The sequence below is a fragment of the Panthera leo genome, chromosome A1 (genome assembly GCF_018350215.1).
Source record: "Panthera leo isolate Ple1 chromosome A1, P.leo_Ple1_pat1.1, whole genome shotgun sequence".
NCBI lineage: Eukaryota > Metazoa > Chordata > Mammalia > Carnivora > Felidae > Panthera > Panthera leo.
Genome location: NC_056679.1, coordinates 110780493 through 110851370, shown reverse-complemented (window position 1 = coordinate 110851370; position 70878 = coordinate 110780493). Strand labels below are relative to the sequence as shown.

Below are 70878 nucleotides of genomic sequence, written 5' to 3'. Positions count from 1 at the left end.
ATAATAATAAACTATGCCTAAAGGTTGTGGCTTAAAACAACCTTTATGATGTTGCATACTTTCTATTGGTCAGGGTTCAGGAGTGATTCAGCTGTGTTATTGAGCTCAGAGTCTCTCATGAAGTAGCAGTACAGTGTTGGCTAGGGCAGGGGTGCCTGGGTGGCTCAGTTGGTTGTATTGGACTCTTGATTTCATCTCAGGTCTTGATCCCAGGGTCATGGGATCAAGCCCCACGTCGGGCTCTGTGCTGAGCATGAAGCCTGCTGCAGATTTTCTCTCCCTCTGCCCCTCTGCTTCTCTCTCCCATTTGCATGCATGCTCTCTCTCTCTAAAATAAAATAAAATAAAATAAAATAAAATAAAATAAAATAAAATAAAATGTTGGCTAGGGCTGTAGTCATCTGAAGGCATGGCTGGGCTGGAGGAGCACCCCCTCCAAGGTGGTTCCTCACGTGGCTGGCAAATGAGTGCTGGCTGTTAGGGTTACCAGTTGTCTCCATTTACGCAGGACTAGACTAAGAGGTTGCCTGAATTGTGGGACTTGGCTGTGAAAAGTGGGGCTCTCTGAGACAAATGGGAACAGTTGTTGATGGGAGGACTCCCAACGTGGGCCTCTTACAGGGCTGTTCTAGTGGCCTGTCCTGTGACATGGCCGTCAGCTTCTCTCAGAGCCAGTAATCTTAGAGAGAACAAGGTAGAAGCTCCAGTGTCTTTTCAGATCTGCCTTGGAGGCCACACAGCATCACTTCTGCTGCGTTTTGTCATTAGAAGCAAGTCCCTGAAAACTCTGGTCCACATTGGAGGAGAGGGGGATTAGGATCCACCTTTTTAAAGGCAGGATTGTGAAGGGATAGGTGGACATATTGGAAACCCTCCACAATGGCCTACACCTGAGATCCTGGTGGGGCAAAGGGAGCAGCGCCTGGGAATCCGTACTTTATCAAGATTTCCTGATGACCCCTGGTGTGCCTATCACTGGCTTGCCTGGCCTCAAAGTCCCTTCCCACCATGAGATGGTGGTCACCTCATCTATTTCCGTAGACACTCACAGGAGGCAAGAGGAGGGAGGGTGACTCCAGGCCAGCAGAACCGGTGAACTGAGCATGATTCCTGAAGCTTTATTAGATTGTATGGATATCCCATACTGTGGTGTAAATGAACAACAACCGGGAACCATTTAGAAAATCCTCACTGCACTGCATCATTGAACCCTGTTACAAACGATCATTCCCAAACCATATAGCAAAATGGGGGAAGATATGCTACTACACACACACACACACACACACACACACACACACGCACACACTTGAGGAATGGCTGAAATGCTGTAGCAATACATGGACAAAGTCTGGAGATGCATTTATTATACAAAAAAGAACACAACTACAGTTATGGCAGGTCGGTCGGGACTGGACAGTGAATAATTTAAAGAAATGCATATTACTGTCTATTCTGTTGTCTTTTCAATAAAAGAGGGTCATTCCTTCCTCAGACCTTAGCTCACCTGTCACCTTTTTTGAGACCTTTCCAAATTTCTTGGCTAAAGCTGGTCTTCTCTGTACTGTTTTTTAAATTTATTTATTTTGAGAGAGAGAGAGAGAGAGAGACAGAGACAGAGAGAGGGAGAAGGCTTGAAAGTGGGGAAGGGGCAAAGAGAGAGGAGAGAGAGAATCCCAAGCAGGTTCCTCTGTCAGTACAGAGCCAACTTGGGGCTCGATCTGATGAACCATGAGATCATGACCTGAGCTGAAATCAAGAGTGGAACACAACCGACTGAGCCACGACTGAGCCACTCAGGCACTCCTGGTCTCCTCTGAATTATTTGGTAGTTTAGTGCCTTGTTTGTGCCCATATAGCCCTTGTCACATTTGCAAATCTGTTTCTCCCTGCAGCTTGAGAGCTCCTTGAAGAGAGGAAGGGACTGTCTGCTTTTGTCCCCCATGGTCTCTCTAAGGCCAGCACAGTGCCTTGGACATGCTTGCTGCCCAGGAATTGTTAATTGAGGCCTGAGTGAGGTGAGATATGAAGGAAGGAGGAGGGAGATGCTGCAGGTGAAGGAGGCAAGGGGACATCTTGCAGCTCGTTGGGGGTGGGGAGGCTGGGATCAGCCTAGTTCAGTGGGCTCTGATCCAGGGATGTCTAAGTCTTCATGGGCCAGCACTTGAACATGTGATTACATCAGTGTTTCTCAACCTTGGCACTGTTGATGTTTTGGGCTAGATAATTCTTTGTTGTGGGGGGTTGTCTTGTGTAAGATGTGTAGCACCATCCCAGGCCTCTGTCCAGTAGAGGCCAATACCACATCCTCCCCTGTTGTGACAATTAAAAATATCTCCAAAGGCTGCCAAATGCGCCCTGGGGATTGCCCATGGAGTTGTGTCAGAAAACCTGTCCAGCATCTTAGTGGGCCTGAAATCTTTGCATGAAGATGAGCTGGGGATGTAAAAGAGGGACGCTAATGCCTGTCTTACGTGGGAACTGCACTCTGGAGAATTTGATTCAGAACCGGCTGGGTGACAGGCACAGCCTGTGCTGCCACCTATTGGTGGATTGTTGGGAGTACACCCACGACAACACAAACTTGCCTGGCAGGTGGGGGCAGTGGGGCTGGCCATTAAGGGCCTCTCCTTAAGAATGGGCCAGGGAAGCCCCCAATAAGGCCAGCCAGGGTGTGCAGCAACCAGAATAGCCAGGTGGGAACAGGACATTTTCCTATCATTTTGGTCAAATGTTTCATGATGTACTTGTTAAAAAAAAAATCAAGCCAACGTATTCTTTCTTTCTTCCTTTTTCCTTGAAGACACTATGATCCCTCCTCCTTTGAAATTCTCTGATTTGGGCCTGGCCCTCAAGGGTTTCAGTCAGGGCAGGGACACTTTGAGATGGAGTCATGCCCAGCTTCTTGCTCCTCAATCACTTCCCTTGGCCAGACTGCTAGTCATCCCAGAGATAGCCCATTCCCACAGGCTGCCCTTGTGGGGGTAGAAGGGACTGGGGGGGGGGATTAGGGGGTAGGGGTTGGTTGGGGGGAAGGCAGGAGTTTGGCATCTCCAATGGCCAAATCCAAACTTACCATCTTCTGCTACACCTGCCCCTTTCCTGTGCTCCCAGCTCAATAGGGACAGTACTAGCCCTAGTTACACAGTGAGAAACACCCCCTCCATCACTGACTCCTACAGGTTCCACTATCAGTCTACTTCACCCACTCTCCTGCCTCCCCACTGTTGTTCTTGTCATTGTCTGAGCCCCGCTCATCCCAGTGCAGTGGCTCAGCTGGACTGTTGTGATGCATCTAGTGTTGTCTGAGGTCACGCTTGTGGCTGCATTTAGCTGGAAGCTTGGCCACGGCTGGGATGTTCTAAATGGCTACACTCACATATCTGGCACCTGGGCCTGAGGGTGGGTGTGGGAAAGCAGGCCAGTCTCCCTCTCCTGCAGGGTAGTTGAACTTCTTATTTGGGGGACTGGGACTACAAAAGACAGAGAAGGGAAGCTGTTTGACCTCTGAAGTCTGGGCCTGGAACTCGCATAGTGTTCCTTCTACCACATCTTGTTGGTCAGAGCAGAGCCTGAAGGCCATCCAAGTTTTAATTTTTTTTTTAAGTTTACTTATTTATTTTGAGAGAGACAGAGACAGAGTGAGCTGGGGAGGGGCAGAGAGAGAGAAGGAGAATGCTAAGCAGGCTCCACACTGTCAGTGCAGAGCCCCATGCCGGGCTTGAACCCACGAAATTGTGAGATCATGACCTAAGCTGAAACCAAGAGTTGGGTGTTTAACCGACTGAGCCACTTAGGTGCCACCAAGTTTTAATTTTTAAATTATTATTATTTTTTTATGAGAGAGAGAGAGAAAGAGGGAAAGGGTACAAGCAGGGAGAGGGGCAGAGGGAGGGAGAGAGAGAGAGAGAGAGAGAGAGAGAGAGAATCTTAAGCAGGCTCCATGCTCAGCATAGAGCCAGTTGTGGGGCTTGATCCCATGATCCTGGGATTGTGATCTGAGCCAAAATCAAGAGTTGGATGCTCAACGAACTGAGTCACCCAGGTGCCCCCAGCCAAGTTTAAAAAGATGGAGAAGACTCTAGCTTTTGATGAGAGAAGTGGTTGGGAGGAATTGGCCACCATCTTTGCAGACAACCTACCAAGCCCACCTCCCTCAGGTCAGGTCAGCCTCTCCATTGAAGATTCACTTTCTCACTTCATTCATTTCTGTTTAAAAGTCATCTCCTTGGAGAGGCCTTCCCGGACTGTCCTGTGTGGACACTCTCCCCATTGGTTTCTGTCACTACACTGCCTTAATTTTCTACAGGACTTTCCAGCACTTGACATTATAGTTCATCTTTATTGACTAACTTTTAGTCTTGCCCACTCGACAATGAGCCCCAAGAGGGGAGGGATTGTGTCTGTTGAGTTCAGTGCTGAGCCCTCAACATCTAGAAGAATACCTGGCTCATTGTAGGAACTCAATACATGTTTGTCAGATGAATGAATGTTTCTTTTTATCTTTTTTTTAATTTTTAAAACATTTTTTTAATATTTATTTCTGAGAGAGAGAGACAGAGAGACAGAGAGACGGAGTACGAGTGGGGGAGGAGCAGAGAGAGAGGGAGACACAGAATCTGAAACAGGCTCCAGGCTCTGAGCTGTCAGCACAGAGCCTGATATGAGGCTGAAACTCACCTACAGCAAGATCATGACCTGAGCTGAAGTCAGACCCTTAATTGACTAAGCTGCCCACATGCCTCACGAATGAATGTTTCTAAGAAACTTTCTTCCATAGGAGTTACCAAAGTTCATCGTTGTGTGTTTATTTGTATAGAGATTTGAGCAAAGTCTGTCTTTTCCACAAAGAAAGGAACAGTGTATGTTTATATCCACCATTAGGTTAAATTGCCAGTTCTGGGGGCAGTGTCTGGAAACTAGCATCCTGCCATGAGCTTTGGCTGAATGAATGAACACTGAGTGGAGGGGTAGGATTCAGGGCAAAAAGTGAAGTGTCTTCCCATGGAGTCATTTTACAGCACATGGACCCTGGATCTTGAAGAAGAAAATAAAAATGTTCTGACTTGGGGCGCCTGGGTGGCTTGGTGGTTAAGCATCTGACTTCAGCTCAGGTCATGATCTCGCGGTTCATGGGTTCAAGTCCTGCGACGAGCTCTGTACAGACAGATTCTGTGTCTCCCTCTCTCTCTGCCCCCCCCCCCCCATTCTCTGTCTCTCTCTGTCTCTCAAAAACAAACATTAAAAAATGTTCCGACTTGAGGGGCTCCTGGGTGGCTCAGTCCGTTAAGGGTCTGACTTCAGCTTGGGTCATGATCTCACGGCTTGTGGGTTTGAGCACTGTGTCAGGCTCGGTGCTAACAGCTCAAAGCCTGGAGCCTGCTTCAGATTCTGTGTCTCCCTCTTTCTCTGCACCTCCCCTGCTCATGCTCTGTCTCTCTCTCTCAAAAATAAATAAACATTAAAAAAAAAACATTAAAAAAAATGTTCTGACTTGATATTCTTTAACCCCCTCAGGGTGTTGATGTTCAGAGCAGCCACACCTTGAATTTCTTTCTTTGAGGTTATGGAAGGTCACAGCATCTCTCTGATCCTGCTGTTCCAGGACAACTAGCGGTGCTTGGGAAAAATGCAGATGCTGGCCGTACCACAAAAATATTAATGGAGAGCCCTGAGTGGGGGAGGCCCCACCACCTGCATGTACCAGCAGCCCTCCAGGTGATTCTCATGTGTACCGTGTTTTCAGAAATACTGCTTTCCATTTCTGTTTTCGATGTTTGGGCTTTTTGGGGGCTGAGTTTTCTTGTAGACCACTTGTGTCTCTTGAGTCCTTGGTAGCTTTATTTATTTATTTCCCTCAGAAGGCTTTGTGAACAAGCAGTCTGTTCCCTAATCCCTGGAAAATGAGGCATGTTTGCTTACTTTTTGAGGAGGCTGATGCTTAGGGTCATGGAGAGGTCATATGGTCCAATTCCCTGTGGTTGGGCAGGATCATGCTTAAACTATAAGAAGCAGAAAGGAAGCTGAAAACTGGGTCTCTCCTTCTGTAGATTTACTCTATGTGAAATTATGAGGTTTGTGCCTGGTGCTTAGAGAGAGAAGGGGTGGGGTCCTTGATGTGGGGAGGTCCTTGGCACAGTTAATGGGAAGCCAGCATTTCCCCAGGGGTGAGGAGGAACTGGGGAGAGAAAGGGAGGGATAAAGGGCCTAATCTTCTTATGTAAGAGTCATGGAAGAACTTGTTTTGTAATCCCAGGGCAGCAGGGCTGCTAAGTTTAGATTTGAACCTGAAACTTCTAAACTTCGAGAGGCATCTGGGCTGCTGCTCCCTTGGGCTGTGTTGGCCCTGGCCAGAAGGGCTGTCTCTGGCCCCATGGTCTCCACCTGGGCAGCTGGGGGAGATGGTGGGCATTAGAAGAAGGAGACACCTAACTAGTTTTAGGAAAGCTGTGGCATTTCCAGAGAATACCCTGATGGTCAGCCCAACCCCCACAATGTCTCCTCCAGCAAAGACTACAGTAGGCGGTGGGGTGGAGGTGGGGCATGAAAGGCTGGGGTGGGGACAATGGCAGGGGCACTTGGGGTCAGTAGCCCACCTGGTTTGTTGCCTGCCTACCTACCGGTCACTGCCCACATCATCAGGGAAGTCCCCCCCAGCAGCTCGGACACAGGGGGAAGCGCTGCTGGTGGGGCTAGGGAGGAAACAACTATTGTCCTGGAGCATCTGGAGGACGCCTTTGGGAATAAGAGCAGTAGGCAGCGTGGTCTCAGTTGGGACAGATGCCTAGTCTGAGAGCAGACCTAAGTCAGCCAGGAGAAACCAGGAGAAGCCAGTCCTCCTCCTTTAGAGTATATCTGTTTGTACATGTGTTTGTGAGTGGGGTGGGGGGTGGTTTAAGGGACAAGCAACATGAGAGGGAGCACAGTCCCCCAAACCATCCCCACTGACACTAGTTGCAAGTTTCAGGGTTTCCAAGGTCACCTTTACATGTAACGATTTACTAGAAAGACTCATAGAACTCACCGAGGACCATTGTACTCACAACTACGGTTATGGAATATTGCCAAGCCGGAAAGCTCACTCGAGCTTTGGTGACCAGAAATTTATTGGGGGCTCCGTGGTCAACTGTCCACGGAGCTGACATCAGTTTCCAGTCCCTCTGGAGGTCCAGCTGATACGGTGTGACTCAAAGCACCCACCCTAAATCACATTGTTACTTTATCTAGTAGCTGGTCCACACCCTAAATCACATTGTTACTTTATCCTGTGTGGCCAGCCCTCACCCTATCTGGCATGACTTTGCAAGGGCTCAGAGATTATTTTCCAGAAGCTAAGGACAAGTTCCAGATCTCTCTTTGGATGAGGTGTGGTTCAATTATTTTTCCTTTTTTCTTTTTTTTTTTTTACGTTTATTTAGTTATTTATTTTGAGAAAGAGAGATAAAGCACAAGTAGGGGAGGGGCAGGGAGAAAGGGAGAGAGAGAATCCCAAGCAGAGATCCAGGGCTCTAACCCATGAACTGTGAGATCATAACCTGCTTAACTGCCTGAGCCACCCAGGCACCCCTGGTTAAATTCTTTATTACAAAGGCAGACTAAACAGCCCCCAGCTCACAACAAGGCTGTCATCCCATTCTTCCTGGATGATTGACATCTCACAGGGACGATTCCTAGCTGTCTGGACAGTAGGACTGAGAATAGCTGTCCCCGAAGTGTGCCCCCTGCATAGAGGTGAGAGTAAGCCACTTCAAGTCAGTTACCTCCTTTACGCTGTGTGCCACTCACCATCTATTTAGAAATTTGTTTACTCCCCATTTACTGAACGCCTGCTACGTGAACAGCATTCTAAGGAGGGAGACACAGAATAAAGAGCAAACCCATGGTTAAATAATTTTAAAGTGTGCTCATGCTATAAAATAAACAAAGGACTGATCTCAGAATACGGACAGAGAGGAGAAAAGAATCTGCTTTTTAACTGCAAAGCAGGAAAAGGCAGCTTTGAGAAGGTCCCATGTTAGCTGAGAATGAGAAAGGAACCAGCTGTGGGAAAAGCCAGCAGAAGGAGCATGTCTGGTGCAGGGCACGTGGGCCTCAGTTGCCAGCTGATGCCCCCACACAGATTGTGAAAGGCACCTGGAAGCAGAAACATAGTTGCTTCCTTGTGGCTGACAAGAGTGTTGTCAGGACCCCGGGCTTCATGAGCTGTGTGGAGACAGGACCTCAGTCCCACACATCCCCTTGGCCTGTGCTGGTGCAGTGTGTAGGCCACATGACTCAACATGGCAGCCTTGGACAGACAACATCTGGAAGCAACACCCCTGGGCAGTCCTACCAGGTTGGTACCAGGTACAGGCCATTTTAATTCCATCTGACTTCATCCACGTTTCAAATAATATTTTGCCTGTTAGCAGAGGCCATGGTGCAGAAATTGGGAAATTCTTCATCAGGTCCCAGATCCTTGAGCAGTGTGTGCGAGTTAAGGGCAAGAGGCATTTCTATTTCTGTCTTCAGGGCAAACTGCATGCATCCATTTACTGGTGGGCTCCAGAAAAGGGGTTCCCTGTTCCTTGCAATAAAAGGGGATCCTACATGATTTTTCTCCTGGCTTTCTTCATCTTTTGCAGGACCCAGTATACGCTGAGCACTGGGGAAACTCTTGCCTTCTTTTAGCTTAGCAGTCTCTGGTAGGATTCCAGCCCAAGTCAATTGTACTTAGCACAGTGAAACCCACCTACCCATACCCACACCCATGTGCACATGAGCACACACTGATGTCCCTTTCAGGGGTCTTTATAAGTACCAGAGTTGGACCTGGATTGAGGCCCAGGTTTGCCATACAATAATAGTAGATTCGGATTCCAAATCACAGGTAGTTTTGTACGGCAGGCAGGGTTCCCTGCCTCTTTTCATGATTGAGTTCAATTTGTTTACCACAGTGCTTAAAAGTCGGAATTTAGTGGGTGCCTGGATGGCTCAGTCAGTTGAGCATCTGACTTCAGCTCAGGTCATGGTCTCGCAGTTGCTGAATTTGAGCCCCATGTGGGGCTCGCTGCTGTCCGCCTGTCAGTCTGTCAGCACGGAGCCTGCTGCGGCTCTTCTGTCCCCATCTCTCTGCCCCTTCCCCCATATGTGCTCTTTCAAAATTATAAACATTTAAAAAGAAAGCTATTTAAAAAAGATGGAACTTAGAGAAAACTAAAAAACAACAACAACAAAAAACAAACACCCACCACTTAGAAACTTGCCATTTATTGTGGACTGCATGCTTGTGTCTTCCCCCAAATTCAAATGCTGAAATCGTACCCCCGCCCCCCCTCCAACAGGATGGTGTTGGGGGCAGGGCCTTTGGGAGGTCATTAGGGTTAGATGGGGCCTCCATGTTGTGAATAATGCCCTTATAAAAGGAGGTGGGGTCTCCCTGCCTCTCCCTCTCTCTCTTTCCTCCTACAAAGGAAGGCCACGTGAGGACATAGCCCCGAGGCAGGGCTCTCACCAAGAGCCCGACCACGCTGGCACCCTGGTCTCAGACTTGTAGCCTCCAGACGGTGAGAAACTAATGCCTGTTGTTTAAGCCCCCCAGTCTGTGGTTTTCTGTTACAGCATTCTGAGCTAAGACACCGTTCTAACAAATCATTTATAGTATCGTCTCCTGCAGGTTTGTTCACTAGTTTCCTCAGGTATTATAAAAACCATAGACTTAGTGGCTTAAAACCATTTAGATTTATTATTTTACAGTTCGGGAGGTCAGAAGTCCAAAATTAGTCTCACTGGGCAAAAGTTCAGGCGTCAGCAAGGGCTGGTTCCTTCGAGAAGTTTTTGAGGGGAGAGTCTGTTTCCTTGTCTTTTTCAGCTTCTGGAGGCTTCCTGTATCACGTAGCTCATGGCCCATTCTGCCGCCTTCAAAGTCAGGAGTGAAGCATCTTCCAATCTTTCTCTCCAGTCTCTGCTTCTGTTGTTATATCACCTTCTCTTGCTCTGAGTCTCTTGCCTTCCTTCATAACACCCTTGTGATTACATTGGGCCCACCTGGACAGTCTAGGTTAATGTCTCCATTTCAAGACCCTTGACATAATCACATCTGTTAAGTTCCTTCTGACAAGCAAGGTAACATATTTATAGGTTCAGGTGATTAGGATGTGGACATCTTGGGGGGGGGTCATTATTCTGATAATGAAATTCTGATAATGAAAAACAGTCTACCACTGTTTATCTCTACGTTTTTTTTTTTTTTTTTCTTAATGTTTACTAATTTTTGAGAGAGAAAGAGGAAGAACGAGCTGGGGAGGGGTAGAGAGAGAGGGAGACACAAAATCTGAAGCAGGCTCTGGGCTCCGAGCTGTCAGCACAGAGCCCAATGCAGGGCTCAAACCCACAAACTGTGAGATCATGACCTGAGCTGAAGTTGGATGCTTAACTGACTGAGCCACCCAGGTGCCCCTCTACATTTTTTAAAAAATGTTTATTTATTTCTGAGAGAGTGCATTTGGGGGAGAGGCAGAGGGATCTGAAATGGGCTCTGTGCTGACAGCAGCAAGCAGTCCGACGTGGGGCTCAAACCCATGAACCTCGAGATCACGACCTGAATTACCCAGGCTCCCCTGTTTCTACAGTTTTTAATGTTGTGGTTGCAGTAATAGTAATACATGATTGCCTTCAATTAGCATTGTAACAGAAATATTTCCCCACAGGAAGTCTTTGTAACCTTCTTTCCTCAAGGCTATGAATGATCCGTAGAGGGTATAAGCTTCAATTTGCTCAAGCTAGAAACCAGGCTGTATTCCATTCTGGGCTGCAACACATCTTCCTGAAGCTAGTATTCCCATTACTTGGGATTGCTTTAACATAGGTTCCTGGGAACAGATCAAAGGAGTGGGTTTATGATTCTTATTTCATATTGTCTAATTGCTTTCCAGGATTGTATCAGTTTATTCTACCTCTCCTAATCAACCTCATTTGGCCTATTTTTTTTTTAATTTTTAATTTTATTTATTTTGAGAGAGAGAGAGAGAGAGAGAGAGAGAGAGAGAGAGAAAGAGCCAGGAGGGGCATAGGGAGACAGGGAGAGAGAGAGAATCCCAAGCAGGCTCTGCACTGTCAGTACTGAGTCTGATGCAGGGCTTGAACTCACGAACTGGGAGATCATGACCTGAGCTGAAATCAAGAGTTGGACACTTAACCAACTGAGCCACAAGGGACCCTGTTTTTTTTGTTTGTTTGTTTATTTATTTTGAGAGGAAGTGTGCAAGTGGGGGAGGAGCAGAGAGAGAAGGAGAGAATCCCAAGCAGGCCCCTCGCTGACAGTGCAGAGTCTCATGAGGGTCTTGAACCCACGAGCCATGAGATCATGACCTGAGCCAAAACCAAGAGTTGGACGTTCAACCAATTAAGCCACCCAGGTGTCCTCTCATTTGGCTTTCTTATTTATTTATGAATTTACTTATTTATTTTTTTAATGCTTATTTTTGAGAAAGAGAGAGAGCAAGCGTGAGCGAGCAGAGGAGGGTCAGAGAAAGAAGGAGACACGGAATTCGAAGCAGGTTCCAGGCTCTGAGCTGTCAACACAGAGCCTGATGTGGGGCTCGAACCCACAAACTGTGAGATCATGACTTGAGCCGAAGTCCACTTAACTGACTGAGCCAACCAGGCGTCCTCCCTTCATTTGACTTTCTTAAGAAAAAGTTATCTCATTTTATAGTAAAGGTGTTATATCTCATTACAGAATATGTGGGAAATACAGAAAGGGGCAAAGGAAAAAAAAACACTCATAGTTCCATAAAATGACTTTTTTAAGTTTATTTATTTATTGTTAGTAATCTGTATACCCGACACAGGGCTTGAACTCACAACCCTGAGATCAAGAGTCACATAGTCCCATAAATTGAAACATAACTTTCACTAATGCTTAATAAATTTCTTTCCAATATTTCTCTCTCTGTGTACGTACATATAATTTTTAAAAACCATGGATGTTATGTTGGAACATCTTGGAACTGTTTTAGATCTAGGTCACCTTATGTTTCTGGATATGCAGGAGAAAAAAATTTTTATTGGGATGTTCTCAGAATCTAGTCTATGTCTGTCTTTTGTGGGCTGGCTTCATTCTTAGGGCAGGTCTGCCTTTCAAAAGGCCCAGGAAGTCTGACCAGGGTCTTTGGTCCATCCCTATGAGTGCAGTGCTTTGACTGATCCAAGAAACGCCCTGGAGTGGAGTCAGCTCCATCAAAGCTTATGGACTGACAGGAGGAGGGGAAAGTGGTTATTACCCCCAAAGAAAAACTGTTGGACCTGACCTGGGTGTATTTGTTCATAATTGCAAGAGAGGACCTGATTAGCCAATCAGTCTTGGGTCAGGTGCCCACCCCCAGCCCAAAGCCTTGGAAGACAGAGTGGAGGTGGGGCTGGAGGTGGGGGTGCTAAGCCTGGCATAACAGGCTGCCTTGTACAGCTCTTCTGTTGGGGCTATGGTGGGGAGGGTCAACAGTAGGGCCTGATTCCATGTCCCACCAGATTCCTTCACTGTTTCCTGAGTGCTTACTCCTTTTGCCTCCCATTTTAGACTTGCCACAACTCTCTGAAGTTGCAGCTGAGTGGTTAGGTCTGTTGCCCAGAGTCACACAGCCAGTGACTCAAATGGCACTCAGGTGATTAATCTGAAAGCAGCCGGGAGGAGAGCCCCAGAAGAGCCCCAGAGCAGGTGGGGGATGGGGGTTGAGGGTCCTGAAAGGGGGTTTGGCAAGGAGGTGCTGGAGGGGAGGGAGCACCTTGAACATTTGGGCCAAGCATCACATCTGGACTTCACTGACCCAGGGCAAGACTCCTAGCTCATGTGCGGTTTCTGGAGCCCCATCTTCCCGCAGAGCCATCTGGTTCTGCCCTGCCTCCCTGAGGATCTGCCCTCCCAAACTCTGCTTTACCGCACTCATGGATGACTCACTGGCTTTCCTTGCCCCACCCTCTCCTGGAGTGTGCTGAGGCCTTTGTGTGCAGAGTGGGAATGACCAGGTTGGAAAGCTCCGAGTTCCCAGTTGGCCATGGAGTAGCTCAGGGGGCCGGGGAGAGTTCTAGCATCCGTCCTCCACGCTAAATGAGCTCAAGGGGTTTAGCTGTGCCTGCTCACGTGGCCAGTTAGACTAGGGACCTCTACAGAGCCCAGTGCGCCTTGTCTGCAACCCCCCCCCCCCACCAAGCTCCCCTCTTCCTCAACATCCCGCCCCCACTGGAACAGGTGCCCTTTCCTATTTAAGCTGCCATCTCTTTCCAGCAGCCTGTCCTGACTGCCTCTGCCCACGCCCCAGTTGCCTACTCCTTGAATTTGTGCTACGTCTGATTGGGAGCGAGTGTCCCGATTTTGTAGCCCTGCGCCTCCTCCACGGGGCCCCTAGACGCCTCACGTCTGTTGGCTGAGGCTAAAGAGGTGCAGAAGCTTCATCCAGCCACGAATTGTTTAATACTTGGGGACACTCAGTGGTAATTCTTGGTGAAGGAAACCACCCACTTAAGGCCTAACGCGGAGACGACACACGCTTTCACCGAGCTCCGCGGGGAGGCAGGCCCGGGTTCCCCCAGGGGCCCTCCACTGGCCGGAACCTGCGTCACGTCTGCGCGCTGTCAGACCCAGCAGGGGACATTCTGGCAAAACGCAATTTACTTTTTTCACTTCTCAAATGCTCCGAAAATGGCTACTAGCAGCTTCGCTGCAGGGGAAAACTGCTAATGTGGAGCGCAAACTCCGCGCACAGGGGAGTTTTCCCAGCGCTTCGCCCACGGCGGCCGCAGGGTTCCGGCGAGCCTGGAGAGGCGCGAGGAAGTGTCGGGGGCGCGGGAAACACTGGGTTGGGAGCCCAGGGCCGGGAGCGGGAGCGGGGGCGGGGGGGGGGGTGGCGACAGTCGTGGCTGCTCCTCCGTATCCGCGGCGCCTCCAGCGCCCAGTCCCTCCCACCTTCCGCTCCAGGGACCGCCCCCGGGGGCTCGGAGCCCGATTTAACAACCCGTGCGGGCTTTGCCGAGGTGGGGGTTCCGGGGATCAACTAGTCGAACCGGGCTAGGTCCTGGTCCGGCACCGCACGCCACATCATCTCTTGGGGGTGGGCCGTTGTCTCCCAGCCCCGAGAACCGGTTGGGGGCCCAGGATCCCGTGCGTCTTCCATTAGCGCAGGAGGCCCCGGGCCACGGCTAAGAGAACCGGAAGCCCCCACCCCCCCCAACGCGGGCTTCAACCTGGCGCGTTTCCAGCCAAAACTGGCTCCCGTGGGCGGCTGGCACGCGTGTCCCCGCGCACGCACACATCTTGTACACGTCAGCCCCACGCCTCCCCGGTCCCGTGTCCGGGCGCACGCAGCACCCACGCGTGCCCGCACACGCCCGCGGGCACACGCGTCCGCGGCGGGCACTGAGGGCGCAGGAAGGTAAGGGTTCTGGCCAGGAGCTGGTTGGGGACCCGGGCCCAGGCCTGGGCGGTGTCCGGGGCGGGCCCAGGGGCGGAGCTCGCCAGGCCCGGCGCGCAGGGTCGGGGCGGGTCCGCGCCGCCGCCGTCCGCGCTGTCCCGCCCTCGGCCCCGCCGCTGCTCTCCGTTCCTCGCGCTGCAGCCCCCGCGGTAGCAGCCGCCGAGCCCGCCGCCACCGCCCCCGAGGTAGGCGCTGCGGACATGGGCCCGCGATCTGCCGGCCTCTGGGGTCGCGGGCCCTGCCCTGGGGAGCTGAGCAGGAGGTGGGGGGGGGGGGGGGGAGGAGCGGGCGTGGGCGAGGGGCTGAGGACCGGGCCCCAGGGGCCGAGCGGGAGCTCCCGGCGCAGAGCAGGCCGCACAGGCGGGCGGCAAGCGGGCCGGGGCGCGGGAGCGGGAGGCCGGACATCCGGGGGCGCCTGCGGCTGGGACTCGATCCTTCGGGGACCTGCGGGCGGAAGGGCACGGGCCGCCGCGTGAAGGCCAGGCCGGCTGCAGGTCTAGGTGACCTTTCCCGGCGGCGCCCTCTGGCCCTCGATCCCGCCAGCGCGGGTCGGGCGGGGAACCGCCTGCCCCCACACTCACCGGGCTGGGCGCACGGATCTGTGCGGGCCACGCTGTCGCCACCGGCATGAGTTCCTGTGACGACCGCGGCCCCTAGCTCCCAGCCCCACACGCCCTGTCCGGCCTGTCTGGTCCACGCCCGGAGAAGCTGGCGCCCGGCGCTGTTCCGCGCGTGCCAGCTCCCTACCGGGCGGAACGAGAGGCTGAGAGTCGACTTAGGCCGCAGGAGCCTGTGCAGTAGGCTCGGCCTTGGGAAAGGACGCCCTGCGGGGAGCGGATGTGGCCTCCTTGGCCTTAGGAGAGATCCTGGTTCGGTTGCTCATTCATTCACCGAGTGCGTCTGTGCCTTCACGAAACTGGCTGGAGCCCTTGGATTTCAGGGCTGCAATCCTAGTGACTTGCCCAAGGTCACACAGCCGGGGCGATACGAAGCCTAAGTTTTCTCATCTGTACAATAGGAGCAATTGTAGCTCTCCTTGTAGCGGCCATTCATCTTTGGGAAGAATGATATGAGTTGATTAACGGCAAACCTTCAGTAGAAACCTTGACACTTGAGGCTTTTGGGGAGGATTTAGCCCATCCTCTGTAGACCATTCTACTCTACTTGGTGTTCTGGAAAACGTTTAATAAATATAGCCCCTGTTATTTTAAACGTTATTGCTAAACACTTGTGTGCCAGGCATTGAGTAACTTCCATGATCATTAATGAAAAATTCTTTTAAGTTTATGGACAAGGTCAGGTTGAAGCAGGAAGTGCGTGCAGACCTGAGGGAAGGTTTCACCTGAGGTCTCCATCACCCTGACCAGCCTTACCTCCGCAGAGGAGGTAGAGAATGGGCCCCTACTTTGCCTAATGTGCTGTTGGCAAGGCCAGGGCAGGCTGCCCAGGGCTTGCCTTGTTTCTCCACCCCAGCTCTGGAATGAGTTCTCCAGGGTTAGGCTTAAGCCCTTTGCAGCTTTGTTTTCATTGCCTGGGGTGGTGCCATTTGGCACACAGTAGGTACTTGAGAAGGGTCTGTGGGGGTAAATGTGCTCTTCCTTTTTATCCAAGAGTCACCTTACCCTTACTGATAGGAGGATAGTTGTGGTTTTTGTTTTTTTGTTTTTTGTTTTTTGTTTTTTTACCATTGCAGCATATGTCTTGTAGTAGTTGTTCATTAAGTATTTGTGAAGTTATTGAATGGGCATATGTAGTGGCTGCAGCCCCGGACCATATTCTCTTGATCTTGGACATCCTTTCTGAGGGACACACACATCTATCTCACTCACTTCCAGAAAATAGTCTTGCTTAGCCGAGGGTCACGCCTGTTTAAAGAGCTCCTGCGGAAAGTACAGCCCTAGAGCACTGAGACGCAAAACTGTTTCCCAATTTGACATAACTGCTTTAAACGTGCTATCTTCATTCTGTGACTTACCAGGTCCTGTGGGAAAGTTGTAGAACTGGTGTTTCTGGGCCTGCAGGGGAGGGCGACCAGGGTGAATGGGATTCTCCTAAGTGCTTTTCCCTTCTCTGATGGTGGGTGGTGGGTGGGTCGATAACTTCTGCTGGAGTTGTTCTGAATAAAATGCTTGACCTTGGGGAGGGGGGTACTGCTCTCAGTTGATTGCTTAGTTTTATTTCTGTATTTTTATTCTATTGGGTAGAGGCAAGGGCTGTCTGTAGACACAAACACAGGGGCTCCGGGAGACCATATAGTGAGGAGTTGCCTGTGGGCTGCCGATCCTGCTGGACCCTGGGCAGATGTGGACAGTAACCTTCAAGCTGGTGGTAATGAGGGACATTGACACCCCCCCCCCCCATCTTTACTGATGGGATGCTCCCAAGGCACTGAAGTTCACTTTGCCCTTGATGGAATTTTAATGGCCTGACATCGTTGGTGGTGGTGACTGGGGAAGATGTGTGTGTGTGTGTGTGTGTGTGTGTGTGTGTGTGTGTGTGTGAGAGAGAGAGAGAGAGAGCCAGCCCAAACCTGCAGGCAGCCCCCTCAGGGAACTCAGAGAGTCTGTGGCCTTGGGCTCCCCACAGACTCTTCTGGTATCCACTGAGGAAAAGTGAGCAATGGGGTCCTCTGCTGGGCCTGGGCACAATCCTCCATTTTACTGCTTGCTCTCAGGGAGGTGAGGGTGAGTGGGCTTCTAAGCCCTTTTTCCAGAACTGTCCTGGAAAGAGTCCTGGGGAGCAGATTGAGCTCACAACACAGCTCTGACAAGAGCCCCAGGATTGAGTACAGGTCAACTCACTGTCTTGTTCCTCAGTGTCTCCTTTATAAAAGTGTGACCATCATCATCATCGTCACAGTCATTCTTTATTGAGGGCTTGCTCAGCACCCTTCTGCGGGGGCTTAACATATGTGTGACGTTGAATGTACCATCCTGCAAACCCTGGGAGAGAGGCACTCTTTTTCATGGGTCAGGAGGCTTGAGCCCAGAGTTGGGATTTGGGACCTGGTCTGGCTAGTTCTAGTGCTGGTAATTCCACACTGAAGTTGCTACGGCAAGGGGCCATTGCCACCAGCTAATAGATGTGGATGCATCTGAGAGGTCGAATTTGCTGTTCAGAGGGGAACTGTTCTCCTTTCACGCTGAGCAGAGTGAACTTGTGTATGGCTGTGTGTAGGCTGCCTGGCAGTGGATTGTAATCAGTGGAGTCACTCCTCTTTGTTGCAAGGACAGTGACACTGGGTGTCTATCAGGAGAAAGGTCAGTTTTTACTGGGATGAGGTAGGAGACATTCTTCCAGGACTTACCTGGACAATATTCAGCTCAAGAGTACCTCATGTGGTCAGGGAGGACTCTGGACCTTGTGGTTGAGGGTGGCCTTTTGATAACCTGCACAGCAGCGGTAATTATACTAAGAAATCTATAAAATGTAAACCTGTAATAAAATCCTCTCTCTGGTCGTTGTGTACTTACCACGTACCAGTCACTGTATTAAGTATTTCATATTAGCAGTCCTCACGGTGATGCTGAGACAGATACTCTTTCCCCATATTCGAGCTGAAGAAACGTGAAATGCATATACATTGTGACTTGCCCTGGGTCCCATATCTGGAGAGTCGTGGAGTGGTATTGGAACTCAGGGCTGCTTGACTCTCAAATCTACTTGCCCAAGCACTGTCTATTTAAACCCCACTGGGTCAAGCCAGGCAGCGAGGTTCCAGGAAATGTGAGGTGTCTGAGGTCAGACAGGAGCCCTGGGTGCACCTGGGACCCAGACCTTGCCATGCTGCCTGCCAGCCCAGGCTTTTCTTCCCTTGATGGGTGGGTGGGCCTGCAGGCTGCCCCCAAGTCAGTTACATTCCCTTGCGGCTTCTTATGGAAGGCTGTGCTGGTGGTGGCCTATCTCCCAGAGTGTTTTAAAATAGAAGCAATGCCTAGGAAGCCGGGCTCCCCGGTGTGTGAGCCTCTCGTGGAGTAGGAGGGGAGGGCAGCTGTACTGGGAGCACAGACTTGCTTCAGAGCACAGGTCACCGGCTTTGCCAGCATCCGGTAGACATAACCAGGGGCTGCCTTTTCCGTGAGATAGGGATAGGGGTGTGAGGAGGCTTCTGATGGTGTTGGCTTGATATATTGGCTTTCAGAGCTGGGCTAACCTCCTGCTGGGGAAGTTGCTTTTCCTGGTCCCCAGAGTTAGGGGGAGGTGCTTTTGTTCTAATCCCTGGCTGGTCTGGTGCTTCTCCTATGTGCTGGCCCAGTTCTGCTCAGACAAACCACCTTAAATGATGTTAGAGAAACAGCAGAACCAAAGGCTTTCCTACAATTTTCCCTTTCTAAGGGAAATCCAGGATGGTCATGGTGATGGTGGTGGAGGTGACTACCCTCTTGGTCAGGGGCCTTGCACGAATCAGTTGCACACTTACATGGGGTGATAAAAGAAAGCATAATGAAGGGGCCATTTGCAAAGGTGTGAGTAGAGTGTGGAGCTCCTTGGCAGGAGCTGTGGCCTTGGAAAGTAGTCACTGCCCACCTGAGGCCCAGCAGGGAGGGAGCTTGGGAAATGAGTACTCCAGCCTCTCTCTCCCATCTCCTGCTGGTGCCTCCTGTTGGCCAAAACCAACGATACATAGCCTTTGATAGCAATCCATAGTGATCAGCTCTTGGGTCACAGAGCAGGATGGAGGAGAAAAATGGATCTGAAGGGACAGAGAATATCCAGAATAATGGACTGTGATTAGTACTGCCATTTATGGAGCCCTCACCGTGTGCCAGATACTCCTACGTGCTCTGCCTACCTAACTTACTTAATCTTTGCAGTAGCTCTGGTAGAAAGGCACTAGTGTTAGCCCCATTTTATAGGTGAGCAAAATGAGACCCTGGGAGTGTAAGTTATCAGTGGCTTGTCCAAAGTTACACAGCTAGTAAAGGCTGGTGCTGGTAAATCCTCTGCCAGGCTCATAGCTCCTTCTCATAGTCACTGTGCCTTGCTGCCTGGGCACCCAGTTGTGCTGTGACAATCCGTGGCAGGGTGGCTCCTGGTGTTTGGGTCCTAGTGCTGTTGTACCCTTGCTCTTGAAGATGGTGTCTCTTAATCCATTAGGTGTTACCTTGCTCACAAGACTGAGTCTTGGGAACTTAAGGCCACTCTGCTCCCTGTGTCCCCCACCGCAGTGGTTGTTAGCTCTTTGAGGGTACCACGGCTCCTGTGCCAGGATTCTACCTCTGTCGACAGAAGTGCTGTCCTGCCTGTTTCTTAGGCTGCGAAAGGCTAAGAGGGAGGGAAGGAGGCTTTTGAACAAGTGCTTCAGGCCGTTCTCATGCACATTAAAGTTAGGGAGCCCTGCCCTACTCCTGCCTCCTGGGCAGGGTGGCCAGAGCCACAGGTGGTCATCTGGGGGTAGAATGTTCCCCCTGCAGGCCTTGCCTGTTAACCCTGCCATCTCAGTGTAGTTGGAATCTGTTCTTGGAACCCAGATAGATACTTCCCACGTGGCCTTTTCCTTCTGGCACCTCTACTGCAGCAGTCTTTTAGAATGTGGCTTATTGTGGCATCGTGAAGGCAGCGTAGCTCAGTTTCAGACACGTTGGTTGGGTTTTTAAATTTTATGTCCTTAAAAAAGTTATCAGTATGTACAAACAACTTTAATAAAGTGGAATAAGAAATGAAAATCCTATTTTAACTCTCCTCCTTTCCTAAACCCCCTTCGTTTCCAGAAGCAGCTCCCAGTCAGCCACAATGTACAGATGGGCCTGTAGCCTTCCTACATGCTTTCCCATCATTCACAAATGTGTGAGCGCATAAACGTGTGTGTGAAAGGGTTTTCCTCTAATAATGCAGAATTATACATTTTCTGTGACTTGCTTTGTGCAATGAACTACAGTTGGCCCTTGAACACTGTGGGGGTTAGGGGTGCATACTCCTCATGCAGTTGAAAATCCTTCTCTAATTTTTGACTCCCTCCCAATTTAACTACTACTGTTCACCTCAAGTTTTATTGATATTATACAGTCAATTAACACATATTTTGTATGTTATGTATGCATATATATTATATATTGTATTACAATAGAGTAAGCTGGATAAAAATATTACTACTTTTGAAAAGAACTCTTAAAAAAATTTTTTTTAATGTTTATTTATTTTTGAGAGACAGAGAGAGAGCATGAGCAGGGGAGGGGCAGAAAGGAGAGAGACACAGAATCCGAAGCAGGCTCCAGGCTGCGAGCTGTCAGCACAGAGCTTGATGCGGGACTTGAACTCACAAACTGCGAGATATGACCTGAGCTGAACTTGGACGCTTAACTGACTGAGTCACCCAGGCGCCCCTAGAGAAAAAATACTATTAACGAAATCATAAGGAAGAGAAAATACATTTACAGTATTGTATTTATTGAAAAAGATCCAACATATAAGTAGACTTGCGAAGTTCAAATCTGTGTTTTTCAAGGGTCAGCCATGTGTCAAAGATAGCTTTCTATGGCACCTTGCATAAATCCACCTCGTTCTTTTTGATTACCACATGGTGCTCTTTAGTTTTTGTAAGTACCTTAATTTTCATTCATTTCCCCATTGGTGGACATTTAGATTTCTTCTGGCTTGTGTTACAGAACTAATGCTGCAGTGAGCATCCTCGTGTGCACCTCTCTGGGGACCTTGGCTGGGTTCCTAGCAGTCGAATTGTCTCTAGGTTAATGCATGCCCACTTACGCATTGGCCAGTAGTTGTCTCCAAAGGGGCTGTCCTATACTGGCGTGAACAGGGGTGACCATTTTCCACACCAATAGTGGATGTTTTCATTTGCATTTTTGCTGATTTGTTTGTTGAGTGAGCCTTTCAAACACAGGTGTGTCACTCACTCTACAGTGGCTCCCTGAGGCCCTTAGAGTAAAGTCCACACCTTGTTCTGAGGTAGTAAGTGGCCCTGCTCCCTTCTGAAGCCTGGTGGTCTCATCAGCCTGAGTTGAGTTCTCCTTAGGCCAAGGCGGGTGGAGAGGGTACTAGTTGTGGCTGTCTCCACCCCCCATTCCTGGCGGTGCTACAGCCTCCCTGTAGAGGGCGCTCCTGCTGCTTGGTGACATCACCGTTTACTTAGACTCTTGTCAGATACTAAGTTTCTATTTTTTTCCTTCTACTATAAAAGTACTTTCATGCTCCTTGCACATTTTCTCATTAAACAGACCTTTGTATTGAATACCTGCTACTTGCCAGGGCTTGTCATCTTTGACACATAGCTTTTTACATATTTTGGATAGATTTATGCATGACAGGCTCTGGGCTGCTTTGAGTTCAAGGGTGTGAGTTGGGGGTAGGTGTGTACGTGTGGGTGTGGTGGGGGCGCTGGAAGCAGAGCAGCTGTCACTGACAGGCAACTGATGAGTCAAGGAAGATATGTCCCCCCAAGGTGGAGGTTATGTAAGTGTTATGCAGACTGTGCTGGGCGATATACTATCTCTCCCCTCTGAGTTTCCAGTATGGGCTGGATTTTCATTCCTCGGCTGGAGTGGAGCTTGCATAATCTGTTCAAGGTCAGCCAGCGAATGGTTGGGTAGGTAGGCGAACAGGCAGTGGAGGGAAACAAGGGACTCCTGTCTCCCACTGTGACTTACTGGTCCTTCTCAAAGTCATCAGTGACTGTGGGAAGGTCTGCTCAGTCCAGTCCTGTCTGTCCCTCATGTTCCACTTATCCTTGGGAACCATGCTCGCAGGCTCTGCATTGAAGCCTTCACTCAGGCCGGCTTCTGATTCCCATCTGTCCAGGGCTGGCTGCTTTCCTGTGTCAAAGTGCCCCGCCTCACGCTCGGACTCTAGAGGCTGGGCTTCTGAAGGCACATGGGGTGGATGCCACCAAGACAGATGGTGAGCGATTTGGAGCGATTTGGAGCTGATCTAGGCGGAGGTAGGGGCCAGGGGGTCAGGGTTCAGCCTTAGAATCAGCACAGGCAGCGTGTTAAATGAGAAAGCAGGATGCTGAGGTCTCTTTCACACCCCCCCGGTCCCGGCCTGAGAAAACATGAATGGAAATCATTTCTACAAGATGATTTTTGCAGCGGGTGCTGAGAACTGTGTAAAAATGGGCATTTTCTAGGCGCTGTTGGCAGTTGTAAGAAAGCGGAGCTTTTCAGAGGCACACTGCCTCAGGCCTTGCCTCAGTCCTGTCAGATAAATGCAGGAGGCGACTGGGTGGGGAAAGTTGAAGACTGCAGCAAAAGCCTAGGGGAAGCTACAGTTGCACAGCAGGTGTGGGCCTGTGGTGAAGGGGAGCGTCTTGGCTTCTGGGTGCGTCTTTCCTCAGGTCCAGGAGTGGGTTTGGCTCCGCTCAGCTGGGGGTTCCTGTGCATCTTCCCTGCCAGGTGCCGAGCTGGAGCCGCAAGGAGAACCTGGCCTCATCCAAGCTCCCTCTGACCTCCCAGCTCCCTTGTGTTTGGATGGTAATCTCCTTAGTGGCCATGTACTTTAGGGTGATGTTTGTCGGTGGTGGAGTGTTTTTTGACAGGTGGTTTTGCTGGTTCTTTTTTTGGGGGATTAGTGATGAGTGAGAGCATTTGGGGAACATTAAATGATGAGTGATCTGCTTTTCTCTGATGCGAAAGCTGTTCGTGCCTGGTGAGGTGGGTCCTAGAGCCACAGCAGAGGGTACTTTTTGGAACGCCCTGGCCCCTGAGGTACAGGGAGGTCTTGGCTGAGCCAGAGAGGTTGCCACTGTACTGCTCTTTCCTCACCCTGGGGCTGAGTTTGCAGTCCAGCTGGGGAAGGGCAGCGCTGAAGAGGGGTGCTCAGTCCACTGATACCTGTTGGCACTAGTGGCCGTAGAGAATGTTCTGGATCTTTTGCTGAGATGTTCTGCAAGTTTCCTTGGGGCTCCATCACCTCAGCCTTTGATGCAGGTTTGTTTCCTTGCTTCTGGGAGGGGCCAGGGCCATCTGTGGCTGAGACATATCCACGCCTTAGGCTGGGGGTATTCTGCATGACCTGGTGGATGGTTTCTTTGGCTGTCCCTGGGGTGGATGTGCCTGTGAGGTTCGCTTGGGGTGGAAGGGGGACAGGTCGAGAGGGGGGGTCCCCAGACTTGAAACAGCCAATGGGGACAGCCTGAAATGGATCTTCCCCCATGCTCTTTGTGCCCTGATCCTAATGTGGACTGAGCTGTCCATGGTTCCAGCCTGATCACGTGCAAGAGATAACAAGAGCAACAAAGAGGATCGTAAACAGCTCACTGGGCTGCTCCACTCTGCTCTGACAAAAAAGTGAATGGAGGCGGAATTAGCAGAACCTCTGAAAAAAGTACCATAGGACCTGGACCACAATTTTATTACTTCAAGTGGTGTAAGTTTGTCGTTGTTTGTTTTATAGCATACTCATTGCTTCTGTGGGCTCCTTGCAGCATCTAGGATGTTAAAGCTTATGTCAGGAATGCAGCTTCCTGTGGTGATGCTGCTCCCCCTGGGACCGATTGAACTATTTTTCTTAACCGACGGAGCCATCCAGGCGTCCCGATTGAGACATTTTTCGTTGGGTTCCCACTTACCAGGAACATGCCGTGCAGGTGTTTGCTTGTGTGAGTGCATACGTCGGTGACTTCAGGTGGGATATATGCAGGCTCAGTTTGGAAATTTAGGTATACTATATTTTAAAAATTAATGGAACCATCCTTGGGTTAATTGGATTCCTGCTAATTAGGGCTGATGATTTGGGAAATGGAGAAGGTGCAGATCATGGTGCTTTCTCATGACTCCTTTCCTCCTGGATGGAGCACACTGTGTGTGTGTGTGTGTGTGTGTGTGTGTGTGTGTGCGTGTGCGTGTGTGCTCGCGCTGTCCTGGATTAGGATTTTAATTCTGTGTATGTAATGCGTCAGAATACAGCCTCTCAGGGACACAGTGTGGCCTTAGGGAAAGGACTCTGAATTACTTGCCTTCCTTGAACCCTGAGGTGTTTAATAAATGCTTGTTGACTTAGTGATATGCAACAATTTCAAGTAGTACTTTAAAAAATAAAGTCACATTGTAGCTCAATAGATGTTTGTTTGAATTGATTTTTTTTGGCGGGGCGAGGCGATGTGGTTATATCTCCTTCCATGTGAAGAGTTGCCTAATTGTTAGGTTTTACTGTATTCTCTGTGAGGAATCTGATACTCAAAAAAATGGGGTCCCCTGAAATACAAAGTTTTTTGAAAAGTTGCGTTTATTCTGGCACATAGTAGGTACTCTGTAAGTATTTTGTTGGAATGGATGAAATCAGAACCATATGGAAAATAGGATGGCCTGAAAAGCTCTGATTTCTATTCAGTACACTGAATGCCATAGCAGCCGACATTTTGTAAGAAGATATGTTTTATTGGCAAGAGTCCTGCGATTCAGTAAAGTAGCTGGCTCGTGGGAATTTGTCTTTGACAGTTAATTCATTCAGCAAATGTTTACCGACTGCTGCTATATTCTGCACTTGTGCTCAGTCTGGGGGTGCCAAGGAAGAAGAGGTCTAAAGGCAGGCTGGTCTGCTGTCGACAGAACTTACCTGGGTGTCTCCACCTCTCGACATGAGGAGGCACGAGAGAGCAAGGCTTCTCTGTGCACACCTGGGAGAATAAAGTGCCTGGGACTCTGTGCTGATGATTTTTATTGGTGGTTAATTATAGCTAATAATTTTTATTGATGGAAAACTAATTTCCCTAATTACTGATGTGTGTCTTCTGGTGATTCTTTTATTGTAGCAGAAGATGGCTGTACCTCCCACGTATGCTGATCTTGGCAAATGTGCCAGGGATGTCTTCACCAAGGGTTATGGTGAGTGTTTCGGAGCTAATGGGCTGGGTTGGCATGTTTGGGATTTTACCCCTCACAGTTCGGGAGGCCTGGGTGGGTCAACTCTCAGAACTTTGATGTCGGGGGAAAAAAAAGACAAGCCTACTATGCCTAATAAAGCAGTGTTGGTTTGTATACCTGGTAAGGGCAGGCTTACGAATCACTGCAGACAAGTGGACGCCCTGGTTTCCTCTCCCACAGGCGGGAGCAGCTCTGTGTGTGCCGTGGTCATGGAGTGCAATTTCTAAGTGTTGCCCATCCTTAGGCCTGTGCTCACACTGTCCCGTACCTTTCCCTGTCATTCTGCTGGGAGCGCACAGCCACTGTTCGGTAGCCAAAGTTCCACACGTAGGCAGGCAGCAGTGGAGACAGGCACCCTGCACACTCACGGCATCTTGAAACAGGAGAAGGGAGGCAGAGATGCTGCTCTTGAGCTGGTTATTTAGCCTATTAACAGTTCCCATGTTCTTTCTTTAGGATTTGGCTTAATCAAACTCGATTTGAAGACAAAATCTGAGAATGGACTGGTAAGTTGTCTGACCGACATGGAGCATGGGGGTTTATCGTAGATCAGTGGAGAGGATAACTACCGTGTCCTGGGTGGCAGAGTCCAATGAAAGGACCTTTTTTTAAATTAAAAAATTTTTTTTTATTTTTTTGAGAGAGAGAGAGAGTGTGCACATAAGTCGGGAAGGGGCAGAGGGAGAGAGAAGGAGAGAATGTTAAACAGGCTCTGTGCTCAGCAAGGAGCCTGACATGGGGCTCAATGTCACAGCCGTGAGATCATGACCTGAGCTCAAATCAAGAGTTGGACGCTTAACTAACTGAGCCCCTCAGGTGCCCTGAAAGGACCTTTTTGATTGTGGCAGTTTGTGGTTGTCACATTCATCGCATCCTGTATGGGATGGGTGGTCCAGGGGCATGCTGCTGATAGGTCCCTAGTTTAGCAGCTGTTAATACTCACTGAGTTAATAAACTCTGTTTCATTTTTCCTTGTTTCTTTTTAAAATTGAGCTGTTTTCAATGCCACCTGATTATCAAAAAAAAAAAAAAAAATTAGTAATCCCTTTTAGACTGTGTGTGTGAGGATTGTTGGAAGGAGGACGTTTAGGGGTTGATGTACTCCAGTGTCATCTTGAGCTCAGGGGTTTTGGTCTGTATTTGGCTGTAAGTATTGTGGAAGCGGGATTGTCTTCCTGTCGAGACTAATGTATTACCAGGGTGGAAGGAAGCTGTCTCCTGACAGAGAATTCCCCGTAAGAGTCTTTTAACTAACAGGGCTCTTTAATCCCATCTGTATTTAAATATTGAATTGAATTGTAGAAGTAGCCTTTGCCTCCACACATTCAGGTCTCACCTCTTGCATAAAGGAAAGTCCGTTCCATTTAGGATGCTTCAGTGGAGCCCTGGGGAACAGGCCGTGACTCTCTCTCTGCTTTACAGGAATTTACGAGCTCAGGTTCTGCCAACACTGAGACCACCAAAGTGACGGGCAGTCTGGAAACCAAGTACAGATGGACTGAATATGGTCTGACGTTTACGGAGAAATGGAACACTGACAACACATTAGGCACAGAGATTACTGTGGAGGATCAGGTAATGGTGGTCACTGCGAAGAGACACAGTTTTATTCTGCTGCCCTGCCTTTGACTAAACCTGGCATGTTTCTTTTCTGTTCAGCTTGCACGTGGACTGAAGCTGACCTTTGATTCATCCTTCTCACCAAACACAGGGTAAGAATCTCACGTGTTTTCTTAGCAAGGACGTTTAACAGTGTTTTATCTGTTTGTTTTTAAAAATTTTTTTTAATGTTTTATTTATTTTTGAGACAGGGAGAGACAGAGCATGAATGGGGCAGGGTCAGAGAGAGAGGGAGACACAGAATCTGAAACAGGCTCCAAGCTCTGAGCTGTCAGCACAAAGCCCGACGTGGGGCTCGAACCCACGGACCGAGAGATCATGACCTGAGCCGAAGTCGGATGCTCAACCGACTGAGCCACCCAGGCGCCCCTTAAATTTTTTTTTAATGTTTATTTTTGAGAGAGAGAGAGAGAGAGAGAGCGCACATGAGCATGGGAGGGGCAGAGAGAGAGAGGGAGACACAGAATCCAAATCAGGCTCCAGGCTCTGAGCAGCACAGAGCCTGACGTGGGGCTCAAACTCATGAACTGTGAGATCATGACCTGAGCCAAAGCTGGACGCTTAACCAACCGGCTGAGCCACCCAGGCACCCCTAACAGTGTTTTATAGTGAGATTCTGTGCTGCGTGTTGTGGCCATCCTGGCTTCATCTGTGGAGGGCTACAAGATTTGTGTGGTCTAGTAATGCTGTGTTTCATGTGAGTGAGGCTGCTGGGAATGATGTAAGCGGCCAAGGCTGTAGACAGCCGGCGATGTTGGGAAGCAGTGTCTGAGCGATCATTGTTGCCAGCCCCAGTTTTCAGGCTGGGAGGGCCCTTTCCCCAGTTTTCTACATAGGAGCACTGAGAGAAGATGGGTTTTAAGTGCAATGTGTCTCCTGAGGCTGCACTTTTTGCCCCATGTCCCCCAGCCACAAACCAATTATGCTTCACTGTTATTGGGCTCATCAGGAGGCAAGACCGTGTGTTGGTTGCCTCAGCCCCTGGTGCTTTTCAAAGTGACTAGATGGGACACATGTTGCACAAATAGCATGTCGGGTTCCCTTACATCATACACCCAGCTTCTCCTAATGTTAACATCTTACATAACTATGATGTAATTATCAGAACCAGGAAATTTATATGGCTGTCATACAGTTAACTAATTTGTTGTCCTACTGATGTCTTAGTTCTGGTCCATGACCCATTTCAGGATACTAGATTGCATTTAGTCCTCAAATCTCTTTGGTCTCCTCTAATCTAGAACGTAGTCTTTCTTTGTCTTTCATGACCTGGACGCTGTTAAATAGGATTGATGAATTATTTTGTAGAATCCTTCAGTTTGGATTTGTCTGATGTTTCCTCATGGTCAAACTCAGGTTATGCCTTTTTATTATATTATGTTATATTATTGTTATATTATTTATTTTATTATCTTATAACACTTCTGTTATACAGCCACAGAAGTGATGTTGGGTCTGTCTTGTGCGTGATATCAGGATGTGTATGTCAGTATTCTTTACTGGTGATACTAACTTTGATCACTTGATTAAAGTGGTGTTTGCCAGGTTTCTCTATGAAGTTACTTTTCTCTTTGTAAATGGGTATGTCGGGAGATACTGTGAGACTATGTAAATATTCTGTTTCTTACTTTTTGAAAAACAAAATTAGTATCCATAGTGATTCTTGCCTGCAAATAGTATGTTTGGTAAAGATTTTCTCTTCCCATCATGCCTTCTGCATTTATTAATTGGGATTCTACTCTAAGGAGGAGCTCTTCCTTCTCCATTTATTTATTGAATCATTTATTTATATTGATATGGATCCACAGACATTTATTCTGTGGGTTATAACCTATTACCACAATATATTTGATTCCTCATTTGTTTCAGATATGGCCATTGGGCGTGTCTCCAAGTGTGCTTTTGATAATCCCCTGTCACTTCTTTTGAGCTCTACTTCGGAAGATATAGCAGGCTCATCTTTTGCTCTAGTCCTGCCATCAGGCATTTCTGCAAGGAGCTTCAGTTCCTTTTATTGAAGAATGGCATATAGAAACCAAGATGGTGGGCACAGTGTATCCGCATTGCTCCTGGGTATTTGAGGCAGGTTTTGATGGTTTATGGAGATTGGAAGTGAAAGCTGGCTTTCCAAACCTACTGAGGCGGATAGCCTGGGAAAGCATCGTGGCTTCTGAAGGAGCTGAGTGTAGACCACAAATGGATGAGGCTGCAAACTCCTCTAGGGACCAGCCCCCACATTGAGCACCTACCACAGAAAAACCAGATCGTTAACTGGATATCAGAGTCATGCCTCTCTCAGGTGCTTGTCAAGTTAGTGCTATTGTTTAAATAGCTTAAAAAAAAAAAAAAATCCCAGTAATACTTGAAAGAGGGAAAACTCCAAAGATGTGGAGTGTTGCATTAGAGCAGAAGCCTGGAGAGAAACCCGAGTCACTGCCCGAGCACTGCCTATTCTCTGAGGACTTTGTGCTCCTGGCCAGAATTCATTGAGACAGGGTAAGGAGGCACCATGTAAATGGTCTGGGATGGCTGGTCCACACCACTGGTCAGAGGCCCTGCCACAAGCAGCACACTTTGGTCAGCAGCAGCTTTTTACCCAGTGGTTATAAGATCCCTGATTTTTACAGTGCTGGTCTCCCTCCCTTCCTAAATGTCAGCCTCCAAGCAGCTGCCTTTCATCAATCACCCCACTAGCATGGTGCCAGTTGGATAAGCAAAAACCCAGGTTGCTTCCTCCAAAGGGTAGGCAGACCAGAAGAGGTTTATTTTATTTTGAGAGAAAGAGAGAGAGAGAGCACGCATGAGCAGAGGAGGGGCAGGGAGAGACAGGGAGAGAAAGAATCCCAAGCAGGCTCTGTACTGTCAGCTTGGAGCTCTACACAGGGCTTGATCTGACGAACCATGAGATCATGACACCAGGTGCCCCTATTTTGAGTTTTTCTTATTGACAGATAATTTGTTTGGTTGTTATTCCTTTCCTTCAAAGCTTGTGAAAATGTACCAAAGCAACTTGAACAAAAGTTGTAAGCATCATTGTCACTTGTGAAGGGTGTTTGGCTTTATTTTCAACCATGACCTTGGAAATTCTCATCTCCTTGATGACTTGGAATGTTTAACCTTAAATTTTTTGTTATAGAAAATTTCAAACATACTAAAGACTGGTATATTAAACACTCATCAGGGGGTGCCTGGGTGGCTCAGTTAAGCCTCCGACTTCAGTTCAGGTCATGATCTCGCGGTCCTTGGGTTCAAGCGCTGCCTTGAGCTCTGTGCTGACAGCTCAGAGCGCAGAGCCTGGTTTGAATTCTGTGTCTCCCTCTCTCTCTGCCTCTCCCCTGTTTGCTCTCTGTCTCTCTCTCAAAAATAAACATTAAAAAAAAAATAAACCTTCATCATGTTCCCATCACCCAGCTTTAATAATTATCAACCCATAGCTAATTATGTTTTATTTATGCACTCACAATCAGTCTCTTCCACCCTCAGATTATTTTGAATAACAGTTATTGCATAATTTCATCTGTAGATATTTTAATATATATCTTTAAAAATTTTTTTTAAATGTTTATTTATTATTGAGAGACAGAGAGAGAGACAGAGCATGAGCATGGGAGGGGCAGAGACAGGAGAAGACACAGAATCCAAAGCAGGCTCCAGGCTCTGAGCTGTCAGCACAGAGCCCAACACGGGGCTCGAGCTCACAAACTGTGAGGTCATGACCTGAGCTGAAGTCGGACACTTAACTGACTGAGCCACCCAGGTGCCCCAATATGTATCTTTAAATGATGATTCTTTTTTTTTTTTTTTAAGTTTATTCTGAGAGCACAAGTGGGGTAGGGGCAGAGAGAGAGGGAGAGAGAATTCTAAGCAGGCTCTGAGCCATCAGTGCAGAGCTTGACATGGGGCTTGAACCCATGAACTGTGAGATCATGCCCTGAGCCGAGATCAAGAGTCAGATGAACTGACTGAGCCACCCAGCTGCCACTTGTTTTTATTTTAATTCCAGTAGTTAACAGTCTTGTGTATTAGTTTCAGGTGTACAATATAGTGATTCAACAATTCCATACATTACCTGGTGCTGATCATGACAAGTGCACTCCTTAAGCCCATCACCTATTTCACCCAACCCCTGGCCCCCTCCCATCTGGTAACTGTCAGCTTGTTCTCTGTAGTTAAAGATTTGCAACGTTTCACGAATTTGTATGTCGCCCTTCTGCAGGGGCCATGTTAATCTTCCCTGTATCGTTTCAGTTTTAATACATGTGCTGCTGAGGCACACATTTTTTAAAAAAAGTTTAGTCACAAAATGGTTACATTGTAAAAAATTAATCATCTTTCTTTAATATTGTTAAATCTCTAGTCCGATCAAATTTACATAGTTTCATAAAAAAACTTTTTTTAATGTTTATTTATTTCTGAGAGAGAGAGAGAGAGCACAAGTGGAGGAGGGACAGGGAGAGAGGGAGACACAGAATCTGAAGTAGGCTCCAGGCTCCGAGCTATCAGCACAGAGCCTGATGTGGGGCTCAAACTCCTGAGCTGTGAGATCATGACCTGAGCCGAAGTCAGACACTTAACCGACAGAGTCACCCAGGTGCTCCTAAATGATTTCATTTTTAATTTATAGAATTAATATAGAAATTAATAGAAATTAATATAGAAAAAATTGTCTGTGCAAAATTGTGAAAATTGGGTCGTTTGCCTCCTTAAATCTCTTTAATTTTTAGATTCTCCTCTGCCTTTTTCTCCCCCCCTTCTAACTTATTTGTTGAAAGTAGGTCATTTGTCTCATAAGATTACACATAGACTAAACTATGCTGTATGTATCTCTATGGTCATTAAAAAATTAAAAAAAAAATATTTATATATATTTTTGAGACAGAGAGAGACAGAGCATCAGCAGGGAAGGGGCAGAAAGAGAGGGAGACACAGAATCCGAAGCAGGCTCCAGGCTCTGAGCTCTCAGCACAGAGCCCAGTGCGGGGCTCAAACTCACAGACTGTGAGATCATGACTTGAGCTGAAGTCAGACACTTAACCAACTGAGCCACCCAGGCGCCCCTCTCTATGGTCATTTAACTTGTTACCCTGTCCCTCATATTTACTGTGAATTGGTAAGTCTACAGGCTTCATTGCATTTAGATTCCATTGGGGAGGGGAGAGGGTAGAATAAAAGTGGTGACGTATGCTTCCATTGGATGTGCATAGAAGGCTGGGTTTTTTCTTTGTACGTTAGTGCTATTCACAGTTCACTCAGGGGTTACAGACTGGTGATAATTCCACTTTAATCATTTATTCTTCATTTATTAGGTAGACTATTTTGATAAAAAGAAACTTCTAAACTATTGGTTACTCTGAGATAGTGTATCAAAGGTAGTAAACGTTTGCTTCCTTTTTATTTACTGTTTCAAAGTAACACATTGGTTCTCTAGTCTCTAAAGATGCCCAATGTGTGTGTTTTAAGTGTCAGTATGAATGAGTTCATAGATTTAAACATATTTGATATGTTTCAATCCATTGCCAGTATTTTTTTTTCAAAATTTTAATGTTTATTCATTTTTGAGAGACAGAGACAGAATTCGAGCAGGGGCGGGGGCAGAGAGAGAGAGAGGGAGACGCAGAATCTGAAGCAGGCTCCAGGCTCTGAGGTTTCCCAGCCCCCATGACTACAGGGTCCCGGGTTCTACATCTGTACCCAGGTCTCAGAAATACATGCTCATTAGGATCTCATGAATACCGAGTTAAAAGCTATCTGTCATATTTACTTAGGAGGGATGTACCTAGTATTTGTTTCTTTATTTACTTACTAAGTGAACCACAAAGTAAGAAAGCAACCATCTCCTTAAAAGCTGCTGTTTAGGAGCGCTTGGGTGGCTCAGTTGGTTAAGCATCCGACTCTTGGTTTTGGCTCAGGTCCTGATCTCAGGGTTTCGTGAGTTCAAGCCCCACATCGGGCTCCATGCTGACAGTGTGGAGCCTGCTTGGGATTTTCAGTCTCCCTCTCTCTCCGCCCCTCCCCCACTTATGCTCTCTCTGTATCTCTTGAAATAAAAGCTTGAAAAAAAAAGCTGCTGTTTAGATAGATGCCTTCATGACAGATATAATGTGTCTTTTTCATAGACTTGGAGAATAGCAAAGATACATCTGTTTCATAATTACATGAGCGCTCTACCTAATAAATGCCTGTGTAGGCTCTTACATTAGGCATAGGGAGAGGTTAGTAAAGGAAAATTACTTAGTGCCCCCCTTGCCTATGTTCTCACTTGATTATTGTGGCATTTCTGCAGATGGGTTTGTGGTTGAAGAGAGGTTGTGTTCTTCCATTGGGGCACAGCAGCTGCTTAAGGGAGATCTGGGGTGTGCTGACTTTGCCCTCCATCCCTGTATATAACCTGAGCTTTAAAACTTTTTTTTTTTTTTTTTTTTTTTTGCATTCTTTTGGTATCGTTGTCACAAGGTGAGTTAGCTTATGACTTTAATACAATTTCTTTTCCTTCAGGAAAAAAAATGCTAAAATCAAGACAGGGTATAAGCGGGAGCACATCAACCTGGGCTGTGACGTGGATTTCGACATCGCCGGCCCTTCGATCCGGGGCGCTCTGGTGCTGGGTTATGAGGGCTGGCTGGCTGGCTACCAGATGAATTTTGAGACTGCAAAGTCTCGAGTGACCCAGAGCAACTTTGCAGTTGGCTACAAGACTGACGAATTCCAGCTCCACACTAACGTGTAAGTACGTGAGTGTCATGTGTAAGTGTGTGCGGGAGGGGGATTGCTTTTCAAGCTCACATTTTAATCACTTTAAAGTGAGTGTTTTGACATCACATGAGCCACATGGCCTGCTGGTCTTTTTCTGTTTCCTACCTGTCCAATTCTGGAAGTGGTTTGGGCTCTTTGTGTTCTAGAGACGGTCGGAGCTGTCACTGGTACAGAATGACTGATCAGTTACAGCAAGGGCATGACGTCAGTCCAGTGGAGTGTCCCTTCCCTTTGTGGGCATTGGAACTCCTTTCATTGTTAGTAACAAAATAGTGGGGAAAGGTGTGGCTGCCCCTCTTTCTCTGTATGAAGCCTGAGGTCAGTTTGCCATGCTTAATGAAATATAGATCTGAGACACCAGGTTAGGGGATGATGATCTCAGTTCCATACAGTGTCTTCTCATGGCAGAGCATGCAAAAGTTGACTAACTACCAGATAGTACAGTGAAGGGAAGAGAAAAGTGCAGATTGACTTAGCCCCTTGTAGTTAAGCTTGGGAATTGGAGTGCAGTGGAGTGCTGATGTAGGTGAAGGGAAACGGATGTTTCATCTCTAAAATCCCGATGCCACAATTGGGGGACAACTTTTTCGGATTTCTTTCTTTCCACTAGAGGTCACTAAAGAAGTGACTTCTTAAAGTTAAGTGGTACATGTATAGTATTTAATAACATTTCCACTTACAAAGTTTTTTGAAAAATTTTTATACAGTAGTTCCCCCGTAACTGCCATTTCACTTTTTGCGATGTCACTTACCCATAGTCAACCACGGTCCAGAAGTGGATGATCCCCCTTCTGATGTATTTTTGGAAGGTCAGCGGTAGTCCGATGCTACGTCACAGGCCTGTGTCACTCACCTCACTTCATCCCATCATGTAGGCATTTTATCATCTCACATCATCATAACAAGGCCATACATAGTACAATAGGTATTTTGAGACAGAGAGCACATTCATATAACTTATATTACAGTATGTTGTTATAATTGTTCTATTAAAATCATGAAAGTTATTGTTGCTGATCTCTTACTGCGTCTACTTTATAAATTTTGTCATAGGTATGGATGTATAGGAGAAAATGTAGCCTATATGTAGGGTTCGGTACTGTCTGTGGTTTCAGGCATCCCCTGGGGGTCTTGGAATGGATCCCCTACAGATAAGGAAGGGCTACTGTAATTAGTATAATTAACATAACAGAATTAATATAACAGATCTATTATTTTGAGTTTTGAGTTTATTTATATTTATTTATTTTAACATAACAGAATTAATATAACAGATCTATTTTGAGTTTATTTATTTATGTTAACATAACAGAATTAATATGATATAACAGATCTATTATAATAAGTTTTGAGTTTATTTTTTCAATGTTTGTTTATTTTTGAGAGGGAGAGAAACAGCGTGAGTGGGGGAGGGGCAGAGAGAGAGGGAGACACAGAATCTGAAGCAGGCTCCAGGCTCTGAGCTGAGCCGTCAGTACAGAGCCCGATGCGGGGCTTGAACCCATGAACCGCAAGATCATGACCTGAGCCGAAGTCAGAAGCTTAACTGACTCAGCCGCCCAGGCACCCCTATTTATTTATTTATTTTTAAAGTTTATTTTTGAGAGGGGGGGAGGGGCAGAAAGAGAGGGGGGGTGGGGACAGAGGATCCAAAGCAGGCTTAGCTGACAGCAGCGAGATCATGACCTGAGCCGAAGTTGAAAGCTGGACGCCCAACCAACTAAGCCACCCAGGCACCCCAGTTTTGAGTTTTTTGAAGCTAAAAAGTCACAGGAAAACCAGAGTGATGGACAGTCCAGTGGTTTCTGGAGTGGGAGTGGGGGAGAGTGTGACTGCCCAGGGGTGGTGTGAGGAGATTTGGGGGTGGTGGAGCTGTTCCTTATCCTGATTGTGGTGGTGGTCACACAAATCTTGTACACGTGTTAAAATTCATAGAAATGTACACCCCCCCCCAAAAAAAAAGTCAAAAAAGGTATATAAATTCAAAAAAGGCAACATACAAAAATGTCACAGGAAAAAGGACACAAGCAATAGAAGTGTTTTTTAAGTTAGAGTTATGACTGAAATGGAAAGTCCTTCCTTGGTGTCGAATTGGAAATTGGCACCAATTCTAGGAATAGCAATGGCCCTTACTGTTTTCCCCACATACCTGAGCCTCACATACCTGATTTTATTAAGTGGACACGGTTTATTTTTAGCTGGCGTGGAAACTGCCGACACAGCCATCTGGGTTGTCCTAGGGCTTGCAGAGACCCAAGTGTCATAGTTGTGCTCTGTGCTTCATGTAGATGAATTTGAACAATGACTTCCCTCTGTTTATGGTTTTGAGAGCTCCCAACAGGAAGGCAGTGTTGCTGGTTTTAGAATATAATGAAAAATCTGACATTTTTTAGATACACATGTGAGCCCAAGAAAATTTCCCGATTTCAGTTATACTAAAGTTAATCAAAAACTTTAGTTTTGTCTGTGACAAGCTGCTGTTCTGTGGATTTTCTGGTTCCCTGCAAATCAGGGGGTGCCTGTCCTGGCCTTGTACTTTCTGGAAGTACAAGGTCTGTATCACTGAATTTCAGGGGAAAACTTGAGCATTTAGAATGTATTTAATGAGCATCTACTTTAGGGAAAGTATATTAGTGAGGAGCGGAGTTTGCAGTGAATCAGCAGTTTGTCCCTGGATTAGTGAGTTCTAAGCTCTTTGCTGAATTCCGGAGTACGTGGGCTCTGCCTTACTAGTTTCTGATGACATTTCTACTTGAAGCACCCAAAATGACGAGGCAGAACTTTGACATTGTTTTATGTTAAAAATGGAAAGGAGGGGAAAGGGATATTTCCAAATCACACTGTGGTGTGTTTGGAAGAGATGAAGGAGTTTGTCCAGTTCGGTTTCATTCCATTTTTGAAAGACGGAAACATTTTGTAATGCACCAAGTGTCTCCTTTTCATCCCATCAGAACTGTAGAGATTTTGCAGTTTGGGCCAAGAGTATTGCACAGGTGGAAAAGTCTGAATTGCAGGTCAAGTTCTTCTGTAATTGCTGCCCCTCCAGGGGGCTAGGTGGGTTTTGGCTGTGCCCGCTCAGCAGTGGCTGCAGCTGGTGGTGCTAAGGGCTGTAACCTTCTGAAGAACATGGGTGGCCCACACTTTCTTACCATTTCTGGTTGTGTTCTCTTCTCATTTGCTTCTACTCCCTTACCACTGTTATGATAGATGCATTGACAAAAGAGGTAACATAGCAGCAGCAGAAAAAAAAAAAAAAAAAAAAAAAAAAAATCACCCAGAATTCCATTTTCTTAGTTGCTGCTTCTATTTTAAAGAATATTTTGGAAGCAGATTTCAAATTCCATGCAGCCTCAGCTTCCTGCCTTTGGGTGTTCCCAATGGTGGTTGAAAACTAGCCTCTCCCTTCCTTTGAACCTTCCCAAAGCTGGTGTCTGTTCCATTCCTATCAGGCTTTTCCCTACTTTGGTACTCGTTTTGTGATCATTTTGGTCCATTTATAGCAGCCCTGCCCTCTGTCAGACTTGGACCACTGTGCCCAGCTCCAGCCTGCCTTCAGGGGTGGATGGGCACCTGTGCTCTGATTGTTTGCAGAAACGATGGGACAGAGTTTGGTGGCTCCATTTATCAGAAGGTGAACAAGAAGTTAGAGACCGCCGTTAATCTGGCCTGGACAGCAGGAAATAGTAACACTCGCTTTGGAATAGCGGCCAAGTATCAGATTGATCCTGATGCCTGCTTCTCGGTGAGTACCTGTGGAATCACGCATCACCCAGGCTCCACCTGAAGCTTAGGATGGAATCCTTCTGGATTGCTGGAGTTCCATGCTGGAGCTAGAGATTTTTTTTCTCTATGCAAAGAGTTTGAAATGAGGAAAGTGATGATAGTAATAGCTCTTACTGTAGATGCCAGCCACTGTGCAGAGCCCATTTATGTGTGGGTTACTGTCTTTAATTCTTACACAACCTATTTGAGGCAGGTGCCTTTAAAAAAAAAAGAAATATCATTCCAACCCTGTTTGCACAAATGAGGAACTGGAAATTCAGAGAGGCTGAGGGCAGATGGAGCACACATCTGGTAAGTGCTGGGGTGCTGGGCCTGGACTTGACCCACACTGGTTTGCTCTGGAGCCTGCTCTTATCAGCCCATGTTCCATGCTGCAGACTCTAAAGGGGGTCACCTTGAACCCTAAGGTTTTATTTTTTTATTTTTATTGTTTTAATGTTTATTTTCGAGAGATAGGGCAGTCAGGGGAGGGGCAGAGAGCGAGGGAGACAGAGAATCCGAAGCAGGCTCCGCGCTGACAGGGGAGAGCCTGGTGTAGGCTCAAACTCATGAACTGTGAGGTCATTACCTGTGCTAAAGTGGGCTGTTTAACTGACTGGCCACCAAGGCATCTCCCCCCCGGCTTAAAAAAATTATTACTATTATTTTTTTTGAGAGAGAGAGGACCCTCAGGATTCATGTTCATTTAATGCTTCTCATTTTTCATCCTCTTGCCAGCTCTTGTATTGGATATTAAGAAACCAGACCCTGGCACTTAGTAGTTGGCATCTAATCTTGCAGACTCGGTGGCATTGCTCGCGGTTGAGTTGCTGCACGATTTTTGCATTAAATCCTGTTGAACTCATCTCTGTTGTCACAGGGCACTGCTGGCTGCTTCCCTTTGGGGTGGAATGCGGAAGTCTCATGTTGCAGGATGGTTATTGTGTAATTTACAAACAGCCCATTTGAAATGGGAACTGAATTTGGCTCCCTTAAAGTTACGCAGTTAAAAACAAAGGAAGAGGGGCCTTATTAATTAGATGGTATAGGCAAAAAGGAACAGCCAGATGGGGCCCTTACTGCCAGGAAATCTTTCCCCCTGCTTTGTTCTTTCTTATGGAAGTTGTCAGGTCTGAAAACAGCATTCAAGCAGGAAAACGTACCTTGGCAGCCTCAGCTTTTGCCAGGACTTGGTGTTCTCATGACATGAGCCTTCTCTGCTCCTGACCTCTCCTTGTTTCACTAGAAAGGGGGTCAGGGGGAGGCCCAGATTTTCCTACAACTCAGGCAGAGGAATGAGGGTAACATTGACTCAACTTCTTTATTGAACTTAATTATTAATTAGCATTCACAAAATGCTGAAATTTAAGTGACTGGCTAGGTCATTCTTTTGCTCCAGGATGCATTTTATTTTATTTTATTTTAATGTTTTATTTATTTTTGAGAGACAGAGTATGAGCGGGGAAGGGGCAGAGAGAGAGGGAGACACAGAATCTGAAGCAGGCTCTAGGCTCTGAGCTATCAGCACAGAGCCCGATGGAGAGCTTGAACCCATGAACTGTGAGATCATGACCTGAGCCGAAGTGAGACTCTTAACTGACTGAGCCATCCGGGCACCCCATAACTTTCCTTTAACTGACAGTTGTGTTGACTCTTTGAGTTTCTTTTCTGAGACTTTGCTCTCAAATTTGATATATTTCATGTTGAATTTAATGAATTTCATAATCAAAGTGGTCATGAAAAAAGAGAATTTGATTCTGAAGGTCTGAGTTGGTTGGTTCCAAAGCTCTTACTCATTTTGGAGATGAAAACATAAAGTACTTAACAATTTCACTCTGTCTTATCTTTTCCTTGACTAGGCTAAAGTGAACAACTCCAGCCTGATAGGTTTAGGATACACTCAGACCCTAAAGCCAGGTAAGCGTTGCTTTGAAAGTTAGTGAAATTGTTTCTTTGCCTTAAAGAAAAATTGTGGTGCTGGTTTGCTGCTTTATGTTACTGCTTATATAATGCCTGAATAGTACATTATAAACGAGTGGAGAGAAAGTTTTGTAATTAAATGTTTATAAAAGTGTGCAGAATTGTTATAAAACATTTGGAGCATAGAAGTAGTAAGTAGGAGAGAAAAAGGCCAAGGCTAGAGTGTTACACTTTTGGTTATTTTCTTCCATCTGTTTTTCCATTGTGTACGTAGTGTCTGATACTTATTTCTAGCAGATTCTTAAAACTAGCCCATAAGTCATCCTCATTGTAAAACCGTTGTGCCGATTTCCTCTGCACAGGTGGCTAGTCTGGTCCATAGTATGTTAGAACTACGGGAGATAATACCACTTTGGGATTGGTTTGGTCAAGTTGGGTCTTTGAACTCTACAAATCTGAGATTACATGATGAAAGAATCAAACTTTCAAATACCAGTTAGTCGCATGCACGTGTGTGTGTTTGTGTCCATGCCGAGAGTGAGATCTCAGAGTCTGATTTATGGTTGGACTTCCTTTCAAGGCACTTTTGCTGAAGAAGCTCACTGCATGGTGCCACTAGAAGAGAGATGATTGTAGCAGGGGGCAATGAGAGGACAAAGTAAAGTGGACTCCCTAAAGTGGATTTGGAAAGCCTGTGGAATTAATCAGATGGGTGTTCAGTAACAGGGACTGATGGGCCGTGTGGTTTTTTTGCCTGCTGATCACACACAGCTGAAGCAGGTTTTGAATCTGGTGTTGTCTTGCCATTGTGCTTAGGTACTCCTCCTTGTGTTAACCTTTCTGCTCTGTGTTGACCTTTCTTTTTGTTTCTCTCCTCTATCCCTCCCCTTTCCTTGTCCCTGGTTATTCCCCTTGCAGGTATCAAACTGACGCTCTCAGCTTTGCTGGATGGCAAGAATGTCAATGCTGGTGGCCACAAGCTTGGTCTAGGACTGGAATTTCAGGCATAAACAAATACTGTACAATCGTTTAATTTTAAACTATTTTGAGCATAGCTACCTTCAGAATTTAGTGTACCTTTTAATGTCGTATGTCTGGGATGCGAGTATTGCTAAATATCATGTTAGACCTCCAGGTTAAAGATGATTCAGCTTTAAGGTGTTACCCTTTCAGAGGTACAGAAGAAACCCAATTCCAAGAAAAGTCCTTTCAGCTGTAGACTTTGGGGGACCTTGGTGGCCCTCTAGAATTGTCAGGTTTCTTTTTTATCTAGAAATGGCTGCAAGTGGAAGCTGAGACTTCGTAGGCACTTTGTAAACTGGTATTGGGTAAATGGATGAAATTATGACTTCCTGAGAATTAACTTTGGTTTCCTATCCTAATGAAGGAGAGACTCACTGATGGTGTGTACAAAATCATCTGAAAGAGACTTTTTTAGACAGATTTTCATGACCTGTTTCCACCCCAGTCCATCACCTCTTTTACACCAAAAGTAGTCTGCAGGGCGTGGTAGCTGTTTCTTTTGTGCCATTTGGGGTGGAGAAGGTGGATGTGATGAAGCCAATAATTCAGGACTTAATTCCCTCTCATGTTGTGTTTTTTTTTGCCCTTGCACCAGAGTATGAAATAGCTTCTAAGAGTCCCAGCTGCAAGCTGGGAAGAGTCTCTGTGACTGTAATCACATGGTGACAACATTCGGAATCTAAATTGGACTTCTGTTATATTCTCGCCACTCAGTTTATTTTTTAGCAGTTTAATGGGTACATTTTAGAGTCTTCCATTTTGTGTGGAATTAGATCCTCCCCTTCAAATGCTGTAATTAACATCACTTAAAGTAAAACTTGAATAAAATATTGAAACCTCATCCTTCTGTTGTTTTTATTATATTAATAAAAGTGTGAATAAACAGGGCATTTGGCATTTGTGTTTGCACTGTATGTGTGTATGTTGTGTGTGTGTGAGAGGGGGATTTTTAGTTTTCTGTTGTTGCATAACAAATGACCCAAATACAGTTGCTTAGAACAACACTCAGTATTTATTTCACAGGTCTCTAGGTCAGAATTCCAGCATGGTATGGCTGGATTTTCTGTTAAAATTCTCATAATGCTGAAATTAGGATGTCTGCCAGACTGTGTTCCCGTCTGGAGCTTGAGGTCCCCTTCCTAGGTCACATGGTTGTGGCAGAATTCAGCTCCTTTCAGTTGTAGGATAATGGCTCCTATTTCCTTGCTGGCCATCAGCTAGGGGCTCCTCTCAGCAAATAGAGACCACCTGTCTTCCTTGCTGCATGGCCCCCTCCCATCTTCACAGCTGGAATGGAGTAATTCCATTACTGTCAGATCCCTCTCACAGTTGAAATCTCCTCCAGGAAGAGCCCCAGCTATACTTTTCCCCTTTTAAAAGTTTTAATTTTATTTACTGAGTTATAATTGACATAAAAAATTGTATTAGATGCCCAACATGGTTCAATATTTGTATATATTGTGAAACGATCACTACAATAAGGCTAGTTAGCATCCGTCACCACACAGTTACAATGTCTTTTTCCTTGTGATAAGAATTTTTTTTTGTTTTTTTATTTTTATTTTATTTTTTATTTATTTTTTCTTTATTTTATTTTATTTTATTTTTTACAATATATGAAATTTGTCAAATTGGTTTCCATGTGATAAGAACTTTTTTTTTTTTTTAAATTTTTTTTTTAACATTTATTTATTTTTGAGAGACAGAGCATGAGCAGGGGAGGGGGAGAGAGAGAGAGAGAGACACAGAATCCGAAGCAGGCTCCAGGCTCTGAGCTGTTTGTTAGCACAGAGCCCGATGTGGGGCTTGAACTCACAAACTGAGAGATCATGACCTGAGCCGAAGTCGGACGTTCAACCGACTGAGCCACCCAGGCGCCCCGATAAGAACTTTTAAGATCTACTCTCTTAGCAGCTTTCAAATATACAATACACAGTATTATTAACTCTAGTTACCATGCTGTACATGACATCCTCACCACTTACTCATTTTATAAGTGTCCCAATCCTTTTAAGGACTCAACTGATGAGGTCAGGCCCTCTGACAAAAATCTCCCATTCTTGTTTTTTTTTAAATTTATTTTTTAATGTTTATTTGACAGAGAGAGAGCGAGCGAGCAGGGGAAGGGGGAGGGGGAGGGAGACACAGACTCAGAAGTAGGCTCTAGGCTCTGAGCTGTCGGCTCAGAGCCCGACACAGGGCTCAAACTCACAAATCTCAAGATTATGACCTGAGCCGAAGTTGGACGCTCAACGAGCGAGCTACCCAGGTGCCCTGAAAAAAATCTGTTCTTAAAGTCAACTGTGCCATTTAATAACGTAACCACAGCGGTGGCAGCCCATCATTTTTACAGGTTCCTCCCACACTCAAGGGCAGGGGATCATACAACAGCATGGATCATTGGGGTTTGTTCTAGAATTCTGCAATATGTTTAGTTTTTAAAAATGACAATGTGTCAATTTCAAACATTTACAAAGTAGAAGAGTAAACTCTGTTACATTATCAAGCTTCAATAAATGAACATTTTTCTATTCAATAATACACATTTTTTTAAATGTTTATTTTTGAGAGAGTGACTGGGGGAGGGGCAGAGAGAGAGAGAGAAGGGGAGACACAGAATCTGAAACAGGCTCCAGGTTCTGAACTGTCAGCACAGAGCCCAATGTGGGGCTTGAACTCGGGAACAGCGAGACCATGACCTGAGCTGAAGTTGGATCCCAAATGACTGAGCCACCCAGGTGCCCCAATAATATGTATGCTTTTAGGCAGAGTTCCTATTTTTTTTTCCTTTTTTTTTTTTTTAGGTAGGCTCCATGCCCAATGTGGGGCATGAATCTATGACTCCAAGATTAAGAGTCGCATGCTGTTCCGACTGAACCAGCCAGATGTCCCAAGGTAGAATTCCTTTTTATGTATGTTTGGAAGCGACCATGCCAAACAAGTATCACATTTACTTGAACATTTTGTGTAACTGATTACCCAAAACCTGCTTGCCTCAGCATTTGTCATACTGTCTTCATCAGGTTTATGAGGATCTGTTATGTTTCAAAGTGAACTTTTGAATTTGTCCAGAGACTTTGGCACATAATGGTTGTTAGTTACATCCAGTCAGATGCCAGATACATACTGCTATTTTGAAATGTACACAGGGCCCTCTGAATATTGAGGGTATATTTCCCTCCTCACATATTATCTGCCTATGCAGCATGTCAGAATATTGTGCAACTGCCTTGGGTTCATGATATCTCACCAGTAAGAGGACTGAAACACTCTGGTGTGAGGACAAAGGAAGAAAGGGAACAAAGAAGAGAATTGAAGGTGTGTTTATTACAGAAAAAAGGCCTATGCCTGGATCTCCCAACAAGCAGAAGCTAGAATCGAGAGGCTTATTCATTAAACTGAGTGATGGTTTCTGTGCTCACAGAAGGGAAAGCTCCAAGGGAATTTGGGAAGACTTTGTATCCTGGATACCCTGTGAGGTTTGCAATAAGGGCACCATTCAGTCTCTCTGGGCTTGTGGTGGGCTTAGGGAAATGGACATGAATGACCTCTTAGTTTTCTTAACAACACAGAGTTTGTTGTGTTTCTGAGCTGTCACTGGGGCCAGATGAATGTTAAGGGAAATAAGATTCAGGAGAACAGGGGCCTTCTCTCTTTAGGGGGGCAGCTCAGCTTTGTCTCTGGAAGATAGCAGCAATCTTCTGTGGGAATCATGGAGATCAGAGTGGTGAAACTGTGCGTACAACAAATATCTTGCTTCATGCCACAATGATTTTCCTGGAAATCAATCAAGTGGAAGGAACTTCCATGGTTTTAAGCCTACTGACATTTATTTAAGAAACATTTGCAGAACATACAGACCAAAGCATGTGCCACGGCCATAAGGGAACTTCCTAAATCTGCATTTTCATATGCTGGGGGTTTTAAAGATTAAATTTAAAAAGTAACAAGCTTATTTTAGGAAATCTGGAAGCTGTTTGCACCCTACTTCCTACCCCGCTTTCCTGCTTTTTCTCCATAACACCACTCCCATTGTATAGTGTATATCTTACACTATCCTCTTCTTCACAAGAAAATAAACTCCACAAAGGTATGTGGTTTGTATTGTTAACAGCTATACAATGAAATATGAAAGGGTGCTAAGTATTTGTTGAAGGAATAAATGGTTAGGAAAAAGATAAAAAGTAAAACATTACCTATAATTCCACCACCCAGATATGGCAAATGTGAACATCTGTGTTTCCGTTGCCTTTGGGAGAGGGAAGGCGGTTACTTCCTCTTCCAGACCAGTCTATTACCCAGTTGGGTCTTCCTTTTAACAATATTTTAGGGGCCTCTGATTGGCTCAGTGTGTAGACCACGCAACTCTTAATCTCAGGGTTGTGAGTTCGAGCCCCACTTTGGGTGTAGAGATTACTTAAAAATTAAAAATAAAAAAAAAAAGTTTATTTTTGTGAGAGACGGGGTGGGGGTAGGGTGTGGCAGAGAGAAAAGCAGACAGAGGATCCAAAGTGGGCTCTGTGCTGACAGCAGACAGCCACATGGAGGGCTGGAACTCACGACCTCTGAGATCATGACCCCCTTGGAAGTCGGAGGCTTAACCGACTGAGCCCCCCAGGAGCCCCCCAAATAAAATCTCTAAACGAACAAACAAAACAAAAACCCTTCAATGTTTTAAAATACTTTCATGAGCTGTAATAGTATCCCATCACGTGGCAGGCAGAAAGAGGCTCACTCTGAACCTCTCTACATCTTTCACTTTACAACCTCGACCCGAAAGGGGCTGAGGCGAGACCTACCCCTCGCTGAAATTCCCACTACCCTTCCTCTTTAACCCGGTTTCCGGAGCGCCCCTCTGGGCTGCGACGTCATCACGTTGGGACGTACGTGCTGTGGTGCCTTACGCAGTGTCTGATGTCATGACGTAGAGCCTAGCAACAACGCAGGCTCCCGGCGGAGTCCGTTATGGCCGCTGCTGTCTTGAGGAGGATGAGGGGAACCGTGCAAGCGAAACTGCGGTACTCGCCCGGCCTCCAGGTCCCGGGAGGGTTGGCGCAGCCGCTCGTCCTGGCGCTCCTGCTTGCGTCCGCCACCTTGTCCAGTGGTAAAGTGGGCGCGGCGGCAGGGCGGGCGCGGGAGGGCCGCGCGGGCGGAGAGACAGGCCCGGCCAGGGAAAGGGCGCTTCCGGGTGTCCTGAGCAGATGGCGATGTCCAGATGGGGCAGGGTCTCTAGGCGCCGAGGAGGGAGGGTAGGCTGTCTGATGGAGTCTAAGGAGGTGGGGTTTCTGAGAGGCCCGAGATGCGGGGTTGAGAGATGTGGGAATCCGGGCAGCAGAGTATGGAGATGGGCGTGAGGGAGGAGTGGTGGTGTTATCCACAGAGTCTTGAAGAAGGCGTTGCACAGGGAGTGGCGGTGGTGGGGGGTCTCCAAAATTGCTTGGAAGGAGGAGTTATGAGGGGGCAGAGGGAACAGATGCTGAGGAGATGGCCGTGGTTAGGAGGTGTGGTGTCTAGACACGTTCCCTAGGTGGGGGGAGGTACCCAGCGGTCTGGCAGGGCCAGGGGAGTGTGGGGGTTTTCCAGAACGGGGCGGGTAAGTGGTAAAGATCGAGGTGGGCAGGGGCAGTGACCAGACTGAGCTGATGGAATATTTCGGAGAGCAAAAGTGAAGGGGAAAACGCTATCTTAAGGTACTGCTTCATCTCTCAGATCTGGGAGGTTCTGGTGCTTGGTAAAGAGCCAGAATACTGGGGCTTTGGGCTCCTGAGGGGTTTACGAGGAGGAGAGGGAGAATGCAACAAGGGAGATTCTTTGTAAACATGGTTCCCTGTGTCCTGGGTTAGCTGGGCAAGACTGCTTCATTTTTTTTTAAAATTTTTTTAATGTTTATTTATTTTTGAGACAGAGAGAGACAGAGCATGAACAGGGGAGGGGCAGAGAGAGAGGGAGACACAGAATCTGAAACAGGCTCCAGGCTCTGAGCTGTCAGCACAGAGCCCGATGCGGGGCTCGAATTCACGGACTGTGAGATCATGACCTGAGCCGAAGTTGGACGCTTAACCGACCAAGCCACCCAGGCGCCCCAAGACTGCTTCATTTTTAACAGAGTTGTAGGATTTGATTATTTCATTTAAAACATTTAAAAACTTCTATTTAAAATTTTAAAAAAAGATTTAAAATTAAAATTTTTTTATTTGAAAGTTTTTATTTATTGAGATATGATTGGCATATTACGTTATGTTAGTCCTAGGTGTACAGCATAATGATTCAATATTTTTTTTTATTAAAAAATTTTTTTTTTTTTTTTAACGTTTATTTATTTTTGAGACAGAGAGAGACAGAGCATGAACGGGGGAGTGTCAGAGAGAGGGAGACACAGAATCTGAAACAGGCTCCAGGCTCTGAGCCGTCAGCACAGAGCCCGACGAGGGGCTCGAACCCACGGACAGTGAGATCGTGACCTGAGCCAGTTTGGCCGACTGAGCCACCCAGGCGCCCCAATAATTCACTATTTGTATACACTGGGAACTGATCACCACCGCAGCTCTACCATTCACCATACAGAGTTACAGATTTTTTTTTCTTGTAATGAGAGCTGTTAAGATTTACTCTCTTAGCCACTTCCAAATATGCATTACTGTAGTATTGACTGTAGTCACCAAGCCTTATATTACATCGTCATGACTTACTTATTTTGTAACTGGAAGTTTGTACCTTTTGATGCTCTTCATCCATTTCGCCAACCTCCTATCTACTCCCCTCTGGCAACCACCCGTCTCTTCTCTATATCTATGAGTATGGCTTGTTTGTTTGCTTGTTTGTTTTGTTTTGATTTTTTTCTGGACTCCACATATAAGTGAAATCATATGATATTTGTCTTTCTCTGACTTATTTCACTTAGCATAATGCCTTCAAGGTCCATCCATGTTGTCACAAAATTTCATTTTGGGTGTGTGTGGCTGAGTAATATTCTCTTGTGTGTATATATATATATACACACATATATATGTGATATATATATCACATATTCTTTATGTGTTCATCTATCCATGGGCATTTAGGTTGTTTCCATATCTTGGCTATGATTATTTTTAGAGAGAGAGAGAGAGAGCATGAGTGGGGCAGAGGGGAAGAGGGAGAGAGAGAATCTTAAGCTGGCTTCATGCTCAGTGTAGAGCTCGATGTGGGACTCTATCCCATGACCCTGGGATCATGACCTGAGTTGAAATCAAGGGTTGGATGCTCATCCGACTGACCCATCCAGGAGTCCCCATATCTTGGCTTTTGTAAATAATGCTGCATGATTAAATATTTCTTTTCTTAGAAATGTTACATTGTGAATGAAGATATTGAAGCCTTTATCAGGAAATAAATCTGTAAACTAGGGCTTGAGACTTCGGGGGAACAAATCTATTAATAAGAATTTGTAATGATTAAGCAATATTTTATTTAGTAATCTCTTTTTTCTTTCAGGCCAAGACACGGTCCTGCTTTTTTCCTTAAATCTTTTTTCAGTTTTCAGATGAAAAACATGGTGAATGGGATAGCAATTTTCTTATTTGCCAACAGGGGCTGTCTAGCTACACGTTTCTCTGCTATAGTGCTCTGGTTACTTCCTTAGGTTTCCTCAGCAGCACTGAGGGTGGGGCATCCACTGTCCCAGAAGCATTTGTAAGTCTCTGGGGAAGAACTGAGGTCCATTTTCCCAAAGCTCTTTAATAATGACTAAAATAGAACTAGGATTTCTCTGATCGATGCAGATATTCCTGTTCCTAAAGTACTTATGTAGCATAATTGCTTTGGTTATTTAATCATTTAAGAGAACAACTAACATTTAAACATTTATATTTCTTACTGAGATGCTAAAGACAGACAGCCTGAGGGATATGTAGCTGGTAACTGTAGTTGCAGGAAGAACTTTTCCCTTTAAGAGATGGTTGGAAATCTTGTGGAGAGGGGCAAGTGAGGGGGTAGTTTGGAGTATTAAGGTGTCTTCTTGTCTTTGTTTTTACTTATTAGACCCTCATAAATATTGCTCCAACCATACTGGGACATTTTAGGTAATCTTTTTCTTTTTTATTAAGTGTTTATGTCAATTTAAAATTCATATTATTCCCTACTGAAAATAATTTAAATGTAAACTAACATATATGCTTCTAAGGGGGAAGCAGCTACATTTTAGTACAGCATAGCATTTGTAAAGGTTTGGGTAGTGTTAAGTGTTTTTTTAAGCATGCCTTGGAGTAGTGTGATTTCAAAGTAATTACTCTTTTAATATGAAACTTATAGTCTAGATAGGAGATGTTGAGTCCCAAACTTCAAATAAGCATAGAAAGTTAGGAAGTTACTCCATTAGATGTATTTAAACTTGTTCCATATTAGGTTTCTTAAAATTTCAGTTCTCAGGTATATTCTTGGCAATCTGTAAGGATTTTAAAGTTCTACATTTTTATTTTGACAAAATCTAAAAAAATTAATATAAGCATTATTTTGGATCACTGGATGATCACCTTCTGATTAAGTCTTGCCAGGCCATTAAGACAGTTTTTTAAAGGGACCCATAGAAGAGAATTAAATGTAGAAAGTTATTTTTAAAATGTTGTTTTAATGAGGGAGGTAATATCAAATAGGAAAGGACAGAAATGGAACATTTAGAAGTCTAAAGTACTGTATATGATTGTAGAAGCTCAACAATTAAATCCATGAAGTCAGAGTTCTCACTTTGTTCTGCATACCCTTCATTTCTGACTAGATCATATTCTCTGATTTGAAGGAGTGGAGGTCTAGGAGGTTGATCTAATTTGCATCAAATGTTTCAGATGAATTTTTCATTTGTTTTCTGTGTATTACTTCCAAGTTTTTACTCTTTGAACAATACTTACTAATTCTGCTCCTACTTGGTGCTAGGTTTTGGAGTTACAACAACAAATGTGTTAACATTGACGATACCCTTAGAAGAATGAGTGGGTTTTTCCTGGCTGAAACTATGGGAAAGGCTTTTCAGAGGGTGTGATAGGTGCAAAGATCCTACATGAGAAGTGGTGTAGGGTTTGTGGTGAGAATTGGGTCAAAAGCATATTCTATAAACATTGATTGCTATCCGTTAAGTAGGCAACAGGAATAGAGGAGTTTGGGAGATAAGAGATAAGATTGAGGCTCCAGATCCTGTAGGATCTTGTAGGCTATTACAAAGACTTGGAATTTCACTTTTGAGAGATGGAGAGCTCTCAGAGGGTTTTAAGCAGAGGAGCAACATCAAACTTAATCACATTGAACTTATATCACATTCTCAAATGTGATGATGACTTGAGCTGTTGTGTTGAGAGTGGACAGTAGGAGTTAGGGTAGAAGCAGGCAGATTAGTTAGAAGGCTACTGTAATACGCCAGGTAAGATGATAGTGGCTTGGACTAGGCAGTACCAGTTAAAAGGTGAACAGTCTTTAAATTTTAATACACTTTGAAGGTAGGGTAACAGATTTGTTGTGGGATATTAAGAACATAATGATTACAGGGTTTTTTCTTCAGTAACTAGAAAAAAGGAATTGCCACTAACTGAAATCTGGACTGGAGGTAGAGCAAGTTTTTTTTTTTTTTTTCTTTTTGTGTGGGAAGTAAAATTCATTTCTTAAAACTTTTTATTTTGAAATAATTGTAGATTTACTTGCAATTGTAAGAAGTAATACAGATCCTGTATACCCTTTACTCATTTTCCCTAGTGGTTACATCTTAAGAAACTGTAGTACAGTATCATAGTCAGGACACTGACATTGCTAGTCAAGATAAAGAGCATTTCCATCAACCTCTCATGTTGCCCTTTTATAGTCACTCCCATGTCCTTCCTTTCCCTACTCCCTCCTGAAATCCTGGCAACCACTAATCTGTTATTTATTTCTTTAATTTTGTCATTTTGAGAATGTGATATAAATGAAATCATATGGTATATAACTTTTTGGACTTGGCTTTTTTTACCTAGCATAATTCTCTGGAGATTCATCAAGTTGTTTCATGTGTCAGTAGTTTGTTTTTTTTTTTTTTAATTGCTGAGTAATATTCCATTATCATGTAGCCACACTACACTTAGTTTAAACATTCATCCTTTGAAGGATGTCTAGGTTGTTTCCAGTTTTTGAGTGTTATGATTAATATGAAGTAAACATTCATGTCCAGATTTTTTGTGTGATCCTAAGATTTCATTTCTTTGGGATAAATGTTCAGGCATGCAATTGCTGGGTCATGTGGTAGTTAGATACTTAGTTTTTTAAGAAAATGTCAAACTGGGACACCTGGGTGGCTCAGTCGGTTGAGTGTCTGACTTCGGCTCAGGTCATGATCTCACAGCTCGTGAGTTCGAGCCCCACGTTGGGTTCTGTGCTGACAGCTCAGAGCCTGGAGCCTGCTTTGGATTTTGTGTTTCCCTCTCTCTCTGCCCCTCCCCTGCTCATGCTCTGTCTCTGTCTCAAAAATAAATAAAAACATTAAAAAAAAAAAAAGAAACTGCCAACGTGTTTTCTGGCATAGTTGTCCTATTTTGTGTTACCACCAGCAACATAGAAATGATCTAGCTTCCCTGCATCTTTGCCAATATTTGGTGTTGTCATTACTTTTTATTTTACTGTCATTCTGATAGTTGTGTAGTGATATCTTTATTGTGGTTTTAATTTGTGTTTCCTTAGTGGCTAATACCTTTTCACATGCTTATTTGCCATCTGTATATTCTCTTCAGTGAAATGTGCCTTTGTGTCTGTTGCCTGTTTTCTAATTGGATTGTTTCCATTTTCATTTTTGAGCTTTCAGATTTCTTTTTTTTTTAAATTTTTTAATGTTTATTTTTGAGAGAGAGAGAATGAGAGAGACAGAGTGGGAGCAAGGGAGGGGCAGAGAGAGAGGGAGACACAGAATCCGAAGCAAGCTCCAGGCTCTGAGCTGTCAGCACAGAGCCCGAGGCGGGGCTGGAACTCACGAACTGGGAGATTATGACCTGAGCTGAAGTCGGACACTTAACCAACTGACCCACCCAGGCACCTCGAGTTTTCAGATTTCTTTATGTGTTCTGGATACTCTTCCTTTGTTGGGTTGGGCCTTACAAATATTTCTCCCATTGTGTAGCTTATCTTTTCATCCTCCCATGAAAGTCTTTCCATGGAGCAAAAGTTTTTCATTTTGATAGAATCCAATTTATGGGTTTTTTTCTTTTATGTATTGTGTTTTTGGTGTCAGGTCTACAAATTTGTGCTTAGTCCTGGATTCCATAGATATTTTCCTTTGTCTTTTTCTACACATTTTATAGTTTTGCATTTTACATTTAAATTTGTGATCCACTTTTATTTTTATTTATTTAGTAATTATTACTATTATTATTTTTTAAGTAATCTGTACACCCACTGTGGGGCTTGAACATATGACCCCTACTTCAAGAGTCACATGCTTCATTGACTGAGCCACCAGGTTCCCCCATGTTCCATTTTTAGTTAAGTTTTGTAGAAGATATGAGACTTATATGAAGATTCATTTAGCTTAATATGGTGGATTGCATTGATTGATTTTTGAATATTGAATCACTTTTGCATTGCTGGAATAACCCTCACTGTTCATAGAATATCATTCTTTTTATGTATTACTGGTTTCTATTTGCTAATATTTTCCTAAGGACTTTTGCAGCTATTTTCATGAAAAATACCAGTCTGTAGTTTTCTTTTTCTGTAGGGTTTTTGGTTTTGGTATCAGGATAATAATACTAGCTTCATAAAATGAATTGAACAATGTTCCCTCCTATTCTCTGGAGGAGATTCTGTAGAATTGGTGAGAATTCTTCTTTAAGCATTTGGTAGGATTCGCAATGAAACCATCTGAGCCTGGAGATTAATTTTTTGGGAATTTTAAAATTAAGGATTCAGTTTCCTTAATGATAATAGGGGTATTCAAATGATGTATTTCATACTGAGTGAGTTGTAGTAGTTTGTATTTTCAAGACTCTGGTCTTATTTAAACTTTCTCTTTTGGTTAGCTTTTTATGACATAACTCTGGCAGGGGAGGAGGGAATTACTGCACATTATTGTCAGATAGAGGTAGGAATCTGGAGTCTCCATTTGATCTCTGTTGTCACCCAAAGAGTGGTAGTTTTCTTGTTACTTCTAGACAAGAATGGGAGTTCTGTCTCCACTGATGGCCTGTACTTACATAGTGGTGGGAGTGGCCTCATTACTGTTGGGTGATGGTTAAAGTCTTGACTCTCCATTAGGCCTGTTCTGACAACATTATTGTGGAGGGGAAGAGGCACCTTATTACAGCCTGCTGAGGGTGGAAATCTAGGCTTTCTACTTGGCCTTTGTTGGTGTGGATGTGAGTAGAGCCACAGTTTTTTTTTGTTATTTGTTTTTTGTTTTTTTGTGGGTGTTTGCCTCGAGTAGAGCAGTCATTGTCTAGAAGTTTTCTTTCTTACGAGGCTGCGTCTCTCCTGATCTTTTAGAGAGAGAGCTTTTTTGGGGGGAGGGGATGGCATGTTTTTGTCCATACTCCTTGCCGTTTCCAGGTTGCTGTCTTCTTCAGGTACAAGTCTAGAATATATGAGGTAAAAAGAAAATCCAGGAAAGTCACTACTAGGTTGTTTCTCAAATCTTGAGGTCTCTAACCATTCTGCTGTATTCTCTCCACCTTTCAGTCTTCTTAAGCTATTTTACATATAATATGCAGAGTTAGTTTTTTCACTGGAGAAATAGGGAAAAGTTTTCTACTCCATCTTCCTAGAAGCCAAAGTAAGAATTCATTTTGAATATGTTAATTTGAATGTCAGACATCAAGAGGAGATGTCAAGTAGTAGTGGATTTATGAGTCTAGAGTTCTGGTAATTAATGGAAGTTCTCTTCTCATGGCTTCCTTTTTCTCTGAGAAGTTAGGAAGTGATGCCAGTGAAAATGAGGACAACAGAGAAGGTGTTGGGAGAACAGAGGAACTTGTGAATGGTCTCCTAAGGGAGCAAGAGGGTGAATGGACTAGAAAAATACAGTATAATTGCCAGTAGCATTACACATACACTTGAATTTTTGGCACTGAATTTAAAATGAAATAAAAATGGTGACATGGTTTTGTATTTATTTCCAGCCAAGTTCAGCCAGTTGGTGCAACAGGGAGTGGTCAGAGAGTTTGATTTTACTTGGGATGTAGCCTTGCCAAGTGAGTGGAACAAAGTGAGCAAGGGGATGGGGATTGGAGGTGTATGTAAGGGATGCATAGTGCTGACTATAAAATTGAATCTGGGTAAAGAGGGAGGGCAAAGATATTGGGCAAGGGTGGGATGGTGGCCATGAGGGACTGAAAAGATGGTAGAATCAGAACTGTAGGTCCTGATAGATTCAGGATACCAGGGAATGAATTAGAAGGATAGGTGGTTACGTCAGCAAGTAGGAGGATGCATGAAATTGAGATTATGGAAGAGTTGTGATGATAGTGACCATGGTGTGACAGGTTAAGGTAAGGGGGAGGGCTGGTCATCAGAAGAGGGGGCAAGGATTTGAAATCAAGACAGGAGCACCTGGGTAGCATGAACTCTAGAGCCAGAAGAATAGGAACTGTGACCGGGAGTTGGTGGACAAAGGTTAGTGGGTGATAGCTGATGATAGGAGAATCAAGGCTGGTGCATTTAGGGAGGGGAAAGGGAGAATAGTCTGGAAGGTTCCCCCGCCCCCACACACCCCATGCCCCACCCCAGAACAGTTTCCCCCCTTTTCCAAACGCAGTGGTGTAAGGATGTGGGTGAAAAAACAGCTGTTAATTAAAAGGGCTTCAGGGAAAGTGTATCTTTAAGGGAGAGCCAGGTTTCAGTTATCACAACAGAGTGAAGGATAAAGGAAGGGATTTGCTGATATTTGACTGAATTCTAGAGTGCACAGTGGATGGGTTTCTAGACGTGGAGATGGGTAGGAGGTGGGGAGAATTATAATCACTGCCACCCTTATCAGCTTGTGTCCTTTAGATATACATGATAATTCTATATTAGTATATGTGCTGCCGAAGCGAGCACTATACATGATTATTCTAAAAGTGATGTATAGAAAAACGATTTTTTATTTATTTATTTATTTATTTTTTAAGAAAAAACGATTTTTTAAAAAAAGTCAAGGTTAGTTAGTTCGCTCCCAACTTAAAAAAATTATATTTTAAATCATATTTTCACCAACTTTGGCAGGAAATTTAAATATACCAGAGAAATAATAATTTGTAAATGTCTGAATCATAACTTATTTGAAGTGACAAATGTAAAAATTATTTTAACAAATTCCTGTTAATAATTTTCTGAATAATGTACTCACCTATAGGCCCTGTTTCTTTCTTCTAATGGAAAGTTTCAAGGAATCAATTGTTGAAAATATTTAAGAGAGTGTTACTCATTTACTAATTTTTTTTTACCAATTTATTAAATTATTTTTTCTAAGAGATTCCATTCAGTCCAGTTGATACTAGCTATTTATTTTTTCCATACAAAATAGGTGTCATCTATGATACACAAACCAGAGTGTATTCATGTATTCAGGTATTACATGTTCGAACAGAGAGTGGTCTGTTAGATTCTTAATTTATGTGCATGCACATGTTTGTGAAAGCCCAGGAATTATTTGGTTTAATTTTACCCCTATAAAATATTTTAGTATAATTTGATAGATGTTAAAATAGTATCTGTGTATTTTTAGATCTCACGTGACCATTCTTTTTTTTTTTTTTTTTTTAAATTTTTTAACATTTATTTTATTACTGAGAGATAGAGATAGAGTATGAGCATGGGAGGGGCAGAGACAGGAGGAGACACACAATCTGAAACAGGCTCCAGGCTCTGAGCTGTCAGAACAGAGCCTGACGCAGGGCTCAAATTCACAAACCACCAGACCGTGACCCGAGCTGAAGTTGTACACTTAACCGACTGAGCCACCCAGGCGCCCCCCTCCCCATTTTTTTCTTTTTTACAAGTATAATGGATATTCTTGAAGTTCTTCAACAGATATTACATTAGCTTATAAATTAGAGACACTGTTAAATTTCAGCAGGGATTCTTCTAAACTTTTGCTGTGTAGAGTTACTTCTCTAAATAATTTAAACTACTTAAGTAAACCACACTGAGTGGGTAGGAGTACAGGGAAATAAGAGCTTGTATGTATTTGGTGTTATTCCCATACCTGGATTGCCTTCCCCAATCGTGAAAAGTCTAGTTCACACTTAGTTTTCAAGTTTCCAATTTCCATTTCTTCCCTTTCAGGAGTTTTCCCTTAGTCCTTCCTAAGAATACTTAAAAAAAAAAAAAATTGGGAGAGGAAGTGTTCTGGTTCTAGTATCATTTAGAAATGCTACCTACAGCTTGCTTATAGCTTCTCTTAAATTTGTTGTATTGGAAATATTTAGGCTCACATTCCGTATCTGGTTTGTGACCTACTTGAGCTAGGATCAGCCACCGATCTTTCTGTTCTGGGGATGAGGTGCAGTCTAGGCAAGGATTACTGGAGTCCAACCTCTTTGTAAAATGAAAACAGGGGATGCATAACAACTTTGTGTGGATTTCACCATTGTGACCTAAAGTCATCCCTCTCTATTCTTTTTCTTTCTGTGACAGGCTGTGTAATGTAGTTGTTACTTTTTGGCTAAAGAGTTATTATCTGATGAATAATTGACTAAGAAGAAATGTGACTGATGGCTGGCTGTTGAGACTTATTAACAAATTCTCAAGAGAAAGAGGGATTTGGCAAAAAAATGCTTAGCAAAAAATTTAGGCAAATATGCTTCTAGCTTGATGGAGATAAAGTTGGAGATTTCTGTTTAATGTTTTTTATTCACCATTTTAGCTGTACCACAGACTGATTTGCTGAGCCAAACTGTACTCCAGCCAGATGTCTCTGCTCCAAATATGAGTGCTTTAACACATGAAAACCAAACCAAACTTTCTGTCTCCCAAATCAGCGCCACTCTCCGTCCCACAACTAGTACAGAGAAAGGTGGAGGGGCATCTGTGGCCCCTCATCCCTCACCTACTACTTCCCTGTCTCAAGAGGAGGCAGATAACAATGAAGATCCCAGCATAGAGGAGGAGGATCTTCTTACGCTCAATAGTTCTCCATCTACCGCCAAAGACACTCTGGACAATGGAGACTATGGAGAACCAGACTATGACTGGACCACCAGCCCCAGGGACGATGAGTCCAGTGAAGCTCTGGAAGAAAACAGGAACTACATGGAAATTGAACAGTCAGTGAGATCTTTTAAGACCCCATCCTCAAATATTGAAGAGGAAGATAGCCATTTCTTTTTTCATCTTATTATTTTTGCTTTTTGTATTGCTGTTGTTTACATTACATATCACAACAAAAGGAAGGTAAGTTTGGGGTTTTCATCCCCTCTATTTGTCCTTTATTATCTCCGTTATATTTCTTATGAATATTTTTGATGATTCAGAATTTTTTTCTTTTTTAGTCAAGTTTAAATTGATGGTAAAATATCAAGATGTCTAATCAATATAAATCTCTGGTGTATTTTTACAAATTAGAATGCTTTACCTTGTATGCTTCTGAAAAAGAAGTCAAATTGTTTTTTAATGAACAAATCCAAAGCCCAGTGGTTTTTAAAAAAAAAAAACCACTTAGGTCTTAAGTTAGCATTGCTACTTCAGTGGGAATACATGTGGAGAAAGATTGTTAATTTAATACTTTTAATTAAGCATTGAACTTAATGATATTTTAATAACTTTTTCCTTGTTATAAAGGTATTACACGTTTATTTTATTATTATCATTTTTAAAATATTTGTTTATTGTTGAGAGAGAGAGATAGAGAGAGAGAGCAAGTGGGAGATGGGCAGAGAGTGAGGGAGACAGAATCCGAAGCAGGCTCCAGGCTCTGAGCTGTCAGCACAGAGCCCGATGTGGGGCTTGAACCCGTGAACTGTGAGATCATGACTTGAGCCAAAGTCAGAGGCTTAACTGACTGAGCCACCCAGGCACCCCTACATGTTTATTTTGAATGCCAGTGATACTCTAACCCAGTGTTGAATGTTGGGCCAACAAGTGGGCTCCTGGGCTCCACTGTGATCTACTAACTCATCTCTGCAGATAGAACCCAGGAATCAGTCTTCAGCAAGCACTCTGTACATAAAATTTGAGAAGCACTGTTTAACTTTGTTTACAAGATGAAAAATACAGTCCTTTTGTTGTTATTTTATTTTCCATATTTAGGAAACTAGGAGAGAGGGAGAGTGCACTTGTTATACATATTTTCAGTATATCCTCCACTTTGTTTTTTCCACATCTAATTTATTTTGTTCTTTTCCAGATTTTCCTTCTGGTTCAGAGTAGGAAATGGCGTGATGGTCTTTGTTCCAAAACAGTGGAATATCATCGTCTAGACCAGAATGTTAATGAGGCAATGCCTTCGCTGAAGATTACCAATGATTATATTTTTTAAAGCACTGTGATTTGAGTTTGCTTATTATGTAACTTTATTTGCTTGACTTTTTTATATAATATTGTGCAGATGTTTGCCATAGGCAGTTGGTACTTAAATGAGAGGTGGGTCTCTCTTTATTTTGCCTTGGTGCTTTCGAAATGAAATGTCACAAACAAGGAGTATATAATTTTTTATCTACACATTTAGAGGTAAATTCAATCAGGTGTCCAGAATGTGGAGCTAAGCATTATATTAGTTTTGTTTTAGATTTCTTTATTGTTCTCCTTCTGGAAGTGTTAGTAATACTAGTTTTACAAGATCCCAACCTTGTAACTAAATCCTAACATATCTGGTACTGCTGGCTCCGATTCTCTTTCTGCCATCCAAATACTGTTTTATAAGCACACATTTTGTGATCCCAAACTGTTAATGTACAAGGATGCGTATAATAGCGCTTGGCATATAAGTAACATTTTTTCTTCCAGGAAAATCGCTTTGGATATTTTTGGATGATTTAAACATAACTTAAGATAATGATAATGCTCAATCTGACCACAGTTTTAGGTAACATATTAATAAATGTCTCTAGAAATTCTGGCAATAGAGAGACTCTGCAGTTTGCAGTGGATATAGATAAAATGTTATAGAGACACCATATTTTGGCTTAAATTACTGAATTAAATTTAGAGGCAGAAATTGTGGCAAAATATTAAATACACATACAGTTGCTTTTAGTCAGCAATTGATTGTAGCACGGGTTCCTCCAAGCTTCTAAGCAAGGAGCAGAGTTTAAAATTATATCAGATTTTTTCATGTTGTCTATTACTTTATAGTAAGTTTGAATAAATTTTAGGGGTCATTATCACTTAAGTAATTCTGTATCTAGGCCTTTCAAATTAAAATTATACCTGAATGAAATGGTTTGTATACATAGAGGGTATATGTGTGCACTGACTTTTTCTCCCCCTGTACTTGTTTTATTTTCTTCTGTTTTGTTTTTCACAGCAACTGGAAATTATTTACTGTATTTTGTTTTACCCTGTCTTTCTATAATAAAGAATTGATCAATATGTACATATGTGATTTGAACCATGGTTGACTTACAAGTGTCACTGCAACTTTGTAGAAAACATAACCCCTAATATATGTTAAACACCCACTCAGAAAGTCCGGGTGAGCCAGTGGGCATGAGCTTTGTGTAAAGATGGAAGAAGCGGGGCAGTCCACCATTTCTTTCAGGTGGACAATTTACTGTCCTGATAAGGAAGGGCAGCACAATGGAAATATACCTGAACTGTTTTATGGCAGTAACTTTTCATATCTGAAATTGTATTATTTAATATTTTGAATAAGATTTTAAAAATAAATGGCAAAAATATAAGTCTATGATTTTATAAGTGTGTTTCATTTTAGTGATGGCATGATGGAACCCTTCATATGGGTGGTGACAGAGGGGTAGTGCTTTGTTTGGGAGGAAGCCAGCTTGGTTTTGTTCCTTTTAGTGGTAGTACTCTATGAATTCCCCTTAGATTTCTAAATCCTACTTTAGGCCCAATATTCTGCTGTGTAGTGAAGATTATTGAAAATGTGGTAAAGTAGGATTGCAAAGAAAAGTAAAGCAGCTAAATCAGTGTGTACTTTCTGGCATCCTGGCCTTCCTGTTTCCCTGTCGAAGGCTCCCCAATCAGGAGGCTCATCCTCTCTTAGTGGATCTAGCGTTCTTGTGCTCTTCCTCTTAGCACAGTCTCTGCGTTCTAAGCCCCAGTGTGCTGCAGTCAAGTAGTCTTTGATGTTTGGAGTGTCACATCATACATCGATTAAAAATGCTGCCAGTAGGATGCCTGGCGGGTTCAGCTGGTAGAGCACCCGACTCTTGATCTTAGGGTTGTGAATTTGAGTCCCATGTGAAGATTACTTTAATAACATAAAAAACCTTAAAAAAGAAAATGCTGTCCAAGTCTTAGGCACCTGAGCTGCTGGGCTATAAATATATATATAATTCAGACATACAGGTGTATGTTACAACTTTTAAGTAAATTTGATCTCCTCTAGGGTTTTGTGTCTTGCTCGTTACCTAAAAAATCATGAACATCTTCCATATCATTAATATTCTTTAAAAACATCTAGAAGCTATATAATTTAGTTAGCTCTTTTCCTGTTTCGATGGTTTCCAATTTTTGATTCAGAAATAATGTGATGAACTTTTCTGTATTGGAATCAATTTGTTGGATTGTATGAGGCAAAGGAGGCACAAATAGAACTGGATGATGCAAACAAGACCCACATTTGAGTCTGAAAGCACCAGAATAGCCTACTTATGTGTGCTGTCTGCTCTCTTCTCTCCACGTCACAGTCTGGGCAGACTAGGTGCTCTGAGTCGAATGTTGGAAATAATAGCATAATAGGTTACCCTTTAGATTCTGTTTCTGTGTCTTACCTGAAAAGGAATGTTTTGAAATTTGTGAGACAGATGGAAACAGACCAGACATTTTGAATTTGTGCAGGCAGGCATGTTGTAACTGGGATTTTGATTTTTTAAAAATTTTATCATTTTTTAAATATTTATTTTGAGAGAGAGAGCATGAGCTGGGGAAGGTCACAGGGAGGGAGGGAGAGAGAGAGTCCCAAGCAGTCTCCACACTGTCGGTGCAGAGCCTGACATGGGGCCTGGTTCCACAAACCATGAGCTTGTGGCCTGAACTGAAATCAAGAGCTGGATGGATGCTTAACCAACTGAGCCACCCAAGGCACCCCGGGGATTTGATTTTAGATGTGATGTCACGTGGGTGAATGCAGTCTCTTGTAGAAAGTGTGCAGAGGTGGCTCTCTGTATAGTTTACCACAGAATGTAAGCTTGAAAACAGAGGACTGGCTGTTACTCATCTCTGGCTGCATATTCAGCACTGCCTGTCTCCTACTAGGCCCCTGGAAATTGTACAGTGATGTCTCTGTGAAATTAAATCAAGAGAAAATCCAGTCGAATCAGGCTCAGCTCTGGCGCATGTAGTTGGCATACGGGCTAATACTATTGACATCCGGGACCCAGAACTCCACGCAGTGGGGGAGAACCAAGATGTAGTGTGTCCACTTTGTTGGAACGGCCACATTTCTACTTGGAGCTAAAGTCCACATTAATTGTGTGAGATCTCAGCCCTCCCTGCAAATCCCACGTTCTGATCAGAGTAGCTGCTGCCCATGGAAGCAAAGGGGATGGAGAAGGTTACTGGGATAGTGCAGCTGCCCACAGTGTCCAGGTCTTTCTCTCTCTCTGGCTGACTTTGCCCTTTGCCCTCTCTCAACCTGGTCTGCTGGTGCAACAGTTTGCCTCCCTTCTGGGTCCAGCGGTGAGCAGTTCCATCCTTCCCAGCAGAAGTACAAGAGGTTGGAAGGATTCTGAGGGCTAGGTGTCTTCCAAGGGAATGGAAAAGGAGGCTGTCCTGAGGTGTGAAGTCCAGTCTGTGAACAGGATTCTGTTCACCTGTGGGTTTATAGTTACTTTTTTAAAATTTAAATTCAAGTTAGTTAACCAAGAGTGTAGTACTGGTTTCAGGAGTGGAACCCAGGGATTCATCACTTCCATGTACCACCCAGTGCTCATGGTCTCCTGGGTTTTTAATTTCGACGTGAGCGAGTTGCCGGGATAGATTCTGGAAATGGACCTGGGGTCATTTTTGACCTCCACCCCCCATCTCAGTAGCCCTGAGGTAATGACCTGCTGTCTGGATTATGTGCCTCAGGGAACCTGATTCTGGAGTAGTAGGCAGCACTTCTACCCCGTAAGCTCCAAGCCCACCTTTCTTCCAGCTCCCTCCTAAAGAGCCCCAGACCCCTCTGCCACTATTGATGAAGCTCCAGGTTTAAAATTCCTGCTCCTTAGGTAGCATTTCTTCACCTGACACCCTAATATCTTTGCTTTAAAACCCTATGCTTCTTTTTCTCACAGCCCCCAAGCTGCTTCATTTCTCTGCTGGGTGATGACGGCATGTTCTGGGAATCCTTTACTTCCTGCATATTCTTCTCATAGGGTCCTTTGTGCTTTTGTGCCAGGCCGCCCTTTGGCATATGGGTTGGACAGCATTCCCATGTGGGACCCTTCTAAAGGCTCTATCCCTGGTGGGCCCTGGAATCAGACTGGTCTGGGTTGAATTAACAGTCTGGGCCTGACATCTCTGCTGTGTCCTCCCTATTTTGTAGCCTTGAGGGAGACGCCAAACACGTTTCTTGATACATTTGGTTGTGAGAAACGGTGTGGGGTCTTGAGGGCTAAGTGGAATGCCCTAGGCTTTGCTGGGGCTAAGATGTCCTGGCCCATGTTGCACCTACCTGCCTTTCTAGGAAGACCTGGGGAGAAATGGAACAAGGGAAAGAGGAGTGTAGGATGAGGTCAAGTCTGGATGACCTTGGTCTAAGCTCTTTGTGTTTATATCAACCTCCTACCTTGTAAAATAGACAGGTGAGTAGCTCACAGGTTTGTCAGGAAGAGAAAATGGATTTATGTTTGAGAAAGGACTTTGTGTAGAGGGAGGAGTTTCCAACATGTCAACCCCAAAAGAGCCAGTTCAAGGCTTGGGCCCATCAAGGAACAAGAGCTTGATGGAGCTGCTCAGCAGTTGCCCACAGTCCTGGGACTGCCTTCCCAGCTCCCTTGAGGCATGCAGCTTATCAGAGCTGGGTATACCCCACATCATCCAGGCATGTTCAGTTTGTTAGGTGACATTTGGTGCTTCCTTGGAGTCTCCCAACCCCATTCTCTGTTCCCTATCCTCATCCTTTTCCTGAATCAAGGCCAAAGGGTCCTTCTCACCATGCTCTGGCTGTTCCCAAGAACTTTTGCTTAGAGGCAGTGGGACCCAGGACCCCGGAGAGAACTACTCTTAGGCCACTTAGTATGCCTGAGCTAAGGGGGCTTGATCCTCCCCCGGGGGAGCAAGGACAGAGGCAGGGCTTGGGTGCCAAGGTTTGCTGTCAGGTGTCCACATAATGCCATTACCAGAGCATTGTGTTAAAAGCAAAATACCTGGGCTCTTCTCACGGTGTCCCTGTGCTGCCCCCTGGGGATGACAGTAGGTCTAGACAGACATCGTCTCTGTACCCACGGTGCTCACTGTCAGAGAAGAGAAGAATTAAGAAATTGCAGTAAAGTATTACACACCAAAAACTGGATTTCACTTGTGTTTCTTCACTTTAGACTTAGCACTGTAATAGCAGCCTGGTGGGCCAGGCACTCTTCGTTCTGTGTGTGCACACCAGCCCAATAAGGTACTTACTGTTGTTACCCCCATTTCACAGATAAGGAAACAGAAGCCTACAGAGTTAAGTGACTTGCCTGAGGTCCTGTAGCTGATAAGGGAGAGCTGGGATTTGAATTTAGATAAAGTCACACTCCAGACTCCTTGTTCTTTATCACTAATTTGCCTGCTGTTAGAGAAAAAGAGACAGCTACAGAGAAGTAAGAAGAAAAAGTATCCAGAGTTTCTGTCCCCTTAGGCCCTAAACATTTAGGTGTATTCTCTTTTTCTTTCATTTAAAATTGCTTTTATTATGAATATAACAGAATATACCACAGGAAAATGCATCAGGCAGATGTTCAGCTCAACCAATTATTACAAAGCAAATGCTTGTGTAGCTAATCGCCTAGACAGAGAAATAAACCTTTGCCAGCTCCCACGCTCCCCTTCCTCATAACTATCCTTTTCCTGTCCCCATAGGGAACTATTATTTTGACCTTTGTGGCAATCACTACCTTGCTTTTCTTTTTGGATTCATCACCTAAGTACATATGCCTTAACACCATAATTTAGGCAGTTTTGGATTTTTATATAATTGGAATCCCATAGCATACATTGTATATATTCTTTTGGACTGATTTCTTTCATTCTGTGTTCTGATGGTGAGATTGATCATGTTAGTTCATTCATTTTCATTGCTGCATGGTATTCTGTTGTGAAGTATACTGCAATATATTTTTCTAGTCTACTGTCGATGGATGGTTGAGTTATTTCCACTTTCAGGCTGTTACAGATGACACCGTTAGCCATGTTCTTGCACATATATGTGTCTTTTGTTGCTTGCAGCAGTGTGTGCATTTCTGATGGGGATATACCTAGGAGTTGACTTGCTGGATGCACACTTTCAACGTGAACAGCAAATGCCAAACAATTTTCTCGAGTGATTGAACCAATTTGTACTCCTCTTAGCAGTGCGTGAGGCTTCCTGTTGCTCTACATCCTTGCTAGCACTTGGCGTTGTTAGTGTCCTTAATTTAAACTATTCTGTGGATATGTGTAGTGGTATCGCATTGTGGTTTGACTTTGGATTTTTCTAATGATTAGTCTTATTAATAATTTTTTCATGTGTTTATTTGAATGTTCTTTTTTTTTTTTTAAATGTTTATTTTTGAGAGCAGGCTCCAGGCTCCAAGCTGTCAGCACAGAGCCCGACGCGGGGCTCGAACTCACAAACGGTGAGATCATGACCTGAGCCGAAGTTGGACACTTAACCAACTGAGTCACTCAGGTGCCCCTGGAACGTTCTGTTTTATGAAGTGCTTATTCAAGTCTCTTCTTTTTCATTAAAAAAAGTGTTTATTTATTTTGAAGGAGGGAGAGAGGGAGGGAGAGCTCGAGAGGGGGCAGTGGGACAGAGAGAAAGAGAGAGAGAGAGAAAGAGAAGTGCAAGCCGGCTCTGTACTGTCAGCGCAGAGCCTGACACGGGGCTTCATCTCAAGAACCATGAGATCAAGACCTGAGCCAAAATCAAGAGTCGGGCGCCTAAGTGACTGAGCTACCCAGGCACCCCTCTTGCTTATTTTTCTATTGGAGTATCCATCTTTTTTCCTGTTTTGTGGGAGTTCTCTATTCTGGATATGAGCCCTTAGTTGGTTATTCAAATCCATTTTCTTACTCTATGTCTGGCTTGCCTTGGCAGTCTCTTAAGAGTGTCTTTTGATGAACAGAAGTTCTTAAAGTTTTTTGAGGAAATTATAGCTGTTTTATTTGTATACTTTACATACATAAATTCACAGATTTTACATGTTCAGTTTAATCGTTTGGCGATTGTGTATATATGAGTAACTGCCACCTCAAATAACATATATGGTATTTCCATCACCCCAGAAAGTGCTCTAGTGCCTCTTTCCATACCCTTCTTTACGCATTTAATAGAGCTAACCACATTCTGATTTTGATCACCACAGAATGGTTCTGCTTGTTCTAGAATTTCATATAGGTGGAAAAGAAGTATGCATTGTCTTGTGTCTGACTTCTTTTGGGCAACATAATGCTTTTTTTGTATCTTGAGATCCACCCCTATTGTGGCATTATCAGCAGTCCATTGCTTTTTATTGCTGAGTAGTATTTGTTGAATGACTAGGTCACAATTTGTTCATTCATTCTCTTACTGATGGATATTTGTATTGTTTCTAGATATATACCCATATATCTGTATCTGGATTTAATATATATTCTACAGATATTAAATATATGAATGATGTATTTTAATAACTTACTGATACTTAATAATTAATATATTAAATATACAATGTAAATATATATAATGCTAAACTTTAAATTTTGAGATAATTGTAGATTAATATGCATGTAAGAAGTAATATAGAGATCCTGTGTTTCCTTTACCTAATTTCCCTTGATAACATTGTTTTTTTGAGAGAGAGAGAGAGAATGAGCATGAATGTGAGCCAAGCTCATATTCTGTGTATTCTTTACTCAATTTCCCTCGATAACATTTATTTATTTATTTATTTATTTATTTATTTATTTATTTATTTATTTATTGTTTTGAGAGAAAGCACAAGTATGAGCCAAGCACAGCATGGGGCCCAACACAGGGCTCAATTTCACGACCGTGGAATCATGACCTGAGCCTAAATCAAGAGTCAGGTGCTCAACTGACCGAGCCTCCCAGGCGCCCCTGTAGTAATATCTTATTATGGTTTTAATTAGTATTTACTTAATAGATAATAATGTTGAACACCTTTGCATGTACTTGTCATCTGTATATCCTTTTAGGTGAAATGCCTACATTCTATACAGTCTTTTGCCTATATTATAATTGGATTATTTACTTTTTGCTCTCATTTTTTTGACAAACTTTTTAACTATGGCAAAATAGAAAATTTATCATTTCAGCCATTAAGGATACAATTCAGTGGCATTAATTACATTCACACTGTCGTGCAACCATCACCACTAATTGTTTCCCAAACTTTTTCATCATCCCAACAGAAACTCTGCCATCATTAAGCGATAACTGCTCCCCACTACCCCTGATTATCTCTAATCTACTTTATGTCTCCATGAGTTTGCCTACTTAGATATTTCACACAAATGGAACCATACAATATTTATTCTTTCGTGTCTAGCTTATTTCACTTAGCATGATGTTTTCATGTTGTAGCATGTCTCAGAACTTCATTCTTATTTATAGATGAGTAATATTCCATTGTATGTATATACCACGTTTTGTGTACCCATTCATTTGTTGGCTGACACTTAGCTTGATATCACCTTACAGCTCTTTTGAATATTGCTGCAATTAACATTGGCATACAAATATCTATTTGGGTCCTTGTTTTCAGTTCTTTTCGGTATATACCTAGGAGTGAAATTGCTGTGTCATATGGTAATGTTATATTTAGCATTTTGAAGAACTGCCAAACTACCATAACAGCTGCCCCATTTTTCCATAGCCAGTGTATGAGGGTTCCAACTCCACATCTTTGTGAACATTTGTTTTGTTGGTTTGTTTATTTATTTATTTTGGTGTTACATAGTTTTATTTTAAAATGATTTGTCCAGAGTTAAATTTGAAGCTTTTAAAAACATTGAATAAAAATTGTTAGTTCCCACCCCCCTCCTAGATTTAGGGGTAGAATGTGTATCAGAGAAATGAATTTTTGAATTTAATAATTTATTTTATTTTTCTGATAAGGATGATCTTAACAGAATAAAAGAGATTTAGCAGACATATTGACAATCATATCTATCTATCTAATTGTATTTATATTGTATACATATTGTGGGTGTCTTAATATATTTAGTTCAGCTAGTTTGTTCCTAATAAATACAAAGCCATGGGTTTGACTCAGGTAAACGTGTTACTTTTTGTTTGTGGTTATTTAGAAAGAGTATTTAAAAAAAAAAGACTCTGTTGTCACAATTAGGGAAAAAGAAAAAAATCTACAAAAACCTCAAATGAGTCAAATAGCACATTTTATAAATAGAGATGCTTGTTTTATTTATAGTAAAGCTATGGAGTGATAGAATATCCATTCAATTGATACCTGTCTATTAATGTATGATAGAAGCAACTTTTATGAATAAAAGAATAAAAAGTAATTTTGTCATGGCAAAGTAATAAGAGGAATTTCAGACCTTTACAGTTTAGTAAACAGAATAGGTATCAACCATCTGGGTATGGCGCATTCCACATACACGCATACTGCGTCCAGTGGTTACAAGGTCATCTCTGTGCCCACAATAAATGAGCCATTTTTGCCATTGAAACTTGGCATATAGTCTCAGAGGTGTTGATTATTCAAAATACCTGTTTGCCCCAAGTCTATTGAGCTTAAAAGCTACATTTTAATAGTCGTAAGTAAGTAAGTAAGTAAGTAAGTAAGTAAATAAAGTTGCTTTAAATTTTTATTTAAATTCTAGTTAGTTAACATGTAGTGTAATCTGGGCTTCAGGAGTAGAATTTTGTGATTCATCACTTACATATAATACCCACTGCTCGTCATAATAAGTGTCCTCCTTAATACTCATCACCCTTTTAGCCCACCCCCAACCACCCTCCATCACCCCTCAGTTTGTTCTCTATAGTTAAGAGTCTTTTATGGTTTGCTTCCCTGTCTCTTTTTTCCTTCTGCTATGTTCATCTGTTTTGTTTCTTAAATTCCACATATGAGTGAAATCATATGGTATTTGTCTTTCTCTGACTGACTTATTTCACTTAGCATAGTGTACTCTAGCTCCATCCATGTCTTTGCAAATGGCAAGATTTCATTCTTTTTAATGGAAGAGTAATATTCCAGTGTGGATATATACCATATCTTCTTTATCCATTCATCAGTTGATGGACATTTAGGCTCTTTCCATAGTTTGGCTATTATTGATAGTGCTGCTATAAACATCGGGGTGCATGTACCCCTTTGAGTCTGTGTTTTTGTATGTAAATATCAAGTAGTACAATTACTAGGTAGTAGGGTAGTTCTATTTTTAACTTTTTTTTTTTTTTTTTTTTTGAGAGAGAGAGGGCACAAATGAGCCAGGGGCAGAAAGAGAGAGGGAATCCCATGAGGGGCAGAGGGGTGGGAGGAGGGGAGTGGTGGGGGGAGAGAGAGAGAGAAAGAGAGAGAGAAATGGGGCTCACCTAAAGTGGGGCTTGTGTTCACCTGAAGTGGGGCTTATGCTCATCCAAAGCAGGGCTCAAGCTCACCCAATGCAGGACTCGAACTCACCAGCTGTGAGATCATGACCTGAGCTGAAGTCAGATGCTTAACCGACTGAGCCATCCAGGTGCTCTCTATTTTTAACTTTTTGAGAAACCTCCATACTGTTTTGCAGAGTGGCTGCACCAGTTTGTATTACCACCAAAAGTGCAAGAGAATTCCCCTTTCTCTGCATCTTCACCAACATCTGTTTTTTCCTGTATTGTTAATTTTAGCCATTCTGACAGGTATGAGGTGATATCCCATTGTGGTTTTGATTTGTATTTCCGTGATGATGGGTGATGTTGGGCATATTTTCATATGTCTGTTAGCCATCTGGATGTCTTCTTTGGAAAGATGTCTATTCATGTCTTCTGCCCATTTCTTTACTGGATGATTTTTTTTTTTTTTTTTTTTGGTGTTTGATGAATTCTTTGTAAATTTTGGGTACTAACCCTTTATCAGATATGTCATCTGCAAATATCTTCTCCCAAACCATAAGCTGTGTTTTAATTTTTTTGATTATTTCCTTCACTGTGCAGAAGGTTTTTATCTTGATGAAGTCCCAGTAGTTGATTTTTGCTTTTGTTTCTCTTGCCTCCAGCAATGTGTGTAGTAAGAAGTCGCTCCTGCAGAGGCCAAAGAGGTTGATGCCTGTGTTCTCCTCTAGGATTTTGATGGTTTTCTGTCTCAAATTAAGTCTTTCATCCATTTGGAATTTATTTTTGTATATGGTATAAGAAAGTGGTCCAGTTTCATTCTTCATGTTGCCATCCAGTTTTCCCAGCACCATTTGTTGAAGAGACTGTCTTTTTCCATTGGATATTCTTTCCTGCTTTGTCGAAGATGAGTTGGCCATATAGTTGTGGGTCCATTTCTGGGTTTTTTCTATTCTGTTCCATTGATCTATGTGTCTTTTTTTGTGCCAGTACCATACTATCTTGATGACTATAGCTTTGCAATATAGCTTGAAGTCTGGAATCATGGTGCCTCCAGCTTTGCTTTTCTTTTTCAAGATTGCTTTGGCTATTTAGGGTCTTTTATTTGTTCAAGCTCTGTGAAGAATGCTGGTGGTGTTTTGAGAAGGATTGCATTAAATGTGTAGATTGCTTTGGGCAGTATAGACATTTTGACAATGTTTGTTCTTACAATCTATGAGCATGGAATGCTTTTCCATTTCTGTGTCCTCGTCAATTTCTTTCATAAGTGTTCTATAGTTTTCAGAGTACAGATCTTTTTTTAAAAAGTCTATTTATTTATTTTGAGAGAAACAGAGACAGCACAAGTAGGGGAGAGATTGAGAATCCCAAACAGAATCCAAGCTGCCAGCACAGAGGCGGATGCGGGGCTCAAAACCATGGGATCATGACCTGAGCCTAAACCAAGAGTCGGACACTTAACCGACTGAGCCATCTAGGCACCCCCAGAGTACAGATCTTTTATCTCATTGGTTGGGTTTATTCCTAGGTATCTTACTGGTTTTGGTGCAGTTGTACATGGGATTGATTCCTTGATTTCCTTTTCTGCTGCTTTGTTACTGGTATATAGAAATGCAACAGATTTCTGTACTTTGATTTTATATCCTGAAACTGCTGAATTCATGTATTAGTTCTGGGAATTTTTTGGTGGAGTCTTTCAGGGCTTCTACATAGAGTATTATGTCATCTGTAAATAGTGAAAGTTTGACTTCTTCCTTGCCAATTTGAATGCCTTTGATTTCTTTTTGTTGTCTGATTGCTAAGGCTAAGACTTCCAGGACTATGTTAAATAACAATGGTGAGACTGGACATCCCTGTCTTGTTCCTGACCGTAGATGAAAATCTCTCAGTTTTTCCCCATTGAGGATGATATTAGCTGTGGGTCTTTCATATATGGCCTTTATGATGTTGAGGTCTGTTTCATTTATCCCGCTTTGTTGAGGGTTTTTTTTTTTTTTTTAAATCTAGAATGGCTGCTGTATTTTTCTGCCTCTGTTGAGAGGATCATCTGGTTCTTATCCTTTCTTCTATTAATATGGTGTATCACATTGATTTGTGAATATTGAACCACCCCTGCAGCCCAGCAATAAATCCCACTTGATTGTGTTGAAGGATTCTTTTAATATACTGTTGGATTCGATGTGTTAGTATCTTGTTGAGGATATTTGCATCCATGTTCATTAGGGATATTGGCCAGTAATTCTCCTTTATAGTGGGCTCTTTGTTTGGTTTTCGAATCAAGGTAATGTGGGCCTTGTAGAATGAGCTTGGGAGTTTTCCTTTGATTTCTATTTTTTGGAACAGTTTGAAAAGAATAGGTATTAACTCTTCTTTAAATGTCTGGTAGAATTCTCCCTGGAAGCCACCTGCCCTGGACTTTGGTTTGTTGGGAGATTTTTGATTACCAATTCAATTTCTTTCCTGGTTATGGGTCTGTTCAAATTTTCTATTTCTGCCGGCTTTAGTTATGGTAGTTTGTATGTTTCTAGAAATTTGTCCATTTCTTCCAGATTGCTCAGTTTGTTGGCATATGATTTTTCATAATATTCTCTTATAATTGTGTTTCTGTGGTGTTGGTTGTGATCTCTCCTCTTTCATTCATGATTTTATCTATTTGGGTCCTTTATCTTTTCTTTTTGATAAGTCTGGCTAGGGGTTTATCAATTTTGTTTATTCTTTCAAAGAACCAGCA

At 43.9% G+C, this 70878-nt stretch overlaps 2 protein-coding genes and 1 non-coding gene across 4 annotated transcripts; 2 read left to right on the top strand and 1 right to left on the bottom strand.

Moving 5' to 3' along the window:
• The first annotated feature begins 14001 nt into the window (after positions 1-14001).
• VDAC1 (voltage dependent anion channel 1) lies at positions 14002-41180 on the top strand. Of its 2 annotated transcripts, none has more exons than XM_042935072.1 (9): positions 14002-14405; positions 25150-25222; positions 25718-25767; positions 26684-26836; positions 26921-26973; positions 33377-33604; positions 37226-37376; positions 39256-39313; positions 40235-41180. In XM_042935072.1, exons 2-9 carry the CDS (start codon positions 25156-25158, stop codon positions 40324-40326), a joined length of 852 nt encoding a protein of 283 aa, XP_042791006.1. In that variant the 5' UTR covers positions 14002-14405; positions 25150-25155; the 3' UTR covers positions 40327-41180. The 2 variants fall into 2 exon arrangements, with proteins under 2 accessions (XP_042791006.1, XP_042791014.1); XM_042935080.1 differs by lacking the exon at positions 14002-14405 and adding an exon at positions 14546-14629.
• Positions 31053-31155, bottom strand: LOC122202499. The gene has a single exon (XR_006194698.1). It is a non-coding gene; the product is annotated as a U6 spliceosomal RNA (small nuclear RNA).
• A 4071-nt stretch (positions 41181-45251) lies between the features above and the next one.
• Positions 45252-59139, top strand: CA1H5orf15 (chromosome A1 C5orf15 homolog). Its single transcript, XM_042935058.1, has 3 exons — positions 45252-45443; positions 56166-56692; positions 57645-59139. Exons 1-3 carry the CDS (start codon positions 45305-45307, stop codon positions 57774-57776), a joined length of 798 nt encoding a protein of 265 aa, XP_042790992.1. The 5' UTR covers positions 45252-45304; the 3' UTR covers positions 57777-59139.
• The last annotated feature ends 11739 nt before the right edge of the window (positions 59140-70878 follow it).

What these genes read in the sequence shown, in the direction of transcription:
- VDAC1 (XM_042935072.1), top strand. Translation starts at nt 25,156, where the DNA reads ATGGCTGTACCTCCCACGTATGCTGATCTTGGCAAATGTGCCAGGGAT. An exon ending in TGTCTTCACCAAGGGTTATG is followed by an intron (nt 25,223 to 25,717) that starts GTGAGTGTTTCG and finishes TTCTTTCTTTAG; the next exon opens with GATTTGGCTTAATCAAACTC. An exon ending in AGATTACTGTGGAGGATCAG is followed by an intron (nt 26,837 to 26,920) that starts GTAATGGTGGTC and finishes TTTTCTGTTCAG; the next exon opens with CTTGCACGTGGACTGAAGCT.
- CA1H5orf15 (XM_042935058.1), top strand. Translation starts at nt 45,305, where the DNA reads ATGGCCGCTGCTGTCTTGAGGAGGATGAGGGGAACCGTGCAAGCGAAA. An exon ending in GTCCGCCACCTTGTCCAGTG is followed by an intron (nt 45,444 to 56,165) that starts GTAAAGTGGGCG and finishes TCACCATTTTAG; the next exon opens with CTGTACCACAGACTGATTTG. An exon ending in CATATCACAACAAAAGGAAG is followed by an intron (nt 56,693 to 57,644) that starts GTAAGTTTGGGG and finishes GTTCTTTTCCAG; the next exon opens with ATTTTCCTTCTGGTTCAGAG.